We start from the raw sequence: 69,603 nt of genomic DNA on the forward strand, positions 1-69,603 counted from the left end.
TTTTGTGTTTAAAACTCATATTTGAATACAAATTTTTCTACCGAATTTTCTTTCTTGTTGAAATTCACACCTCAGCATAGAAATGGGATGGAATGGACTTAAGAATAAACACGTGTGAAACACATGTGAAAGTGACATGGATGAGAAACAAACTGATCTACCCATCCTTAAGTATAAGGCAGTTTCATATGAATAACACCCCCCACCCAATTCTGCCCCTATTTGGATACCGTGGTGCTCCCATCAGCTGATCTTCTCTTGGCCTCAGCTTCTTCCTGCAGACAGATGTCCCTTCCTTCAACAGCTCCAACCACCTCCTACTTTGATGCAGAACATTCTAGAACTCTTCCCATTCAGCTTCTGCTGCTCCCTAACTGGGACTGGCAGCCAGCCAATCAGCATTCCACATAGAGCAGAAAGTCCGGGAGCCAGCGTGGTGTAGTGGTTAAGAGCAGTGGACTCGTAATCTGGTGAACCAGGTTCGATTCCCCGCTCCTCCACATGCAGCTGCTGGGTGACCTTGGGCCAGTCACACTTCTCTGAAGTCTCTCAGCCTCATTCACCTCAAAGAGTGTTTGTTGTGGGGGAGGAAGGGAAAGGAGAATGTTAGCTGCTTTGAGACTCCTTAGGGTAGTGATAAAGCGGGATATCAAATCCAAACTCTTCTTCTTCTTCTTCTTCTGGGAAAATACTTAATTTACATATTTGCTAGAAGCCTTATAGCTGGGCTGGAAGATTGGGAAAATATTGCCTAACAGAAAAAGATAATTTGGATGTCATTCTGGAGTGAATATTTTGAATATCGAATAGACCCCTTATTTCCTCTGTTAAGGACCAACTGGTTTGATGGTTCTGTTTTCCAATAGATGATGTAGTAAAATATTATAAAAGCAAGGAACTGCGGAAAGAGTGGGGAGGGGAGCCGAAATAAAATATATATGACACATTGTTTGCTTTCCAAGTTTTTCTTTTTTAAATTTTGGTATGTTGTAAAATTAATTATACAAAGAATATATATGTGTTTATGTCTGTGTATTTGTTGTTGTTTAGTCTTGTCCAACTCTTCGTGACCCCCCGGACCAGAGCACGCCAGGCACTCCTGTCTTCCACTGCCTCCCGCAGTTTGGTCAAACTCATGCTGGTAGCTTCGAGAACACTGTCCAACCATCTTGTCCTCTGTCGTCCCCTTCTCCTTGTGCCCTCCATCTTCCCCAACATCAGGGTCTTTTCCAGGGAGTCTTCTCTTCTCATGAGGTGGCCAAAGTCTTGGAGCCTCAGCTTCAGGATCTGTCCTTCCAGTGAGCACTCAGGGCTGATTTCCTTCAGAATGGAGAGGTTTGATCTTTTTGCAGTCCATGGGACTCTCAAGAGTATCCTCCAGCACCATAATTCATTCTTCGGTGATCAGCCTTCTTTATTGGTCCAGCTCTCACTTCACACACACACACACACACACAATTCCAGGAGATGATTTATAGCCACCAAAAATTCTGGTGCTTCTCTAGAACCTGGGAACAATGCCTCAAGGATGAGATGCAAACTCTAGAGCATATCGCTGTGTTACTGTCTCCATCACCTACCTGTCTGAGCTGACATCCTTCCAACGGTGTGTGAAAGCCAACAGCCTCACCCCCACTGGACGTGAAAGCAGACTTGATTCTGAGTCAGGAGGAGGAAGCCTCCTACCTACCTTCTGAAACTTTTTTGTATAGAAAACAATGAGTCCCTGCTCTGTGTGAGAGAAGTTGGAAGTCCCTGGTCTGATCACACTTAAGTGAGCCTCTCTGGAACTCCACAGCCCTGCTGGGCTCACACTAATACCCCCATACCCCTCCTCAGTCATATTCAAGATGATAGGGAGGAATACACAAGAGGATTTTTTTTTTTACATTTTTTAAAGCACAAAATGTTGGAAACCACAGAAGGGAAGAGGAGAAGACACAGGAGATGGACCAAAACAACTCTTAAGGACAGGAGAACACTATGGGACTAATCCAGGCATTCAAAGAAGTTAAGCAAAGAAGGTGTAATTGGAAAAAGGAGTGAAATTGCTTGTTTGGATCTCAATATCTTGTTTAGAGATAGGATGCTAGGTACACAGAGTTGCCTAGCAACAGCACACCACCAAAAGTCAGGCTTGCTGACTTATCCAACCTCACTTTTTCTCAGGAATGTGCGTATGAGCAGAAACTGGTTTAGAAGTCAAGTCTGCATTGCATTCTGTAATCTGGGGGCAACAGGGCGAGAGTCTGTGAGTAACTGTGTTTGGTGGGTTTTACACAGCTTAGTGTGAGCTAGCATGGTAAAGAGCTGGTGGATCTCTCTGTATATTTGTTTCTTTACTTCTAAGACCAGAAGAACTGTATTACACTAGTTAGTACATTTATCTTTGTCTTGTGAGACAATAAACACTTTATACTTAGAACTGAACTGAGTGGGACAGAGGTTTTTCTTAACCAGGAACAGCTGGAAGACTGCTGGAGCTGTGGATTCACTGTTGACCCCACTGGTCGAAGTGTGGTGAAGTACTAACTGATAGCGGGCCCATGCCTGGCAGGTTATGAGCCAACAGACGTCTGGAAGTCGTAATATAGAACAAGACAATGGAAACTGTCACACTCACAGGAAGACCAATTCTCTCAGAAATAAAGAGGAGAGAGACACCACTGCTCTGACTGCAGGCAGGGTTGGTCTGGGGGAAGTGGGGCGACTCCTCCCCTAGAGAGGCCACGAAGACCCTTCCTGTTGCCAATAGGGGGAGTCATCCCTAAGAAGAGTGTTGTGTTCCCCTCCCCGCCCCCCATCTGGTAAAATGTTTCCCTCTAGCAGGTATACTAAATCAATCTTCCTCCAACGCAACCTGTTGGTTAGGGCTGATGGCACCTAGAAGGCACTGGGTTGGGGAAGGCTGTATTGGATTAATTATTGCAACAGAAGGTGGGCTACGACTGAGTCCTCCTTGCTTTATTTTCCAGGAGTTTCCATTATCTGAGGTTGCAAAATCAGGTCACCTGAGGATGCAGGATTGACAAAGGGCTTTTGAGTGCTGGTGTCAGAGACCTAATCTCTTCCATGCCCTTAATTCCATAATCTGGAAAATTGACCATGGCTTCTATTAAAGGTGGGTTGATTCATTGTCCACGAAGAGTTTTAATTGAACCATCGTTTATCGGGCTTCTTCTTACATATGCTTCTTTTTTGATCAAGACGGGGAAAGTTCTCCCAACATCGCAGTGGTGTTGCACACTTTGCTTTTATTGCACCGACTGGTTTATAAAGGTGGTTGTCTGGCTTACCGACTACCCAATAACTGAAAAGAAAAGGAAGCACAAATCAATGAGTCAGTGAGAAGCAAATTATTATTATTATTATTATTGTTGCTGTTGTTGTTATTAATTTATTTATACCCCACACATCTGGCTTGGTGTCCCTATCCATCAACATGGGGTGTGTACTTTATTTCAGCATTAAGAGATCTCCCCCTCTCAGAATCCTCAGATTCCAGGGCATTAAATGAAGCTGGTCTGAAAAAAGAAAAGGCTTCTTAACACAGCATGGAGTTAACCTGTGGAACTCACTTCAACAGGAGGTGGTGATGGCCACCAACGTGGAAGGCTTTAAAGCAGAGGCTCCCAAATCTATGTGGCCTACCACCTCCTTTCAGAAAAAAAATTAAAATACTCAGCACCCCCCCCCCCAGGAACCAACCTTTTTAAAGCAAACAAATAAAAGATGCAGTGACAAATTTGCATTCTTTTATGTGTCTGTATTTCTACCCAGTGCTATTTTTCTAGAAAAAAAGATGCCAGAACTCACCATGAATGCCTCCCTCTTTCTCTTTGAATTGCACCCACCTGGGAGGTTCCAGAACTGAGTTCCTGTGAGTTCCCCCTGAAAATGCCCTGTTTCTACCTATATCCTACAACCTAATAAAGATTAAAATTCCATGGAGCGGACCAGAGTTAAGACTGCCGGCTCAGTCCGATCTATACCAGGGGCGGAGCCGGTGCCGCATCCTGCCTGCCATGGGCCAAATAGGCAGGCAGTCTGCGATCCACTTCCTGGGTCTGGGTGAAGCCCAAAAGTTCACCCTAGCCTGTGAAAACCTCTCCCCTCCAGTGCAATTGCCAGATCCAGGGGAACTTTTGTTGCCAACCCACAACGGAGCCCAACCTGGCAGTAAGCATCATTACATAACAGATGAATCTTCTCTTCTCTTCTCTTCTCTTCTCTTCTCTTCTCTTCTCTTCTCTTCTCTTCTCTTCTCTTCCACCCCACTTATTATTATTCAACGCCCCCCTTGGATCGTTCCAGTGCCCCCAGTAGGCGGTATCGCACACTAGGGAAACACGGCTTTTAAGAAAGATGACTTCTAGTGTTATGAGAGTAGGAGAAAGCCTTTTCTCTATTCTCTTTCTCCACACTCATTAGTTCTGAGTGGACATAGGATCCTGCGGTTCTAGTAGATTCTTCATTCTGTTAGCCAGAGCTAACTGGGGTGATGATGGTGGAAAGCAACAATAACCAATGAACGATACTATGGAACACAGCAAGCCTTGTGTACCTGCATTCCTACACTTTAGCAAACATTTAAGAAGCAGTAGAATTCCTCACACTTATGTTTTCTTCTCTGTTCAAAGAGGCAAACTATCATATTTTAACAAGGTGAGGTCAAAAAGCATTGCTTGGTCTTCCAAAAAATGGAGAGGATCAAAACTGAGGGGGAGGCAAAGGGGACATGCTGTCGCCACCCTGCTCTAGTCATGGACTGGTCATGCTGTTCGGATGCCTGATTATCGTCTTCCAAAGTAACTACTCTATTCCGAATTTAAAAATGGAAAGTGTAATGCCAGTGGCCAACAACAGAGGTTTAAAGACTCTCAAGGCAAATATTAAAAAATGTAGTATAAACACCAACAATTGGGAATCACTGGCCTGTGAGCACTCCAGTTGAACAGCCTTTACTAAAGGTGTCATGGACTTTGAAGACACTCAAACTCAGGACAAAAGGGAGAAACGTGCTAAGAGGAAGGCACGTTTGGCAAACCCTCACCGTGATCAACTCCTGCCAGGAAACCTATGTCCTCACGTGTGGATCCACTTACGGACTCACTGTTAAGACTGTGTTCATGGAAGACAATCTTACACGGCTATAAGAAGATGAAGAACTGGGGTGTTTTGAAGGACTACATTGTCCATGTACATGGTGAGGGTGGAGAGAGACTGTGAGAAGGCATGGGTGAGGGGGCATTTGGCTATGTGGAGTCCTAGGTGGCTGGTGCCCATAAGCAGTGGCAGAGTGGAAGGCAAGGAGACTAACCATATATGGAGCCAGCGACTGGAAGAACCACCGCCACCCCACCCCAGATTGGTTGTAGGAATAAGAAGGCTGAGGACAGACTGCGGTTGGTGAGGCACATTCGCCCTACTGGACCAGCCATATGGGGCGATTTCTTGTCTCAGTGTAGAAGCCCTTCATTGTTGAGCATGAAACTACTATCAAGCCCCGTCAAACTACGCAGCATTACCATTTCTGATGAAGCTGGACAATATAATATTGCTTCCATCCTACAAAACTGCCTTTCTGACATGGGACATAAAATGCAATGGAAATAAAATACTGTGCTGGGTTCTAGATGCAGGCAAAGGACAGGAAGAGCTTTCAAAGAAGAGCAAAAAACAAATTCTTAGCAAAGTTTCTACAATACAATAAACAGAGAAATGTTGCTTCAAGACTCACTATCGTGGTGGGTAAGTGTTATCTATCCATTTCCATCCAACGTAATGACGGAGCCCAATCCAGAAGTCATGCTGTTCGTTTTGAATTGCATTTTCCAGGAACTCCTGCTAAAAGCACAATCAGAAAGTCTTTCCTAGGAATAAGAGGCCAGAATCTCCTCTCAGGTCATCCCCAGACTGTGGCCCCATCTGCACTGTGAAGTATCATACCACTTTAAACACTCAATGCTTCATCCAAAGCATCCTGGGAACTGTAGGGGTTTTTTTGGGGGGGGCATTTTTTTTATTGATTTTCATTTTTTCTTTACAAATTAGTCACTAATTAAAACAAATTTAACATTTTTCCAAATCTGACTTCCCATAAGTCTTCCTAGACGTTTTAATGATTCTCCTTCATGCTGCATCATATTTCCCGATTACTTCTAGTTTATCTTCAGACTTTACAAATAACCTTACAAAATGCAATATTTTTACTTTTCAAACAGCTCTCTAGCAATCAATTCCTGCACATACATTATTTAACATTTCCAGTTTTGGCCAGTGAGGCTACTTATCAGATTGTCAATCCCTACTAAATCATTAATTAATGTTAATTAAAATAAAACTTCCTCTCCTTCCATATGCATATATAGTAACATAGCAATCCAGTCCAATAATTAGTCTTCTTGCTGCTCAGCTCCTCTGTCCCAAATCACATGTAGTTTGAAGTCTTTTTTTTTAAGATAGGAACTCCAAGGTCAACCATCTTGCTTGGTGTAACTTCCCACCAGTAAGATCATAGCAACCGGCCCATAATATTTAATTTTTTTTGGGGGGGGGAGGAGGACGCCGACACTAACCACATTCTCCTAGATATTTCACAGTTCAAATCCATATTATAGCCTCTCCCCAAATCCAAGATTCTCGAACAGATGTGTCCCACCAATAGAAATCCCAGTTCTCCTTTGTGCAGACAAATCTGCTCCTTTCTAGCCCAGAATCCCAGAATTGTAGAGTTGGAAGGGACCCCGAAGGTCTAACCCCCTGCAATGCAGGAATGTCCTGTCTAAACTCACCGGTGGGGTTTGCTGTTAGCATGTGCAACTAGGCTTCCTCTATCAAGTTGGATCACTTGGGGTTCACTAAGTTCTTATTGTCTGCTCTGTGGGATGTAACCCACTGGTGCAGTCAAATGCAATATTCTTATTTCCATAGCGTGGGCACAAGTGGGGACATCCAGTCAGTGTAACTTCCTGTTCCGCTGGTCTGGAGCATCCTCCCCCTGGATGTGACCTGGGAGATGGGCATGGCCCTGGCTCACTCCATAAAAGAGCAGTCACGCAGCCATCCTCCCTCTCTTGCCGATCTCTTGCTTGCTGCTGTCATGCAGCCATGTTGTTCTCTTAATGTAAATGTTGCTGTCTGCTGGCTTTCAGCCAGCAGCACATGAGCTCAATCTCCATGCGAGATGAACTCACAGATTGTTATGTAACTACTAAAGTAAAGCTTGCCTTTCAGGGATCGAATCGTGAACTGAAATGTGAGTAAACCTCTTGTTATTTCGAAAGGAAAGACTTGTTTCTTTATTCTTGTAAGAGGGATAAAAGGGGACATCAGGAATAATCCATCTGGGCAAGCCAGATTGGATTACTTAACTAAAGAGATTCTGTTATGTACTGAGTTGAATAGGATCCAAAATGCGGCAGTCTGATTGGTCCTAGAACAATGCAGGAGTATGTTTGGTCTGCAGGAGCCACCAAATCCAGCTCCAGATGGAAGTGAAACCACAACCTGATTGGCCTACAGGAGAATTCCGGAATTAGCCAATCACGTGGGGCCTATTGTGTAAATAATGCATTTAAATCAGATACTTTGGGGAAACTTTCATTCCTCCTCACCACTATGAGCTGAATAAAGAGCATGAAATCCACTCTCGACTCTGAGTATATTTCAGATTCAAACAAATCTGCAAACTAGCTTCCTGCTATGTTGAAGGGAATCTGTTCTGCTACATCACTCACTATGCAGGATAACACCAACACAATCCAAGAGTCCAAATTTTAATCTGCGTCACATCTTCATCTTCTTTGAATCCCTTCAGTTTAGGAGGGGAAAAGGCACAGTGGACTTAGAGACTGCTTCAATGGCAGAGGGCTTAGCACCCAGCACCTCACACACCTCTGCTTCCATGGAGGCAGGAACGGGTTCAGGAGATGATCGTGGGTATCTTTTCTCCTTTATATCCCTCAAGGAAGTACGGGAGGCAATTCAGCCTCAGGTTACCCCCCTCCTCTGTGACAGAGTCTTTCTCACGAATGGGAGAGACGCCACTACAGTGGTGCCCCGCAAGACGAATGCCTCGCAAGACGAAAAACCCGCTAGACGAAAGGGTTTTCCGTTCTTCGATGCGCTTCGCAAGACGAATTTCCCTATGGGCCTTTTTCGCAATACGAAAACGTCTTGCGAGTCTTGCGATTTTTTTCGCTTTCCCACCCCTTTTTCTAAGCCGCTAAGCCGCTAATAGCCTTTTAGCCGCTAAGCCTTTAATAGCCGCTAAGCCGCTAAACCGTTAATAGCGCTAATCCGCTAATAGGGTTGCTTCGCAAGACGAAAAAACCGCTAGACGAAGAGACTCGCGGAACGGATTATTTTCGTCTTGCGAGGCACCACTGTATTGGCACAGACTAGAACAGGAAGTTAGGAGCTGTAATTTCTAGTTTGGTGCTGAGAGTTGTTAGTTGTTAGGAGGGCTCTTTTCTCCCTCAAAGTGGGTTATCTATCCATCCCACTTCCCACAGAACTCTGGGAATTGTAACACTGTGAGGGGAATAGGAGGTCTGCTAAAAAAGCTCTCAGTATCTTTAACAAACTTCCCAGGATCCTTTGGGGGATGCCATGACTGTCATGCTTTAAATGTATACTGCAGCTATGGCCAAAGTATCTTGCCCAGGAAGGCTTAAAACCATCAAATTGCAAAGGATTATTCATGCCATTTATATATACAGTGTTCAGCTAGCTTACCTCCTCTTTTTCATTTTCAATAATAACCAGTTTGGATTTTTGACTCTCACAAAAGCTGTCTGCCTGACTCCAGTCTACTAGTCCTTCATCAAATAAATAGAGAGCCTCTTGATATATCTGCCACTTTTGATGATTTGAGGTGAGGTCATCTTTGAATACAGCCAGAAATTGGGAAGGGGAGGGGGCGGAGAGAGAGAGGAAAACAAACAAACCAGTTTTAGCTGGACTGAAGGTCTTACAGGTTTTATTATTATTATTACAGTGGTACTTCGGTTTAAGAACAGTCCGATTTAAGAACGATTTGGCTTACGAACTCCGCAAAAACGGAAGTAGTGTCCTGGTTTGAGAACTTTAACTCGGTCAAAGAACGGAATCCAAATGGTGGAAGGGCACTGGCAGCGGGAGGCCTCATTAGGGAAAGCACGCCTTGGTTTCAGAACGGTTTTGGTTTCAGAACAGACTTCCAAAATGGATTTAGTTTGTAAACCGAGGTACCACTGTATTTAAATTAAGTCATGATGAATTACATACTGATATTTCATTACAATCCAGCAAAAGACATGGTAGCTAACACTCTGAAAGATTTGTTCTAATAAAGGACACATTTAGCCAGGTCATTTGTCCTCCTTTTCCTTCCCTGTTCCAATGTTTGCATTCATCAACAGATTGGTAATGCTATGAAGATTGTGTGGCACCCCCAATCTCTGCCGAGCAGTAGCAAGATTTAGGGATGTTCCAGTTGCTTGCCCAGGGTTGTGTTTCCATTGAGAAAATTGAGGAATAGTGGAGGTGAGTGTCGTTAAGAAGTATAGTTTATTTGACACATATTTAGACAAGATGCTTTAGATAAGATTCTTGCATTGCAGGGGTTGGACTAGATTACTGGACTAGATTATGCTTGGGGTTTCTTCCAACTCAACAATTCTATGATTCTGCTTGCAGATAAAGTCTTCAATGGAGGAGGTGCAGAACATTATACCCTGGAGTGTCTCTCATTGCTCTTCTCATACCGGGGTGTGTGTGTGTGTGTGTGTATCTGATCCCTTGCTAAATTTGCCTGTTTGCCCTCTGACGAAGAAATGACCAGTCCATAATTTTAATGGTAGGTTTATTGTAGCTGTGAGAGACAGAATAACAACAGGAAAACCCCCAGAAACTCAGAAGATTCTAGAGGATGGTGGGACCTTTATACCTTCAACAGCTGTTCAGATGAGGGGCTTTCAGGACATTGGGTTCCCCCTATCCTCTGATTTCTCAACATCACCATTTTAGGAATAACTTACTGATTGCAGACTGGACTTCATTTGCTCTGTCAGCCCATATAAGCAATTCACCTGCTAACTTCTCAGCTTCAGCAAGTATTTCAGAATCTGAAAGGTTTGGATAATTCAGGTCAGTGAGATATCAAACAGCTATTCAACTCTATACAAAGGCTGTTTCCCTATAACTTGTGATGGGCCACATTCTAGCAATCTGGGTGGTCTGTAATCTGCTGAGCATTGATCTGATTAACTGTGCTCTGGAGATCTTAGAACGGTGTTGTTATTCTATTGCTTGTCTGCTAAGAATTCACTTCTGCACCACTTCTGTTTGTTACTCAGGTGTGGGACCACCTTTTAAATAAACCACAGAACTAAGGAAATTATTTCGAGTCCAGCATCCAGATTTAGAGACTCTGTATTTTCATTTAGTTGTACCTTGGATCTCAAACGCCTTGGCTCCTGACCAAATCGGTTCCCAAACGATAAAATCAAATCAGTGTGTATCTGAAGAAGTGTGCATGCACACGAAAGCTCATACCAAGAACTAACTTAGTTGGTCTTTAAGGTGCTACTGGAAGGAATTTTTTTTGTTTTGACTATGGCAGACCAACATGGCTACCTATCTGTAACTGGATCAAATCAGAAGCCGCGCTTTGGTTTCCGAATGTTTTGGAAGTTGAACAGACTTCCGGAACAGATTCCAATTGACTTCCAAGATACGTTTGTATTTTATTTATCTATTGCAATAGGACAGAGCTCAACCCAAGGTGCTAGTTGAGAAGGTCTGTCAAGAGGCGCTTCAGAATAAAAGCTTATATTGTAGTTCAAACACAGCAAACAAAGAGTCACCAAACATCTTCTCATACGTCAGGAAAGGTTACAAGCCATGGGATAGAAAACATGTATAGTGTCTTCCTGCTCTCCACTTCCCCCACTATCACCTTGGGGTTGCCCAGAAGTGCCTAGGCCTTTTGCTCTTTTTAGATATTGAATGTCCCACTTTGCTCTGGCCACCTAGTCTATGATCAGTCTTTAATAACATTCCTCCATTTGTCTTTCAGGAAACCTCCAAGGATTTCTGCTTAACACCCTAACTCATAGGAAAACATCCTGCCATTTGTGCTGCTTTCAGGGTCAGATAAAGAGACTCACAAATGGAGAACTCGCAGAAATCAAGCCTCATACATATTAAAAGGTTAAATGCAATTAATATGAAACACTGAAACATTATTTAAATAAAATATATACACCCGGGGTCTTTAATTCTTATATCAATTAGTACTGAGAATAAAATTGCTTGCCTCTGCAATTGCTTTGATGTGACATTGTTTATATATTATCTATTTTTAAAATTTCTATACTGCTTTACATTTTTAAGAAAATATCAAAGGATTTACAGCATATTGAATCAATAAAACATAAATAAAACAATCTGAAGAAAGTAAAATATAGAGTATACAGTCAAAGCAATGTGACAGAAAAGTAAAATATTATCTTAAAGATTTCAGAATAAAACATTACAAAGGAGGTCAACTACAGAATACATATTTAACATAGTAGGGCTGGTGAGTGTGGGCCTTGCCCCATGGCCAGGTGGAAAGGGTCTTGCAGGAGCGGCCTTCATGCCTCACAGCCGGGCGATGTTCCTCCAGCCTCATGAGGAGCCTCTTCAGTGGGGCTGGTGAGTGTGGGCTCTGCCCCCTGGGCCAGGTTAAAAGGGCCTTAGAGAGGTCTTGTGAATTATCCAACACTCATAGCTGTCAATTTTTCCCTTTTTTAAAGGGAAATTCCCTTATTCCGAATAGGATTCCTCGCAAGAAAAAGGAAAAGTTGGCAGCTATGTCCAACACTGCATCCTGCCCTGTACTTTGTGGTTAATTTTGGATGAAGACATGAGCAAAGTGCTTGCACTAACGCACTCAGCAGTATGCTCTCTTTCCTGCTCTTCTTTCTGGCTAGTTAAAGCTGGGGGGGGGGGGAACAGTGGCATCTGACTCCAGGGTGTGCACATTGTGGTCTTCTTGTTGGGCTAAGTGCAGTTCAGGTTGGTTGTTGGGTGCCATGGCACTTGGATCATTTTGCAGGTCTTAGAATGGAGTCTTGCTGGTGTTCTGGTTTGGGGCTGAACCATTGTCTTCTGGGTACAAGAACTCCAGCACAGCTGAGAATTAGCAAGTGGGCCAAAGTTCAACTTGTAAGCCGGACCTAGGTGCAAGGGAACCCTGCCCTTCTGTGGTTTTCAGCAACTGGTATTCAAAGACATACTTCCATTAAGAGTGGAAGAACCTAGTCATTGTGGCTGGTGCCAGAATGATTAGCTGTGCTGCCGGTCTAGTGTGGACAGGAACATCTGGGATAGATTGTGGAGGCATAAAATCGAAAAAAAGCTCATGTTTGGCTGAAGATGCAGAAACAGTGTCTCCGCATACACTGTTCTGTTAGATTTATTGCGGCCATTGGCCCATATCGAAAACAATACATCAAAATTTATCCATAAACAATACAATTTAAACAGTTCCAAGTTAAAACACCCATATAAAACCAATTTTACTTCAGTTAAGTAAACACTATACACAATAAGCTCCCTCTATGTAAACCGCAATTCAAATCCCTCAGATTTTGGGGGGTATGCGTCTTAGTTCTGGCACTTATTAATGGTTCTTAAGTTTAGCTAAGCTGTCAGAGTCATACAGTGATCCATTTCTCCTCTTTTGAAATAAAACATTAATCAGGTATCTAGCGACTGCAAGGGATCTATTTGTATCTTCGTCGTTTAATAAGTATATTATTTGGGCTTCCTGAGGTCCGTCAGCAATTCTCGATAAATATGGGGCCAGAAACTTGGACCGTGAAGCCGAATGTAATGGACAACAGAAGATTATATGATATAACGATTCTATAGATCCACTTTTACAGTCACAGAGGAGTGAGATCTGTCCGTTGGAGAGTCTGTTACCCAACACGTTTGATGGGAAAACATTGAATCTAGCCTTTATAAAGGCATACCTGTGCGTCACCACAGATAAGGTAGTTTCAGAGTGAAACTGGGTTGGAAATAGCAAAAAAGGTTAAGTACCTGGGGGTAAATTTAAGATCTAAAAATGCGAATTTATTTAAAGATAACTATGAAAAATGCTGGTCAGAAGTAAAAAAAGATCTAGATATATGGTCTAGGCTGAAACTTTCCTTGTTAGGCCGAATTGCTGTTATCAAGATGAATATATTGCCAAGAATGCTGTTCTTATTTCAGACGTTGCAGATCCTAGACAAAATGGACTGCTTCAAGAAGTGGCAGAAAGATATATCTAAATTTGTCTGGCAGGGCAAAAAGCCCAGAATAAAATTTAAGATTTTAACTGATGCAAAAGATAGAGGGGGCTTCGCCCTGCCAGACTTAAGACTTTATTATGAATCAGCAGCTTTTTGCTGGCTGAAGCAATGGCTACTTCTGGAAGACACAGACATTTTGGATCTGGAAGGATATGACAATAGTTTTGGTTGGCATGCATATTTGTGGTATGACAAGGTAAAGGTGTATAAAAGCTTTAAAAACCATATTGTCAGGAAAGCATTGTATAATGTTTGGAATAGATATAAGGACCTATTGGAAAGTAAAACCCCCAGGTGGTTGTCACCAATGGAAGCGAAGGCAGTGAAAAAACTTAACATGGACTCTAACTGGCCTAAATATTGTGAAATTTTAGAATATGATGGTGAAAAATTGAAGCTTCAAAGTTTTGAGAAGCTAAAGCATAAAGTTCGAGATTGGTTACATTATCGTCAGATAAATGAGACATTTAAGCAGGACAGGAAACTTGGTTTTCAGAAGGAGAGGTCAAAGTTAGAAACAGAATTGTTAGAATCCAATACTAAGAATTTATCTAAAATGTATAATTTGCTGCTGAAATGGAACACACAGGATGAAATGGTGAAATCAGCTATGATTAAATGGGCACAGGACATCGGTCATGATATTATGTTTGCTGACTGGGAACAGTTATGGACCACCGGTATCAAATTTACGGCATGTAGTGCCTTGAAAGAGAACATAATGAAAATGATCTATAGGTGGTACATGACCCCAGTCAAACTTGCAAAGATCTATCATCTGCCCAATAATAAATGCTGGAAATGTAACGAGACTGAAGGCACTTTTTATCATCTTTGGTGGACCTGCCCAAAGATTAAGGCCTACTGGGAAATGATCTATAATGAAATTAAGAAAGTCCTTAAGTGGACATTTGCAAAGAAACCGGAGGCTTTTCTCTTGGGCATGGTCGGCCAATTGGTACCAAAGAAGGATAAGACATTTTTTATGTATGCAACCACAGCAGCAAGAATTCTGTTGGCAAAGTATTGGAAGATGCAAGAACTACCTACTCTGGAAGAATGGCAGACGAAGGTGACGGAATATATGGGATTGGCAGAGATGACCGGCAGAATCCGTGACCAGAGGAAAGAGACAGTGGAAGAGGACTGGAGAAAATTTAAAATATATCTCAAAAATTATTGTAAAATTGTGGACTGATAAGATGTCAAGGGGTAAGAAATAAAGAATTACAGCTGTAAATGTTAAACTTTAAGCAAATTTAAAGGGGACTTGATTAAAAATTGACTGAAGAGTTGCTTGAAAAAATGGCAAAATAAGGATGTGGCGAAAGGAAGGTATGGGGAAGTCAAATTTTTGTTGTATGTTTTTGATGTTTGTGTTTTGTTCTGTATTGTCTTTTATATGTGTAAAAGACCAATAATTTTTTTTTTTAAAAAAACAACAACAGATAAGGTAGTTAAATAAGATGGAAGTTTCGTTGGTGGTGTTAAGCCAAGGTTTATCGGCGAACAGGTGCCACCACCTGTCGCAATATTAAATTGTAAATCCATCTCCTCTAATTTGTGAGTTATAATTCTCTTGGCAGAAATCAAATCCAATTTTAATAGCTCAGATGGAAATAGTCCCAGGGACACAAGTTTCCCATGTATTATTTTTGCCCAGGGGCTAGGGAAGTAATCTCTCCAGAAACACTGTATCAAGCCTCCAAATACACATGAACACTCTAATGCAGACACAGCCTACATGGTCTCTTCAGCAAACATGGGCTCCCAGTTTTGTCCCTGTTGAATGCTATGAATGGTGATATGAGCTGGGGGCCCAGCATTTCCAGAAGGCAAGTGGTAAGTGAGAGGATGGAACTTCTTCCACCTACTACTATCCTACTGTAGTCCAGCCACTTCACAGTGACTTTTCTTCAAGGGGCTGGGAAGAAGCTCTGCTATGGGGCAATACCCCCTGCTGGAGCTGGGGCAAGGAGTGGCCCTAGGTGTATGGACTATAACACCTTACTTACCACTCCTTCCTTGGAGGGATGGTTTCTCTTTGATCATGAAGTCCCTTATAGTTTTCATTGCTAAATCCATATCAGGTGATTTGTGATCCCTTTTATGAATATCTATAGAAGAGTTCGGAGGGAAAGAAATAGTGAGTCAGCTGGTGCGACAGTACCTCCAACCCAGAATTGCTGCGGCTGATTTGGAATCAAGGCTCCCCGTGTGTTAGCAATTTTTTAAGGCTCTTCGCATCTCAAAGCAAAAGTGTTTAATGAAGCATCAGGCAGCAGAGTGGGCAGCATTCCAGTAATAAAACTGCATTAAAATGAAACATGTAAATCACCCTGTGAAGGGTGGTCTATAAATTGAAGACCTCTTTTGTTTGAATTCAGCTGTTCCGACCACTCAGTGAAGCAGACCGTACACTTGTTTTTCTAGGAGGAAAGTGGGACAGGGAGTTGCAAGGTAGGACAGGTGACTGCACAGGTTGCTTCATAATGTTGGCCTAAGAAGTCCCAAAGCAGTTATTGAGGGGCAAGAAACAGGCATTTATTTGAATGGGTGAGATTTAGCCACATCCTTACTTTACGCACTGGAATCAATGGGAGGTAAAAGGGCTTAGCTGTGGTTGGATTATGGTGACACTTTTGAAAGTGTTCTTCATACTGATGTAAAGCCAACCAGGATAACGCTAAAGGCCTACACAGCCTAGACTTACACAGACTAACTGCTCCAAATGCAGCAAAAAACAGGACCAGGCACAGCATCACTACAATAAATGTACCAATGGAAGAGAGAAAGAACTCTTTTATCTCATGCAAAACAGCAGCAAGTTTTCCTTGATGGACAAAAAGAAAGAAAATCTGCTTAAGTATCATGGCTAACTTTTTTGCCTTTTCATTTCAAGTGACAGTAATGGATCCAGAAGTACTCCTTCAGAGTACAGAACAGGCCATATCCCACCCATCTTGTCTAGGGAACCTCCCACTGACTGCACCTCAGTCTTGTCTGGATTAAACATCCGTTTATTGGCTCTCATCCAGTCCATTACTGAGGCCAGGCATCCGTCTAGTATGTCAACTGCCATACCTGCAAATGTAAAGGAGAGATAGAGCTGTGTGTCATCAGCATTTCTCACAACACACTCCAAAATCTGGATGACCTTCCTCTGCATGGATGATAAAACTGAACTTTGAGGAACCCCATGTTGAAGGCTCCATGGTGCTGATCAGAACTCTTCAAGCACATTCACCTAAGCAGGACTAGAACCGTTGCATAGCAGCGTCGCCCAATCCCAGCTCAGTCAGAAGAGTTTGGATTTGATATCCCACTTTATCACTACCCGAAGGAATCTCAAAGCGGCTAACATTCTCCTTTCCCTTCCTCCCCCACAACAAACACTCTGTGAGGTGAGTGAGGCTGAGAGACTTCAAAGAAGTGTGACTGGCCCAAGGTCACCCAGCAGCTGCATGTGGAGGAGCAGAGACGCGAACCCGGTTCCCCAGATTACAAGACTACCGCTCTTAACCACTACACCACACTGGCTCTCAGTAAGTCCCTCCGGAAGAATACCATAGTTGATGGTAGTGAAAAGCACTGCGAGATCAATGAGGATCAACAGAGCACACTTCTCCTGCCTCTCTCCCAGCAGAGCAAAGGCTGTCCTATTACGAAATAGCTTTAATAAACGAAGTCCCTACAGGATGCTTGGCTTGAGATTATCTTTGTTGCATGCTTATTTAAAGGTTTGTTTCCTCACCTGGGCGAGGAACAGTGGTATAGAGGTAAATCCTTACCACATTGTGGATCAGGGGAGAACACAGCCTGAGGCTGGCATAGCACTAGTTTGCTTGGCTAAAGGAGCCTGTTGGAGTGACAGAGCACGGCTGGCTTTTCTCCAGCCCTTCCCACTACGACTGGTCACACATGCCTCCTGCTGCTCTCCCACTTTTCCTTTCCAGTGTGTTCCTCGTCTAGGCTATGAACCAGTTCTATGTTTGCTGCATACATACCCTTTCTGGGAGGTGGTTTTCGTCTGCGTTTTAGTATTGACCTGGATGCCACATTAGATCTGGAAGAGACATTGGATCTAGAAGCCACATTGGATCTGGAAGCCACATTGGATTTGGAAACTGCATTGGATCTGGAAGCCACACTGGTTCTTGAAGCTGCATTGTGGTGTTGGGTCACATAGTATGTAATTTACTTGAACATCAGCGAAAACTTGCAAATAAACCATTGTTTGATAGCAGCTAAATCCCAGTAGGGTAAATCCCTGAAAAACTTGTAGCTCAGGAGCAAAATCGTAGGCAGTGATGATGCTGCAGGAATTCAGTTTTCAGCTCTACTCTGCCAGACAAATCTCATTTCTTTTTTTTTTAATGGAGTAACAAGCTTGGTGGAACAGGGGAATGATGTGAACATAGTGTATCTTGATTTCAGTAAGGCTTTTGACAAAGTTCCCCATGTTATTCTTGTGAGAAAACTGGTAAAGTGTGGGTGGAATGAGGTAACTGTTAGGGGGATTTGTAGCTGGTTGACTGACTGAACCGAAATAGTGCTCACTAATGGTTCCCTGATTCAGGTAGGAAGCCGTGTTGGTCTGACACAGTCAAAATAAAGAATTAAAAAATAGTCCAGTAGCACCTTAGAGACCAACTAAGTTTGTTCTTGGTATAAGCTTTTGTGTGCATGCATACTTCTTCAGATACACTGAAGGAGAAGTCACCAGACCCTTATATACAGTGGGAGGGTGGGGTGGGGTTTTTCTCAGAATGGTAGTGGGATATGGGTGATTGACTTAATGGGTATGGAAAAACTGTTGATGACTGTTAACAACTGCAATTAGTTCTACAGGAAAAAGCAAGGGATAGTATGCAGATATATAAGGGTCTGGTGACTTCTGCTTCAGTGTATCGAAGAAGTGTGCATGTACACAAAAACTTATACCCTGTACAAACTTAGTTGGTCTCTAAGGTGCTACAGGACTATTTGTTAATGGTTCCTTATCATCCTGGGGAAAAGTGACAAGGGGGGTGCCACAGGATTCTGTCCTGGGCCCGTTGTTGTTCAACAATTTTATAAACCACTTGGATGAAGGAATTGAGGAGATGCTCATCATATTGGCATTATTAATCCAAAAAGTGTGGATGTTTTCAGAACTCACAGGGTTAAAGAGTTCTGTGTGTGACGTCCCTCAATTCCTGACGTGACACAAGAAGACAGCTCATAGTTCTCTTGAAGAACTTCAGATGTTACAGGAGTGTACCAAGGGTTGTAAAATTCGGGAATGTGGAAAACCCCTGAGTTGTAAGGCTTGCAAAAAGGCAAAGGTAAGAGGGTACAGTTACCCCAGGGTGGACAGGGTAACCACAAAACCTTTTGAGCTTGTGCACATAGATCTGTTTGGCCCCATGGCAAAGCCAAGTCTGGGAGGGGCCAGGCATCTGCTCACGATGCAGGATGATTTTAGCCAGGTTTTGTGGTGTTTTGCTATCAAATCCAAGGAAGATGCAGCACAACTGATTAAAAATTGGATTGAGGAGATGGAACTAAGGTTCTCCACCAAGGTGCAAGCAGTCACTAGTGACCGAGGTGCACAGTTTACTGGGTCTGCTTTGCAGAAGTTCTTTCACCAGAAAGGGATACGTCACAACGTGACTTCTCCTCAAAAGAGGGGGGTGGCAGAGCTCAGGAGTGAAGCTCTGGTTAAGGCTACACAGGTGTTGCTGTCAGACTCTGGTTTGCCTCCAAGCTTTTGGGGGGAGGGAATTCGGTATGTGGCATTTACCTGGAATCGGTCCTACAATTCAGTGGTAGGTGACACCCCGTTCTTCATGCTTCACGGAAGGAAACCCCAGATTCATTTTCTCCGTTCGTTTGGGTCACCGGCCTCGGTGCCAGTGCCAAAGGCGTTGCAAAAGCCAGGTGGACCCAAGTTCCAGAAAATGATTTTCTGTGGGTATGAGCCAGCCACTAAAGGCTGGAGATTTGCATATCCAGAAGGTGATCTGAGCAAGCTTCTGGTCAGTAAACGTGCTGAATTCTATGAGCAGGATGGTTGGTCAAAGACTCCTGCAAGGCGTGATGTTCTCTCAGAATGTCTGTCTGAGGATGAGGATGAGGGAGAGCCAGGGGCTGATCCTGTTGAGGACCAGGTCACGGACCAGGGTCAAGAACAGGGTGAGGCGTCTCCACAGGTTGCTAAGGGGGAGCCCAAGAGTGAGCCTGCGTCTCCTGTTAGCGTAATGCAGAGAATTCGAAGACGCTTTAAGTCAGAGGGGGAATCCCGTGATGAAGAGGATACACCTGCTGACCACAGTGAGTCAGAGGAAGTACCTGAGTTTGTGCCCAGGCGGTCCAGTCGCACAACGAAGGGCATTCCACCTGAGAGGTATCAGGCCACAGGTGTGTGGGTTGGTTTCGCACAGTGTGAACCTGGGAGTTGTGAGGAGGTTTCACTGTTACCTGACAAGAATGCCAGGAAGGGGCACAAAAGGTCTGTGAATATAAATGCCCATGTCACCTCAGGAATGGAGGGAAGAGGGGGTGTGGATGTTTTCAGAACTCACAGGGTTAAATAGTTCTGTGTGTGACGTCCCTCAATTCCTGATGTGTGATTTGGAAGGAGGGAGGAGCTTTTCCTCACTGTCTCTTTGTCTCTGAAAGAGACGGCAGCCATGAATGCTAGCAGCCCAGGAGATTCTGAGAAATGCTGATTTATTGTTTTTTACTGCTGTAATAAAGTCTGATAAATAAACACACTAAGGACTGGGTGTGTTTGCATCTTTTACACCGGGACGCAATAGCTCCGCTGTGTTTTACTCTGCACTTAGTGGCATACGGAAGCAGATTGGCGCAGCAGAAAGGGAAACGTGCGGACCAGAGATCGCTGCAAGCAGCTGGGGCTAATTGGATTCGTAAAGCAATTAGCTACGCCACGCCAATTATCCAATAAATAGACTGTTCTTTCAGGGCTCTACCATCGTCATCGATCCCCGGCATTGAATGTGTTGGCCTAGTGTGGGGCTCCGAGGTGAGCTTGGCTGTCTGGCTGGTGTACCGGCCACCTAGCGCACCAGGAGCCACCCTGTCAGGCCTGCTGGAGGCGGTGGCCGGCTGGGCCTTGGAGTTCCCTAACCTATTGGTATTGGGGGACTTCAACATCCATGCTGATGCCATTCCCTCCTCACAGGCTCTGGACCTGGTGTCTTCCATGGCGACACTAGGGCTCTCCCAGTTTGTTTCGGGCCCCACACATCAAGCAGGCCACACGCTGGATTTGATCTTTGGCGCCAAACTGGGAGGGGTAGCTAATGCCATGGAAGACAGAAGTGGGATTTACATAGGTTTTGAAGTTTTTTGAAATATTGTTGCCAAACTTGGCACAAATGTTCCCAGGGTTTGGGAGGTGGTCCTCATCACCATTTAGATACCAGGTTCCATTTTTCTGCCACTTGAGATATCATCCCCAAACTCTGCAGAAAGGAAGGCTCAGGGTCTCCCTCCCAAGATGTAGGTATGGGTACAGGAACTCTGCCTTCCTGTATTGCAATGAAGAGGAAATAGTAAAAACAACTTACGTTCAGTGAATGTCAGGCCTCCCGCCATTTTAACTGCTCATTTGGATTGGTGCCTTATGTCATCCTGCATTCAGAACCATATAAAGGAGTGGACAGTTAGCACAACTTCTATGAAAAAAATTAGTGGTAGAAAACCAAATCAGAGTAGCAGTCTGCAGAAGCTCACCTCTTTTTGTTGACAGGATCTTATTCTTAGCTGCCATCTTATCTCCTCATTTTGAGTGGGGTCTCATCCTGGAGTTCTTCTAAGTGACCATTTAATGGATTAGGCTGTTAAAATGTCTTGAGACAAACCTACTGTTTAAAGATTGGATGCAGGTGGCGCTGTGGGTTAAACCACAGAGCCTAAGGCTTGCTGATCAGAGGGTCGGCGGTTCGAATCCCCGCGATTGGATGAGCCCCGTTGTTTGGTCCCTGCTTCTGCCAGCCCAGCAGTTCGAATGCACATCAAAGTGCAAGTAGATAAATAGGTACCACTCTGGTGGGAAGGTAAACGGCATTTCCATGTGCTGCTCTGGTTCGCCAGAAGTGGCTTAGTCATGCTGGCCACATGACCTGGAAGCTGTACACCAGCTCCCTCGGCCAATAAAGCGAGATGAGCCCTGCAACCCCAGAGTTGTCCACAACTGGACCTAATGGTCAGGAGTCCCTTTACTTTTACTGTTTAAAAACCAGTCATAACAAGCTCTTCATTATACAAGGAAGTAGACATGAAAAGCTCTCTGGCATCCTGTCCCCACTTCATTTATAGACATGGAATCTCCTATTCCCTGAGAAGCAGGGGAGAGAAGCAGACTGCTTTTCTCCAACTGTAAAGGGGCAGCTGGGGCCTTCTGAATTCTAGCTTAGTGACATGCTTCATGCAAAAGGCTCTAGTTCAATCCACAGGATTTCCCACCAGAAGGATCTCCAGGAGGAAGCCTTAGAAAGACCTCTCTTTTCCAGGGATCCTGGGCAGCTGTTGCCAGTTGGGCTAAACAGCACATGGGGTAAGACAACCAATGTCCTTCGAAAAAGGCAGCTGAATACAAGCGACTTTTCCCCTTTCCCCTTTTGGATACCGTGGTGCCTCCTGGAGTCCTTTATCTTCTCTCAGCCTTAGCCTCTTTCTGCAGATGTTCCTTCCTTCAACGGCTCCAACCACCTTCCACTTTGATGCAGAACATTCCAGAGTTCCCATTCAGCTTCTGCTCTTCCCTGATTGGGACTGGCAGGCAGCCAATCAGCATTCCACATATAGCAGAAGTCCAGGAAAGTATCTAGTTTAGTTATTGCTTACTCCACTTCCATAGTACTCTCGTGCACAAAAATGACTTTCATGAGTATCTTTGGAATTCTACAAATGACAATCATGTTCTGTCCCCTTTAACCCCAGGGCTTAATGACTTCTGGGGAACTTCTTCAGTTAAGTGGATGAGCGCCCCCACCCTTCAAATTGTTGTATTTTTCTTCTTCTGAGACTAAATTTGGAACATGGACTGTTATCTCACAGTTTTCCGCTTAACCCTAGGCATTAAATATTTATTCAGGTCCAGCATAGTTCCACCCACCATGTCAACTTCAGGCAAGCAATTGAAATTTAAAAGTATAATTTAATGGACCAAAATAACTCTTAAGGGCAGGAGAACACTATGGGACAAATCCAGGATTTCAAAGAAATTAAGCAAAGAAGCTGTAATCAGTAAAAGGAGTGAAGAAGAAGAAGAGGAGGAGGAGGAGGAGGAGGAGTTTGGATTTGATATCCCGCCTTTCACTCCCCTTCAGGAGTCTCAAAGCGGCTAATATTCTCCTTTCCCTTCCTCCCCCACAACAAACACTCTGTGAGGTGAGTGGGGCTGAGAGACTTCAAAGAAGTGTGACTGGCCCAAGGTCACCCAGCAGCTGCATGTGGAAGAACAGGGAAGCGAACCTGGTTCACCGGATTACGAGACTACCGCTCTTAACCACTACACCACACTGGCTCTCAAATTGCTTGGCCTATGTTTGGATCTTGTTTATCTTGTTTAGAGATAGGATGCCAGGTGCACTGAGTTGCCTAGCAACAGTACAACACCGAAAGTGAGGCTTGCTGACTTATGCACCCTCACTTTAGAACTGAGTGGGACAGAGGTTTTTCTTAACCAGGAATTCTGGAAGATGACTACTGGAAAGCAGGAGAACTCTGAAGTTCAGCTGGAAGACCGCTGGAGCTGTGGATTCTCTGTTGACCCCACTGGTCGAAGTGTGGTGAAGTACTAGCTGATAGCGGGCCCATGCCTGGCAGGTTATGAGCCAACTGACGTCTAGAAGTCGTAATATAGAACAAGACAATGGAAACTGACACACTCACAGGAAGACCAATTCTCTCAGAGACAAAGAGAAGAGAAAAGCCACTGCTCTGACTGCAGGCAGGGTTGGTCTGGGTGAAGTGGGGTGACTCCTCCCCTAGAGAGGACACGAAGACCCTTCCTGTTGCCAATAGGGGGAGTCAACCCTAAGAAGAGTGTTGTGTTCCCCTCCCCGCCCCCCCATCTGGTAAAATGTTCCCCTCTAGCAGGTATACTAAATCAATCTTCCTCCACTTGGTGCCCTCCAACGCAACCTGTTGGTTAGGGCTGATGGCACCTAGAAGGCACTGGGTTGGGGAAGGATGTATTGAATTAATTATTGCAACAGAACGTGGGCTACGACTGAGTCCTCCTTGCTTTATTTTCCAGGAGTTTCCATTATCTGAGGTTGCAAAATCAGGTCACCTGAGGATGCAGGATTGACAAAGGGCTTTTGAGTGCTGGTGTCAGAGACCTAATCTCTTCCATGCCCTTAATTCCATAATCTGGAAAATTGACCATGGCTTCTATTAAAGGTGGGTTGATTCATTGTCCACGAAGAGTTTTAATTGAACCATCGTTTATCGGGCTTCTTCTTACATATGCTTCTTTTTTGATCAAGACGGGGAAAGTTCTCCCAACATCGCAGTGGTGTTGTACACTTTGCTTTTATTCCACAAGCTCGTTTATTTTGCAGGTCATCTGGCTTGCCGACTACCCAGTAACTGAAAAGAAAAGGAAGCACAAATCAATGAGTCAGTCAAAACCAAATTATCCACATGGGATGTGTACTTTATTTCAGCATTAAGAGATCTCCCTCTCTCAGAACTTCAGATTACAGTGCATTCAATGAAGCTGGACTGACAAAAGAAAAGGCTTCTTCAGACAGCATGAAATTAACTTCAACAGGAGGTGATGATGGCCATGAACTTGGAAGGCTTTAAAGCAGAGGCTCCCAAACCTATGTGGCCTATCACCTCCTTTCAGAAATATATATATACTCAGCACCCGCCCTGGAAACCAACCTTCTTTAACTGAACAAATAAAAGATGCAGTGACAAATTTGCATTCTTTTATGTATCTATATTTCTACCAAGTGCTATTTTTCTAGAAAAAAGATGCCAGAACTCACCATGAACGCCTCCCTCTTTTTCTTCGAATGGCAATTGCACTGTGTACCTGCATCCCTACACTTTAGCAAACATTTAAGAAGCAGTAGAATTCCTCAAACTATCATAGTTTAACAAGGTGAGGTCAAAAAGCATTGCTTGGTCTTCTAAAGAATGATGGGGAGCAGAGCTGAGTGGGAGGCAAAGGGGACACACTGTTGCCACCCTGCACTAATGGATTGGTCATTTTGTTCGGATGCCTGATTATTGTCTTCCAAAGTAACTACTCTATTCTGAACTTAAAAATGGAAAGTGTAAAGCCGGTGGTCAATAAAAGAGGCTTAGAAACTCCCTCAAGGCAAATCTAAAAAAATGTAGTATAAACACCCACAATTGGGAATCACTGGCCCAAGAGCACTCCAGCTGGAGAAGAGCCTTTACCAAAGGTGTCACGGACTTTGAAGACACTCAAACTCAGGACGAAAGGGAGAAATGTGCTAAGAGGCAGGCATGTTTGGCATGCTAGGATATAGTCCCATTCCACCTTAAAAGGAGCAGGCATGACTGGTGTATCACATGCCTGTTTACTTCCAGCTCTTGCTGGGAACTTCCGTTTGTACAGTGGTACCTCAGGTTAAGTACTTACTTTGTTCTGGAGGTCCGTACTTAACCTGAAACTGTTCTTAACCTGAAGCACCATTTTAGCTAATGGGGCCTCCTGCTGCCACTGCGCCGCCGGAGCACGATTTCTGTTCTTATCCTGAAGCAAAGTTCTTAATCTGAAGCACTATTTCTGGGTTAGTGGAGTCTGTAACCTGAAGCGTATGTAACCTGAAGCATATGTAACCTGAAGCATATGTAACCTGAGGTACCACTGTATATAGCTTTTGTATTCTGGCTGTTTTTTTCCTGGACATGGAGGCAAGCGGTCATGTTTTTCCTTTGTTCTGAACTACGTTGAATAAAGCTGTATATATACTCTCTCTCTGTCTGCATCTTTTGTTTTGGAGACACTCTGCTGAAAGGGTGTGCATGAGTCTTGGAACGTCTCTGAGGCTTGTGCCGCTAATTGACTGATGCTGTTCCATGGGAGAAAGGGGATCGTCCGGAGATAACTGGGGGCCTGCCAGATGCCCCCGTCTCCCTGGCAGTATCCCAACATGGCAAACCCTCACTGTGATCAACTCCTGCCCGGAAACCAATGTCCCCCACTGTGGAAGGTTGTGTGTATGTAGAATTGGCCTCTATAGTGACTTACGGATTCACTGTTAAGACAATCTTATTCAGCTACAAGTGATTGCTGAAGAAGAAGAAGAAGAAGAAGAAGAACAACAACAACAACAACAACAACAACGGGGGTGTTTTGAAGGACTACAGTGTCCATGTACATGGTGAGGGTGGAGAGAGACTGTGAGAAGTCATGGGTGAGGGGGCATTTCGCTATTGTGGAGTCCTAGGTGGCTGGTGCCCATAAGTAGTGGCAGAGTGGAAGGCAAGGAGACTAACCATATGTGGAGTCAGCGACTGGAAGAACCACCGCCACCCCACCCCAGACTGGTTGTAGGTATAAGAAGGCTGAGGACAGACTGAGGTTGGTGAGGCACATTCGCCCTGCTGGACCAGCCCCTGCCATGTGGGGCGATTTCTTGTCTCAGTGTAGAAGCCCTTCATTGTTGAGCATGAAACTACTATCAAGCCCCGTCAAACTACGCAGCATTACCATTTCTGATGAAGCTGGACGATATAATATTGCTTCCTTCCTACAAAACTGTCTTTCTGACATGGAACATAAAATGCAATGGAAATAAAATACTGTGCTGGGTTCTAGATGCAGGCAAAGGACAGGAAGAGCTTTCAATAACGAACAAAAAATGAATTCCTAACACAGTTTATACAGTATAATAAACAGAGAAAGTTTGCTTCCAGACTCACCCTCGGAGAAGGGCAGTTTCATCTATCCATTTCCATCTGCCTATATAATATAGCCCAATTCAGAAGTCATGTTGTTCGTTTTTAATTGCATTTTCCAGGAACTCCTGCTAAAAGCACAATCAGAAAGTATTTCCTAGGAATAAGAGGCCAGAATCCCCTCTCAGGTCATCCCCAAACTATGGCCCCATCTGCACTGTGAAGTATCATACCACTTTAAACACTCAATGCTTCCTCCAAAGTTTAAGAGACTTTAGAGAGGCCTCCGAGACACTGCTGCTGCTGCTGCTGCAAATGCCAAAAATGGTTTTAAACACTTAATTTTTTTTAAGCGTTTTTAATTTGTTGCACTTTGATTGGTGTTTTTTTTCTGTTATTCATTCATTCATTCATTCCCCTTTCTCTCTGTTGGGGTGGGACAAATGCTTAGTTGGGGTGGGGATTAGTTTAATTTTAGCATAATTGTTTTTGGCTTTGTTTTTACTTTTACTATCTTGTTAGGCTGTTGTATTGTTTGTATTTTGCTTTTTAAGGGGAAAGGGTCAGGGCTGCCTGGGAGTGGGCCTCAGCCAACAGAATAGCTGGGGCAGGTTCCACAGGGGCAGAAGCACCGGGACATCCGATCTTAGTGATCATGGGCCAGAGGAGGAGTTAAGCTAAGACCAGACCTTGTCATTACTGAGGAGGCAGGCTTAATCGTTGTTTGAGGACTATCTCTGCCTCTGGGTCTGGTCCTGACTGGAAGAATACTGGAATCAGCAAGGGAAACCCACATGACCTGAAGGTACTGCTGTGTAATGCCAGGTCAATGATGAATAAGACCACTGCCATCCACAATCTGATTGTGGATGGAGGACTTGACCTGGCATGTGTGACAGAGACTTGGTTGGATGAAGCAGATGGGCCTGTTCCTGCTGCTGCTTGTCCACCAGGTTTCTCTTACGCACAGTAAACCAGGTCATGTCGGCGGTGGGGGGGGTGTTGCAGTGATTTGCACCAGGCTTCCTATTGGATAGACCCATCTTTCTGAGTGCATGTTCTGGAAGTTGGGCAAGAGAGGCAGTACAGGATTCTTTTTGGTGTACTGACGTCCCTGCTGCACCAAAGATTCCCTGTCTGAGCTGCTTCAGGTCATGGCGGATGTGCTCCTGGAGACACCTAGTTTGGTTGTCCTATTGGATTTTAACATCCATGCCGACACAAACTTACTAGGGGCCGCTTGGGACTTCGTGAAATGCATGGCCTCCATGGGGCTGTCCCTAAATAAGCTTGGCCCAACTCATAGCCGTGGACATGCCTTAGACCTGGTGTTCACCTCTATGGATGATGGTGATCTGACATTAAGTAAAAGTGAAACAAAAGAAGTGCCATGGTCAGATCACTTCCTGGTGCAACTGGACTTCTCCACTACCCTTCCCCTCTGCAGGGAGGTGGGGCTGGTTCGGATGGTCCACCCCTGCCACTTAAAGGATCCAAATGGTTTCCAGAGAGTGGTAGGGGATATTTTATCCCATGCTGATGGCTTTCAGCTGATTCCCTGGTGACCCATTGGAATGCTGAGTTAACCAATTGGAATGCAATTTATGTTTTTCACTTTTCACCATAATCTTTGTTTCTCACAATGCAAGAATTCAATATTTTATTAAACACATAGCCAAAGTAGTACATGACATGTATCTCTATGTACAGTTGGAGGTATTCAAAAAATGTATTCCCTTGGGATACACAGTATGCTGGGAAACACCCCCCCCATTTTCTGTTGCATGAGATTTATCAACTGTTCTTATATGTTATTTCAATGCTGATTTCAAATCTGAAATCAATTTTCGTGTACGTGCTATAGTTATTTTTCAATTTCCAACTTTTGCCGTTAAGTGGGGATAAGTGGGCATTGGCACGTTTATCTACCCTAACCACATGGTAATTATTGTTTTGCAAACTTAATTTTTCTTTATTTTTATAGTTTTGTAACCTAAATATTTGTATTTTTCCGATCAGATCATGACTTCTTCTTTAAGTAGACAAAAATGTGTAAACTGAGGAGATTTCACCCCTCCCATACCCAAGAATCTCCTGACCATCTCCTGAGGTCTCTGCTGACTCTACAGAGAGGAGGAGCAATGTACTGCTCTCTACTTAATTAGTCAAGTGAGTGAGTCTCTCTGTGTGAGAGAGAGAGTCAGTCAGTTTGTCGGAGAGTGAGTGCAAGAGATAGTATTTAGAGATAAGATTGCTGCTAAGAGCAGCTGCAGGCACTCAGAGTAGCATTGATGTATGCTCAGAATATTTAGCTCTGTATATAGTTTGTATTATAGCTGTAGTTATAGAATAAAAGAAGATACTTTACAGAGCTGCTCTCCGAGTGGTTTATACTCTGCAAGACTCTGCAAAACGCTGCTGCGCAACGACTGCATTATTGAGACAGTGAATCCGGTGCTCTCAGCTCCAAGCTGTGAGTCCACAGCACTGTGACCAGTTCCTGTGGGAAAGGAGGCCTCTGGCAGTGCTACCCAGCTCGCCTAGCCCAGTCGGGGCTGTAGTGCATGAGTCCAGTTGGTACACTGGCTCAAGGGCGATGCTGACATCGGTTATGGGCCCAGTCGTCTGATCAGTCGTTGTTCCAGTCATCCCAGTCGTCCCAGTCGCCAGAGGTGTCTGTTGCTGATCGCTGGACGGTGGAACGGAGGCTGCATGCTGGACTGATTTGTGGTGCCTAGAAGCAGAGCTGTGCTGGAGCAGAGTGCTCAAGCTGCCGCTGTTGCTGTTGCTGCTGCTTGAGGTATGTTGCTGACTGCCAAAGAAAGAAGATAGCATCCCTGTTTGCCTGTTAATTACGCTTTGAGTGGGGGAGAGAGTGGCTGAAGAAGTCCAAGGCTTTATCTGTGTTTGCACGAGGGAAGTGTCTTGCTCTAAGTAATAGCAGACATGGCCTGTGCACATTCTGGCCAGATGGCTATGTCCTTTCCCCTCCTCACGCCTGAAAACTATGCAGTTTGGCAAGTTAAGATGAAAGCGCTTTTACAGAGGGAAAAGCTATTTCACACCATAGAAGATGACCCTCCAGATAAAGATGATGATGATTGGGCTGAGTGGCATGCTGCAGATATGAAAGCCCGAGGGACAATTGTTTTGAGTGTTTCAGACCACTTGCTGGTGAACTTAGAGGGTCAAGAGACTGCACAAGCTGTTTGGCATAAGTTGAGAGATATGCATCTGAGACAAAATGCTGGTTCCAGTGTGATTTTCTTCAAGAAGCTGTGCAGGCTGCAGTTTTGCCTAGCCATCTATCTCAGTTAAAGCGTCTCAGACAGGACCTTGTTCAGCGAGACCTGGCTATTTCAGAGGCTGTGTTTGCAATGCTGATGATAAATAGCCTAGATGAGTCTTACGATGGAGTAGCTGCCCAGATTTCTACATTGCCTTCTGACCGGCTAACAGAAGATTATGTGTCTAGCGTGCTCTTGAATGAGTGGGATCGCAGACAGGCTGTTAGAGAAAGCCGGGACAATGTGCTTGAAAATGTGCCTGAGTCTTCAGCAGGTGAAAGTGAAAGTGAAACTGCTGCTGTTAAAGCACTAAAGTTGAAGCGGTGCTTTTCATGTGGAGCACAAGGCCATTTGAGTTTCCAGTGCTGCAAGAAATCTTCAAAGAAGAAGGGAAACTTCAGAGGCAGAGGGGGAGGAGGACGAAATCCCCAAGCACCTGCTACTTCAAAGGTTTTGCTCTCTCGCTGCTGCAGTCAACGTGGGCGGAGTTTCTTCGTGATCGACTCTGGCTGTACCAACCACGTAGCCAAAGATAAGGATCTTTTTGTTCAGCTTCAGAAGCAAGAGAAAGAAATTCATCAAGCAGATGGGACAGTTCTCACGAGTGAGGCTAAGGGAACTGTGTTCTTAAAGAGCCTGAATGCAACAATTAAGAATGTCCTGTATGCGCCTGATATTCAGGATAATTTGTTGAGTGTTTCCCAGCTTGATCATCAGGGTTTTAAGGTGGTGTTTGCTAAATCTCGCTGTGAAATTCGTCGAGATGGCAAGCTCATTCTATATGCAAAATGTGTAAATGGTCTGTATCAATTGCCTTTTGTTTCAGGTACAGGTACTGCAGAAGCAACTGAGAAAGAGTGTTGCAATTTGTCTGTTGATAAGAATGAGAAGATGCATGACCAATGTATTCATTATTACCACCGTGTTTATGGTCATTTGAATTTCCAGGCTGTGGCAAAAATGCCTGATATGGTTCAGGGTATGAAGCTGAAAGAATGTCCCTACCACATGAAATGTGTTTCTTGTGCTCAGAGTAAGGCAAGGCAAGCTCCCAAAGGTACAGAGTCTGGGAGAGAGGCCAAGAAACCATATGAAGTCATTCATGCAGACTTAGTGGGGCCTCTAGCGCTCTCTAGAGGCAATTCAAGGTTTTTCATGGTTTTGATAGACTCCTACTCTAAATATGCATGGGTCTATATGCTGCAGAAAAAGTCTGAAGCCTTTACTAAATTTCGTCAGTTGTGTAAATGGCTCAGAAATGTACATAATGAGAATGTACATTGTCTTTTCACTGACAGGGGTGGAGAGTTTTGTTCAGAAGAGTTTGAGGCTTTTCTTTCTGAACAGGGCATTGAGCATAGGACCGCCACGCCCAGATCGCCCTGGCAGAATGGTTTATGTGAGAGATTGAACCAGACCCTGCAGCAAGGAATCAGAACACTGTTACATGATTCGGGGCTGCCCAATCCTTTTTGGGCCGAAGCTCTTTCGTTTTTCTGTCACGTGTATAACAGGAGGTACCAGTCTAGTGTAAATTGCACCCCATATGAGATGCTTCACGGAAGAAAGCCATGTGTGAAGCACTTTAAAATTTTTGGTTCGGAAGTTTGGGTGCACACCTCGCAGGGTGACAAACTGAGTAAGCGTGGAGAACATGGTATTTTCCTAGGATATGAGAAAGGGTCTTATCGTGTCCTGATCACAGACACGAAAACCATAAGGCTGACCAGGAGCATTGACGACAATCCACAATGGGACAAAGTTGCCGTTTTTCAGTGCCATCCCATTTGTGATGATGGTGCAAATGGGGCAAATAAAGTTAAAAGAGAGGCAAGTTCTGATGTGATTGATAGTTCTGATGCCAATGTAGTTTCAGATGATGGCACAGATTATCAGAGCCCAAAAGCCTCAGGTGAGTCTGACGCTGATTCAGACTTAGCAGCTTCATATACTTTAGCTCCCCATTCTCCCGAAGAGGAGGAAGCACCAGAACAAGAGGATCAGAGAGTTTTGCGCAGATCTGAGAGAACAACCAAGGGGGTACCGCCGAAAAGGTTTTCTGAAGAGTTTGCAAAGGCTGCGGTCACATGCAACTCTGGTGGGGTTTTTAAACCTAGCATGAAGTGTGCTGAGAATAGTGGCACAAAACGCTGCATTTATTTCCTTACCTGACATTTGAAGGATCAGGATTGAAGGAGCAAGCATGTGTTTAAAGTGGTTTGTTCAAATCTGCCTAATTAGAAATGTCAATTTGTATTTGAGAGGAAGAAATGTGTGTGAAGATTTTCCAGAAGCTGCATATTCATTTGTGTGTTCACAATGTGTATTTTGTGTAAACTACAGGTTGAGGTTTATGTTTTAACTCTTTCCTAATAGACACAGAGTGGTTGTAGTAACTGTTTAATGATGTGATAAAGTGTCTTAGATAAGGTGGAAGAGAGATACCTGCAAATATGTTAACCAAGGTTGTAAGCAGAGAACAACTTTTGGAGTGTGTGTGCAAATTGCAGTTATGTTAAAGATTCTTGAATGGTCGGATGAAATGGGGGAGGATGAGGAGATTTCACCCCTCCCATACCCAAGAATCTCCTGACCATCTCCTGAGGTCTCTGCTGACTCTACAGAGAGGAGGAGCAATGTACTGCTCTCTACTTAATTAGTCAAGTGAGTGAGTCTCTCTGTGTGAGAGAGAGAGTCAGTCAGTTTGTCGGAGAGTGAGTGCAAGAGATAGTATTTAGAGATAAGATTGCTGCTAAGAGCAGCTGCAGGCACTCAGAGTAGCATTGATGTATGCTCAGAATATTTAGCTCTGTATATAGTTTGTATTATAGCTGTAGTTATAGAATAAAAGAAGATACTTTACAGAGCTGCTCTCCGAGTGGTTTATACTCTGCAAGACTCTGCAAAACGCTGCTGCGCAACGACTGCATTATTGAGACAGTGAATCCGGTGCTCTCAGCTCCAAGCTGTGAGTCCACAGCACTGTGACCAGTTCCTGTGGGAAAGGAGGTCTCTGGCAGTGCTACCCAGCTCGCCTAGCCCAGTCGGGGCTGTAGTGCATGAGTCCAGTTGGTACACTGGCTCAAGGGCGATGCTGACATAAACAAGCCTGTTTGAGTGTGCACATATCTTCGGATATGTTCTGCTGCTGTGCACCGGGGCTGAAGAGTTACAGAACGTCCTGTGCTGCGCTCCAGAGGGAAGATGCCCAGAGAGGTTTCAAGTGTGGGGGCTTTATAATCGCCCCCCAGTGTTTCCCACAATCCCTCCCCCCCCTGAGATTCCAAAGTGGGTTATCTATCCATCCCACTTCCCACAGAACTCTGGGAATTGTAAGACTGTGAGGGGAATAGGAGGTCTGCTAAAAAGCTCTCAGTATCTTTAACAAACTTCCCAGGATCCTTTGGGGGATGCCATGACTGTCATGCTTTAAATGTATACTGCAGCTATGGCCAATGTATCTTGCCCAGGAAGGCTTAAAACCATCAAATTGCAAAGGATTATTCATGCCATTTCTATATGCAGTGTTCAGCTAGCTTACCTCCTCTTTGTCGTTTTGAATAATAATCAGTTTGGATTTTTTATTCTCACAAAGCCTTTCTGCATCATGCCAGTAAACTAGTCCATCATCAAATAAATAGAGAGCCTCTTTGTATGGCTGCCACTTTTGACGATGATTTGAAGTGAGGTCATCTTTGAACCAAGCCAGAAAGTGGGAAGGTGGGGGCAGAAAAGCAGATTTAGCAGGAGCTGGGCAGAAGGTCTAACAGAACCTGCCCCCCCCCATAAAGTCATTATGAATTACATACTGATATTTCATTACAATCCAGCAAAAGACATGGTAGCTAATACTCTGAAAGGTTCTAATAAAGGACACATTTAGCCAGGTCATTTGTCCTCCTTTTCCTTCCCTGTTCCAATGTTTGCATTCATCAACAGATTGGTAATGCTATGAAGATTGTGTAGCACCCCCAATCTCTGCCGAGCAGTAGCAAGATTCAGGGAGGTTCCAGTTGCTTGCCCAGGGTTGTGTTTCCTTTGAGAAAATTGAGGAATAGTGGAGGTGAGTGTCGTTAAGAAGTATAGTTTATTTGACACATATTTAGACGAGATACTTCAGATGAGATTCTTGCATGTCAGTGCAGCCTCCTCCAGCCACATTGAATTCTACCTCTTTCCCCTTTCTTGTTCCCAGAACACCTTGCTCTAAGCAACTCTCCCCCCCCCCGCCTCGTTTTTAAAGGTGGCATTTTTCTTGTAACCTATGTAATGATTCAGCATAACCTTGGCAAACTCCCCTCCCTGGAAATAGCCTGTCAGAAGTGCTTCACTATAGGGAATTCAGGTATATTCCAGGTGAGAAAAACCACATTGAGAGAGAGCTCAAATTCAATGGGATGCAGCAATCTTCTCAGTGTTTCCCAAACTTGGGTCTCCAGCTGTTTTTGAACTGCAATTCCCATCATCCCTGACCACTGGGCCTGCTAGCTAGGGATGATGGGAGTTGTAGTCCAACAACAGCTGGGGACCCAAGTTTGCGAAACACTCTTCTAACTCCTAAACTTATTCTCTGATACCTCTTTGAATTCTCCCAGTCTTAACAAACAGTGGAACAGTAACAGAAAGGTATCCTATTTCTTTCACAGAGACCTTACTGTGGGTGTCTGCTATAGGAGAGATATAGTAGTTACGGGAGATTTCAGCTACATTGATATCTGCTGGAACTCACCCTGTCAAGAGTGTAAAGGTAAAGGGTAAAGGGACCCCTGACCATTAGGTCCAGTTGTGGCCGACTGGGGTTGCGGCGCTCATCTCGCTTTACTGGCCAAGGGAGCCGGCGTACAGCTTCCGGCTCATGGGGCCAGCATGACTAAGCCACTTCTGGCAAACCAGAGCAGCGCACGGAAACGCCGTTTACCTTCCCGCCGGAGCAGTACTTATTTATCTAATTTGACTTGCTTTCAAACTGCTAGGTTGGCAGGAGCAGGGACCGAGCAATGGGGATTCGAACCACTGACCTGCTGATCGGCAAGTCCTAGGCTCTGTGATTTAACCCACAGTGCCACCCATGTCCGTGTCAAGAGTGTAAGGTCCAACAAATTCCTCATTTGCCTTGCTGACAATGGTTGGCAGGGGAGAGTCACAGTGGTGGGGTGATAATGAGCAAATCCCAATTTGAGGCACAATGACCCGAGGTCTAAGCTTGGAGGGGTCCCTGTTCACCTCATATGGAGGGTGAGGCACTTCAGTCTTCATATCCCAAACTCCCAGAATTCAGCCAACTTCCGCCAACAATTAGGAATCCATTCAAGGAGGAGTTTATCAATTCACACAGCCACAAAAATCCAAAGTCACAAAACTCTAATCCAAATTTCTCCCTCAAGTTGCTTGGTCTTTTTCTCAAAGTGGAATTGATAGATTCTAGAGGATGGTGGGACCTTTATACCTTCAACAGCTGTTCAGATGAGGGGCTTTCAGGACATGGGTTCCCCCTATCCTCTGATTTTTCAACACCACCATTTTAAGAATAACTTACTGATTGCGGACTGGACTTCATTTGCTCTGTCTGCCCATATAAGCAATTCACCTGCTAACTTCTCAGCTTCAGCAAGTATTTCAGAATCTGAAAGGTTAGGATAATTCAGGTCAGTGAGATCTCAAACAGCTATTCAACTTTATAAAAAGGCTGTTTCCCTATAACTTGTGACTGGCCACATTCTAGCATTTAGGGTGGTCTGTAATCTGCTGAGTATTGATCTGACGCCCCCCTCCATAACGCTTTGTATTTTAAAGAAAAATCTCAAGCGGTTTACAGCATATTAAATCAATAAAACAATCTGAAGAAAGTCAAATATAGAGTATACAGTCAAAGCAACATAGCAGAAAACTAAAATATTATCGTAAAGATTTCAAAATAAAACATTACAAAGGAGGTCAACTACAGACTACATATTTAACATAGTAGGGCTGGTGAGTGTGGGCCCAGCCCCCTAGGCCAGGTGGAAAGGGTCTTGCAGGGAGTGGCCTTCACGCTCCACAGCCGGGCAATGTTCCTCCGGCCTCTTCAGTGGGGCTGGTGAGTCTGGCCAGGTGGAAAGCAAAGAAGCTCTTCTATGGGGCAATACCCCCTGCTGGAGCAGAGGCAAGGAGTGGCCCTAAGTTGTATGGACTATGACACCTTCCTTACCATTCCTTCCTTGGAGGGATGGTTTCTCTTTGATCATGAAGTCCCTGATCATTTTCATTGCTAAATCTATTTCAGGTGTTTTGTGATCCCGTTTATGAATATCTATGGAAGAGTTCGGAGGGAAAGAAATGGTGAGTCAGCTGATGCGACAGTACCTCCACCCCAGAATTGCTGCGGCTGATTTGGAATCAAGGCTCCCCGTGTGTTAGCAATTTTTTAAGGCTATTCCCATCTCATAGCAAAAGTGTTCAATGAAGCATCAGGCAGCAGAGTGGGTAAGATTCCAGTAATAAAACTGCATTAAAATGAAACCTGTAGATCACCCTGTGAAGGGTGGTCTATAAATTGAATAAAATAAATGTGGATAAATAAAGGCCAGGTTACAACATCTCGTAACAACATTAAATAAATGAGATAAAGTAAAAGCTCAGAGTTAGGGCCATATCCAGTGCCGCAGTGCCACTGGTGAAATGGACTTCTGTATGGACAAGGAAGCTTCCCTTTCCCCTCCAGCCCAGCCCACCACGTGCCCTCAAAATTCTCACTGAAGAAGAGTTTGGATTTGATATCCCGCTTTATCACTACCCGAAGGAGTCTCAAAGCGGCTAACATTCTCCTTTCCCTTCCTCCCTCACAACAAACACTCTGTGAGGTGAGTGGGGCTGAGAGACTTCAAAGAAGTGTGACTGGCCCAAGGTCACCCAGCAGCTGCATGTGGAGGAGCGGGGAAGCGAACCCGGTTCCCCAGATTACGAGTCTACCGCTCTTAACTACTACACCACACTGGAAGCAGAAAACCTAATATTCCCCACCAATACCCAGAAAACGCCTAATATTCCCACCAGTATATCTGGAAAACAAACAGATATTAACCAGGTGCCAAAATGGCAAGTGTTGTGCATTGTATAATTCCAGAGCTAGGACATTTCACAATCAGGGTGCTACCACACAGAAGGCTCTTTTCTGTCATGCCACCTAATGGACAGTGGGACAATGAGACAATCCACTCCTATGTCCAAGATCTAGGGACCTGAGCAGGTTGTACAAGACAATGTGTCCTTCAGACCCTTGGGATCCAAGTCAGTGAGGACTTCCTAGGTCAATACCAGAACCTTAAATTCATCCCACAAATGAATAAGTAACACCTGAAGGGCTTAGACTTTTAAAAGGAGACACACACAAACATCTGATTGCACTCAGAAATCAACATGATTTCCCTGTCCTTTGACAATTTTCTTCTACTCATCTAGGGCTAGGGAGAAGGCCAGAGAGGGAGGATGGTTTCCTAGATGACTTGAAGACCTCTTTTGTTTGCCCGTGAGATATCCTGCAGAACCTGTGACAGTCTCTTTAAGAGAAGCAAGCTCTTACCCAGCATGCAAAGATAGAAAGAAAGACGAACAGGGAGTTGCAAGGTAGGACAAGTGACTGCACAGGTTGCTTCATAATGTTGGCCTAAGAAGTCCCAAAGCAGTTATTGAGGGGCAAGAAACAGGCATTTATTTGAATGGGTGAGATTTAGCCACATCCTTACCTTACACACTGGAATCAATGGGAGGTAAAAGGGCTTAGCTGTGGCTGGATTATGGTGACACTTTTGAAAGTGTTCTTCATACTGATGTAAAGCCAACCAAGATAACGCTAAAGGCCTACACAGCCTAGACTTACACAGACTAACTGCTCCAAATGCAGCAAAAAACAGGACGAGGCACAGCATCACTACAATAAATGTACCAATGGAAGAGAGAAAGAACTCTTTTATCTCATGCAAAACAGCAGCGAGTTTTCCTTGATGGACAAAAAGAAAGAAAGAAAATCTGCTTTAAGTTTCATTTCAAGTGACATTAATGGATCCAGAAGTACTCCTTCAGAGGGAGTCTAACCCCATCTGGAGCAGGCCATATCCCTCCCATCCTGTCTAGGGAACCACCCACTGACTGCACCTCAGTCTTGTCTGGATTAAACTTCTGTTTATTGGCTCTCATCTAGTCCATTACTGAGGCCAGGCATCGGTCTAGTATGTCAACTGCCAAAGCTGCAAATGTAAAGGGGAGATAGAGCTGTGTGTCATCAGCATTTCTCACAACACACTCCAAAATCTGGATGACCCTACTCTGCATGGGGGAATGAAACTGAACTTTGAGGAACCCCGCATTGAAGGCTCCATGGTACTGAACAAAACTACCCAAGCTCAGTCACACAAGCAGGACTAGAACCATTGAATAGCAGTGCCACTCAATCCCAGCTCAGTCAGTCCCACCGGAAGAATACCATAGTTGATGGTAGTGAAAAGCAGTGCAAGATCAATGAGGATCAACAGGGTACACTTCTCCTCCCTTTCTCCCAGCAGAGCGAAGGCTGTCCTATTGCCAAATAGCTTTAATAAACGAAGTCCCTACAGGATGCTTGGCTTGATATTCTCTTTGTTTATTTAAAGGTTTGTTCCCTCACCTGGGTGAGGAGCAGTGGTAGAGTGGTAACTCCTTACCACATTGCGGATCAGGGGAGAACACAGTCTGAGGCTGGCATAGCACTAGTTTGCTTGGCTAAAGGAGCCTGTTGGAGTGACAGAGCACGGCTGGCTTTTCTCCAGCCCTTCCCACTACGACTGGTCACACATGCCTCCTGTTGCTCTCCCACTTTTCCTTTCCAGTGTGTTCCTCGTCTAGGCTATGAACCAGTTCTATGTGTGCTGCATACATACCCTTTCTGGGAGGTGGTTTTCGTCTGCGTTTTAGTATTGACCTGGATGCCACATTAGATCTGGAAGAGACATTGGATCTAGAAGCCACATTGGATTTGGAAGCCACATTGGATCTGGAAGCCACACTGGTTCTTGAAGCTGCATTGTGGTGTTGGGTCACATAGTATGTAACTTACTTGAACATCAGCGAAAACTTGCAAAAAAGCCATTGTGTGATAGCAGCTAAATCCCAGTAGGGTAAATTCCTGAAAAACTTGTAGCTCAGGAGCAAAATCGTAGTGAGTGATGATCCTGCAGGAATTCAGTTTTCAGCTCTACTCTGCCAGACAAACCTCATTTCTTTTTTTTTAATGGAGTAACAAGCTTGGTGGATCAGGGGAATGATGTGAACATAGTGTATCTTGATTTCAGTAAGGCTTTTGACAAAATTCCCCATGATATGTGAGAAAACTGGTCAAGTGTGGGTGGAATGAGGTAACTGTTAGGGGGATTTGTAGCTGGTTGACTGACTGAACCGAAATAGTGCTCACTAATGGTTCCCTGATTCAGGTAGGAAGCCGTGTTGGTCTGACACAGTCGAAATAAAAAATTAAAAAATAGTCCAGTAGCACCTTAGAGACCAACTAAGTTTGTTCTGGGTATAAGCTTTTGTGTGCATGAACATTTTTTCAGATACACTGAAGGAGAAGTCACCAGGCCCTTATATACAGTGGGAGGGTGGGGTGGGGTTTTTCTCAGAATGATAGTGGGATATGGGTGATTGACTTAATGGGTATGGAAAAACTGTTGATGACTGTTAACGACTGCAATTAGTTCTACAGGAAAAAGCAAGGGTTAGTATGCAGATATATAAGGGTCTGGTGACTTCTGCTTCAGTGTATCGAAGAAGTGTGCATGTACACAAAATCTTATATCCAGTACAAACTCAGTTGGTCTCTAAGGTGCTACAGGACTATTTGTTAATGGTTCCTTGTCATCCTGGGGAAAAGTGACAAGGGGGGTGCCACAGGATTCTGTCCTGGGCCCGTTGTTGTTCAACAATTTTATAAACCATTTGGATGAAGGAATTGAGGAGATGCTCATCAAATTGGCAGATGACACCAAACTGGGAGGGCTAGCTAATGCCATGGAAGACAGAAGTGGGATTTACATAGGTTTTGCTATTTCTTGAAACATTGTTGCCAAACTTGGCACAAATGTTCCCAGGGTTTGGGAGGTGGTCCTCATCACCATTTAGATACCAGGTTCCATTTTTATGCCACTTGAGATATCATCCCCAAACTCTGCAGAAAGGAAGGCTCAGGGTCTCCCTTCTAAGACGTACAGAAACTCTGCCTTCCTGTATTGCACTGAAGAGGAAAAAGTAGGAACAACTTACGTTCTGTGAATGTCAGGCCTCTCATCATTTTAACTGCTCATTTGGATTGGCGCCTTATGTCATCCTGCGTTCAGAACCATATAAAGGAGTAGAGAGTTAGCACAACTTCTATGAAAGAATTTAGTGGTCAAAAACCAAATCAGAGTAGCAGTCTGCAGAAGCTCACCTCTTTTTGTTGACAGGACCTTATTTTTAGCTGCCATCTTATCTCCTCAATTTGAGTGGTGTCTCATCCTGGAGTTCTTCTAAGTGACCATTTAATGGATTAGGCTGTTAAAATAATGTCTTGAGACAAACCTACCGTTTACAGAGCAGTCATATCAAGCTCTTCATTATACAAGGGAGTAGACATGAAAAGCTCTCTGGCATCCTGTCCTCACTTCATTTATAGACATAGAATCTCCTATTCCCTGGATATACAGTGGGAGAGAAGCAGACTGCTTTTCTCCCACTGTAAAGGGGCAGCTGGGGCCTTCTGAATTCTAGTTTAGTGACATACTTCATGCAAACGGCTAAAGTTCAATCCACAGCATTTCCCATCAGAAGGATCTCCAGCAGGAAGCCTTAGAAAGACCTCTCTTTTCCAGGGATCCTGGGCAGCTGTTGCCAGTTGGGCTAAACAGCACATGGGGCAAGACAACCAATGGCCTCCGAAAAAGGCAGCTGACTACGAGTGACATTTCCCCTTTCCCCTTTTGGATACCGTGGTGCCTCCTGGAGTCCTTTATCTTCTCTTAGCCTCAGCCTCTTTCTGCAGATGTTCCTTCCTTCAACGGCTCCAACCACCTTCCGCTTTGATGCAGAACATTCCAGAGTTCCCATTCAGCTTCTGCTCCTCCCTGATTGGGACTGGTAGGCAGCCAATCAGCATTCCACATATAGCAGAAGTCCAGGAAAATATCTAGTTTAGTTATTGCTTACTCCACTTCCATAGTACTCTCATGCACAAAAATGACTTTCATGAGTATCTTTGGAATTCTACAAATGACAATCATGTTCTGTCCCCTTTAAGCCCTGGGCTAAATGACTTCTGGGGAACTTCTTCAGTTAAGTGGATGAGTGCCCCATCCCTCAAATTATTGGATTCTTCTTCTTCTGAGACTAAATTTGGAACATGGACTGCTATCTCGCAGTTATGCAAATCCAGCAGCTCCACCCAGAATAATAATAATTTATTATTTATACCCCGCCCATCTGGCTGAGTTTCCCCAGCCACTCTGGGCGGCTTCCAATGGAGTGTTAAAAACAATACAGCATTAAATATAAAAAACTTCCCTAAACAGGGTTGCCTTCAGATGTCTTTTAAAGAGAAGATAGCTGCTTATTTCCTTCACATCTAAAGGGAGGGTGTTCCGCGGGCGCCACTACTGAGACCATGTCAACTACAGGCAAGCAATTGAAATTTAAAAGCACAATTTAATTCTGAATATTTTTTAGCCTTCTACAGTGGTACCTCGGGTTACAGACGCTTCAGGTTACAGACGCTTCAGGTTATAGACTCTGCTAACCCAGAAATAGTACCTCAGGTTAAGAACTTTTCTTCAGGATGAGAACATAAATCGTGCGGTGGCGGACGCGGCAACGACAGCGGCAGTGGGAGGCCCCATTAGCTAAAGTGGTACCTCAGGTTAAGAACAGTTTCAGACCTCCAGAACGAATTAAGTTCTTAACCTGAGGTACCACTGTATTTGGAAAGCTGAGGTACAAAATATAATGGATCCAAAATACAAAATGTATATGATATTATTTGCATAGCACATTTCTGCTAGCAGCAGGTCATCTTCTGTCCACTGGGCATGTGGTCTTTTTGTACCGAAGATCAAGGAGTGACCCCCAGTTACAAGTTAAGCGTCTTTCATTTTGATTTAGTTGTTGTAAGACAAGTGTGAGGTTGACATTTAATCTTGAACTGGGATTGGTCTTTATCCTATTGATACCTGGATTTTATGACAGCAGCTTGGAGATCCCATGCATTGTGTTATGTTGTACCAAAGATGCTTCCTTCACCACATGTCTACATCACCCACTGCTTTCCCTAACTAGCATAGGTGTTACATCTTGTGCTTCAGACCTATGCTATACATTCCCAGTTTTAAAACTCCTAACTACAATGCTACCTTGGTTCTCGAACGTAATCCATTCCTGAAGACCATTTGAGTTCCGAGGTGCAAAGGGCTGTCTGTAAATTCAACTGAGAAAATCGAAAAAACACACAACAGAATCCATTTGACCTCTGAGGCGCGTTAAAAAATGGAAGCATTTACTTCTGGGTTTTCAGCGTTCGGGTTCCGAAACGTTCATCAACAGAGACGTTCCAGAATCGAGGTACAACTGTATTTGCTTTCATTGCTTTCATTTGCTTTCGTTCATTATATGTTGTGCGTCTGTTAATTGATTATCGGACATATATTGTCCAACACCAGGTACAGTCCCTGGCAGAACATGTGTTGGGGCATCCTTCAGGAACGATGGGTGGGTGAGTTGTTGGACACGACTGCTTAAAGCCCTTGTGGGACCTTCCAGTGGTGGCACCAACATGGCACACTCTAGTCTTGACTCACCATCCCTGGAGAGAGGCAAGTGTGGTTATGGCTCTGTGAAAGTTCTAAGGGTTCAATCAAGTAGTGGCAGCTATTGTGGCAACTTTACGATGGCAACTTCCTCCCAAAAAGTCTGTGGTTTTGGACAACACCATCTGAAGTGATGGTTGGACTCCACCAAACCAGCAACCCTCTCCACATTCTGTTCTCCAGGAAAAGATCATGGCAAGTCATGAGAGGCTTGGCTGGATAAGGACTGTGGGACAAAATAGGGACAAATGTAAGGTTCTGCACTTGGGCAGGAAGAACCAGCTACATAAATATAAGGTGGGCAACACCTGGCTAACTAGTGGTATATGGGAAAAAGATCCAGGGAGTTTGGTGGACCACAAGCTTGAACATGTGTCAACAGGTTGATCCAGCAGCAAAAAAAAAAGTGAATGGTATTTAGGCTGCATCAACAGAAGTATAGTATCCGGATCAAGGGGAGTTAAAGTCCTGCTCTGTCTCTGCCTTGGTCAGATTCCACCTGGAGGACTGTGCCAATTTAAGGAAGATATTGACAAGCTGGAAGGTGTGCAGAGGAGAGTGACCAAGATGACCAAGGGTCTGGAAACCAAGCCTTACGAGGAGTGGTTGAAGGAGTTGGGTATGTTTATCCTGGAAAAGATGAGACTGAGAGCAGATATGATAGCCATCTTCAAATATCTCAAGGTGGAGCAAGCTTGTTTTCTCCTTCTCTACAGGGTAGGTCTCAAACCAATGACTTCAAGTTACAAGAAAGGAGATTCAACAGTGGAACGGTCTCCCTTGGGAGGTAGTGGACACTTTTTGACGCTTTAGTTGAGATTCTTGCATAGCAGGGGATTGGACTAGATGACCTTTGGGGGTACCTTTGAACCCTACAATCCTGCAATTCCATGATTCTGTGAAACTCTGGTGACTACAGTGTTTGGCTTTCCTAGTAAGGCCAACCAAATATCATAGACTCCTAATCAGCCATAAAAATGAACACTGCATAACAGATAAACTCAAACAACACAACAAGAGAGAAGGAAAAAGTATGGCATGCAAGAGAGTTGCCGTAATTTTAGGAAAGGGCTGGTTTGGAATAAAGAAGGAAGGAACAGAAAGATAGAACATATGAACCTCAGAAAGCAAAAAACCACAGCCAATTGTCTACTCCAAGAACTCTGACAAACAGGCAGCTGTTGGTAGAGAAATCACTGAGGCTGCTACACTTTGCCCATTTTCCTGGGAATTAGCGCCACTGAGCAGAACTGACTATCCCAGCCAACCCACTTCACCACAGATTTGAAGGTGGTCTTAATATCTTCAGAGCAGAGATCCTTGACTTGAAGTGGTGCCTTGTGCAAGGAGAATACAAAGCAACGATTATACCAAATTAATTTATTGGAAGTACAGAAGCTGGTTTTGACCGAACTCTCCCATGCTTCATTTTCTTGGAGGTTCAAATCTTTGAGGTTGCAAATTAAGATCTCTTTTTTTCCAGTCTTGAGGAAACAGGACTGCTTTCAGTTGTTGATGGCAGAGAGTTGAGCTCTTCCATGCCCCAATTCCATAACCTGGATTGCTGGTTTTTTTTAAGGGGGAGATTAATCCATTGCTTTTAGCATAGAGATCACAGAATCCAGTTTTATCAAGGTTTTACCGTATACCATCTTTTATCAGGCATCTTCTTACATATCCACCGTTTTTCTACATTGCAGGGAATGTTTTCCCAACATTTAGTTGTTCTGGAACAATGTGATTTTAATATGACACAGGGTTCTTCTTTTATTTTGTCAGGCTGACCATGCATCCAATAACTGAAAGCAAAAGGCAGCAGTCAGAAATCCATCAACTGAAACTAATGAATGCATGCTGGATGTCTACTTTTGTCTAGCATTAATGAGATATTTAGCTCAGTTCTGTCTCACTCTAGCTTTCTACCTCAAGATTGCCAGCTACTCATACTTGTAGTGCATTGTTTGTATTTTTCAGATTTTTTGTCCATCAGCAGAAAAGAAAAGTATTATGTGGGGTAGTTTCCCTCTCTATTGTTTGCTCCTGCAAGTTATTTCTCTCACAAAACGGCAAAGAATGAATGCATTGCTTGGAATACACAATGCCATGCTCAGGAAACTGCAATGAAGTCCATCTGCTTATTTAAGAATTTTACAATGCTATATTTCAACCCCAACATTTTCAAAATAGTTTATTAATCCTGGCTCCATATGAAATAAGTGGGTTTTTTTTGGAAAGAGTCAGAGAAACTGAGGTCCACTGACTCTGAATATAGTGAACTTGCTTCTCCATCATACCTATGATTAATCTGTCACCCGTGAATTCCCGACAAAGTTTCTACAATATGAAAAGTAAAGAATTTTTGTTCACACTTACGTGTCTACTACATTTGGACCATGATGCCATTTCCATTTTCCATTCTCATGATGGAGTCCAATCCAGGAATCTTCATGTGCAAATTCTGTTTCTTTTTCTAGAAACTCCTGCAGAAAGCACAACCAGAGTCTTTCCTAGAAATGAGGAACCAGAACCCCCTTTCAAATTATTTCCAGACAATGTATCTTCTCTGGAAGACAAGAGGCTCCTCCAGATGTTTAACAGGAGTGAAATGTGAATTGACAGCGGGAAGTTGCACCACAGAGATGGGCCCTGCCTCCTACACCTTGCAACGAAATCAAGGATGGGCAAACCCCAACCCAAGGGCAAAAGTCAGCCTGACATGAGTTTCAATTTAGGAACCATTGCTTCACAGCCTTGAAGGAGAGCCCCCGAGTTCTAGAATACTAAAGCTCAGTTTAAAAACCCCACACAACTTGCTAAAAACATGGTAACAGTAAAAACTCAGCTAGAGAAGGAACAGAAGGATAATCAGTCAACCTAGAATCTGAACCCTTAAGCTGAGTGCACACAGGAGAGTACTCTCTCAAGATGCCAAGGAACTTCAGAGTCCTTTACTCTGTGAGGTTGGGTACTCCTTTCATCATTAGATCCTGTCTCTTAACAACAGAGCTTGCAATATAACCCCCTTCCGGCAAGCCCTTTCTCCCTCCTTTCTTGACTCACCACTGGGCCTGCAAATCCCAGATCCTCTTCTGTGCTTTTTGCTGGCCTAAAACCTCCTCATTTGTGGGGACTGATACAATTTAAAGACTGCCTCTCTAGTGCCATGCCTGATGGTTTCCACCTGCTTTACTTGTACATTTCTTAATAGATACCACCTCCCCTGCTAGAAAAAAAAGTAAAACAAGCATCCAGTACTCTCCCTTCACTAGATCACAATTCATTCAAGAGTGCCCCATGACATCTTTCTGCTCATGGAGAAAGAGGGGGAAGTAAGATGTTCACGCACTAGTACTGTATGTGGAGGTTGCCAGAGAACTTTTATAGGCACCCAAAAGGATTCAAATCAATTAATTTCAAGAGAGTGTCAGGAATGTGCCCCCCCCCCAAAGCACAGTGGAAGAGTCAGCCTCACAAATTGAGCTGAGTGAGCAAAGGGCTGACTCTGCAGATGGGAGCTGTCTGTCTGATTTTAGGCAGAACAGCCCGGCCCCCCTCCTTTCCTGGGAAGAAGCAGTTAGCTCCCAAGGAGAGGAAGAGTGAGAAGTTGACCAAAGCATTGCCATGCAACCACCAGATAAGCCAGTGTTGGAGGCTGAGTCTTCTGGGGAAGAGCCAGCCCTGCAGTCCTCAAATGAGGACATTGGAGAAGATCGGATAGCAATGGAAGGAAAGGAGACGAAAGGCGGGATTTTGGCGTTCTTCCTGTTGGGCAAGGGACAATGAGTCAGACTGAGCAACTAAGGTTAATGAGAGCAGGCAGAACACCATGCTCTGGATGTGTGTGTGTTTATATATAATCTTATATAAAATTGATGGAGAGTCCTTGCTGCTTATCAGGCTGCTTGCCTGCCAGAGATCATTATAGCGAGTTTCCTGGTGTTGTACCTACCTCCACACGAACATCTTCAACAAATGTCAGCCAGGACTTTTCCTCCTCACAAAACTCTTTTGCACCGAACCATGACTTTCTTCGAACTTCAAACAAATAGAGAAGCCCAGCATGTGGCATCCACTTTAGACGAAATTTTCTAATAAGGTCCTCTTTCAACCCAGCAAGGAATTCACAGGGAAAAGAGAGGGGGCAGAATTTGAGAGATGCCAAGTTGAAGGTCTGTGGATCACTTTAAAATACACACACAAACTCGAAGTGAATGACATAATGATATTTCATTATCATCCAGCACAATTTACTAATGTAACAGGACAGCCAGCCTTCTGCCCTCTGAAACGTTTGTTCCTGTAATGAACATATTTAGAGGCTGGTTTCAATGAGAAGGTGTCATTGATTTCCCTCCCTATTACCATCTTTGCATTCACCAATTGATTTGCAAATAATTTTCTCATACATTTATCTAGACAGCCTATTAGAAAGCTAGGTCTGCACTAAAATGGGTACCATCCTTACTAATTTTTACTGATAATGTTTGGAATTTCAGTGAAAATATGCAAAAAAAGGAGGCCACCCCATTGGTGTAGAACTTTCCTCGTCCCTCCCCCACTGTCAAATGTGCATCACCGAGGTACTCAGGTGTGTCGCATGACATAAAACCCACAACAATTAGAGTCCACTTATAGTCTCAATTTAGTGGGATTTTCTGACTCCTAAACTAACAATGAAATCCCTTCCCTGATACACCTCTGTCTTCTCCCAAACTTACATGACAGTGGAACAGCAGCATAAAGGTCTCTCATTCCCACTCACACCTGAAGTACTGCAACAGCTGCATCCCAGGTGCAAGGGGACCTGGTAAAGGTAAAGGGACCCCTGACCGCTAGGTCCAGTTGTGGACAACTCTGGGGTTGCGGCACTCATCTCACTTTAGTGGCCGAGGGAGCCGGCGTACAGCTTCCGGGCCAACATGACTAAGCCGCTTCTGGCGAACCAGAGGGGCACATGGAAACGCCGTTAACCTTCCCGCCGGAGTAGTACCTATTTATCTACTTGCACTTAGACGTGCTTTCAAACTGCTAGGTTGGCAGAAGCAGGAACCGAGCAACGGGAGCTCAACCTCTCGCGGGGATTTGAACCGCCGGCCTTCTGATCGGCAAGCCCTAGGCTCTGTGTTAAAAACATAAACACCTGCTGGATCAGGATCAGGAGAGAACCCATGTATTCCATCATTCTGTTCTCACAGTGGCCCATTGGAACTCTTGCAAGTAGGATCTGAGCACAACAGCACTCTCTGATTTGCAGTGGTAGTCGTCATGAAGAAATATGATCTCAAGACTAAATCTGGAAGGGTCCTGGCTCACCTCATATTGGGGGTGAGACGTTCTTGTATCCCAAACTCTCACAATTCCAACCAATTTCCACCATTAATTAGGAGGTCATTCAAGAAGGAGCTCATCAACTTGCAGAGCCACAAAAACCCAAAGGCACAAGGTTCTTCACATCTGAATTTCTTCCTGGATTGTGAAGGTCTGAATTGCTCAATCTGTTTTATCAAAGTAGTGTGTGAGAGGCAGAGGGCAGCTGGGCCCCTGAACCTTCAAGAGCTGTGCAGACAAATAAATTTCAATTTCAATACTTGAGTATCATTGTCTCAAAGGAACTTACCAATTGCAACTTGTACTTCATACACTTTGAAGTTCCATGCAACCAATTCATCTGCCAACTTCTGAGCTCCACGAAATATTTCAGAATCTAAAAGGTTTGAACAATTCAAGTCAGTGGTAATGCAAACATCCATCTATGTATATAAAAAAGTCATTTTCCAAAATCTGATGTACAATCACATTCTAGCATGAAAAAAAGAAGCAGAACCCTGCTATGGCGCCTAGATAGGAGGAGTCCTGGTTCTCAGTGTCTGGGATGACCAAGATTTACTCCACACTTGACCCAACTGGGTCAGCTGTTAACATCCATTTCCTTTCTACTGAGAGATATTGGTATACTGATGGTAAAACCTGTCCTATCTCCTAGAGAAGGCCATTTTGTGGCTTGACCTTCATGGTTCTTGAAAGGGAGTGGGTTGTGTGTCTTCTTTGTGAAGAGCACACAAGGACACACTGTATGGAGATTGCCCTATTCAAGTGGAATTTTCAGTGTACGAGCTCCAGACACATATCCCTTTACCGTTTTGCTAGTACTGAATAAAGGTTCAAGCTTCCTTAAGGGTAACTTAGGTCCTCAAAGTAGTATTCATGGTGCCAGCAATAGATATGTGCTTTCTGCAACTGAAAATGTTCTCGGGCAAGTTCTCCACGTTCAAACTTACAGTTTGCTGCAAAATGTTCAGTACACAAAATTCTCAAGTTGAATGTCATAGGATTAAATAAAAGTTTTAGAAGAGCCATGAGAATATTGAGTTGGAACCTCAACTGAGGAGGTGCCAGAGGTTAGCGGTGGGACCCATGTTTTACACTCGCACAAGTCCAGCCACCAATGTTTCAAAGTACATGGCTGAAACTGGCATCACTTGGCAATGTTCACTTGCCTGCTTCTCAAAATAGCCAAACAGAATGATTTGTGGGGGGCCAAGGTTGAATTAAGCCATTTAATGTGGTCTGAGTCACAACAATTTCCATTTTATTAAATCAGTTCTATGCATGTCGATTCCGTAGCTATTAACCATCTTATCAATAAATTCAAAATAAAAGTGGGGAATAGCTTGGCACGAGGGGTGAGCACTTTTCAGAAGAATAGTGGTACATTGGTATCTCGGGTTAAGTACTTAATTTGTTCCGGAGGTCCGTTCTTAACCTGAAACTGTTCTTAACCTGAAGCACCACTTTAGCTAATGGAGCCTCCTGCTGCTGCCGCACCGCCAGAGTACGATTTCTGTTCTTATCCTGAAGCAAAGTTCTTAACCTGAGGTACTATTTCTGGGTTAGCAGAGTATGCAACCTGAAGCATATATAACCTGAAGCGTAGGTAACACGAGGTACCACTGTACTGGAGACTTGCACAGAGACTTGCAGGACCTGGGGGCAAAATATAATTTTGGAGGCTAACCTGTGCCATTCCCATGGAGTTAGGGGGCATCCAGTAGACATGAATCAGGAAAGCCTTCCTCCTCAACTGAAGGGGAAGTGTCATGGGCAGAGGAGAGGGACGATGGAATTAAAGCCACCTTTCCTCCTTACAGGGCAAAGGTAAAGGTACCCCTGACTGTTTGGTCTAGTTGCGGATGACTCTGGGGTTGCAGCGCTCATCTCGCTTTATTGGCCGAGGGAGCCGGCGTACAGCTTCCGGGTCATGTGGCCAGCAGGACTAAGCCGCTTCTGGCAAACCAGAGCAGCGCACGGAAACGCCGTTTACCTTCCCACTGGAGCAGTACCTATTTATCTACTTGTACTTTGACGTGCTTTCGAACTGCTAGGCGGGCAGGAGCAGGGATCAAGCAACAGGAACTCACCCCGTCGCAGGGATTCGAACCGCCGACCTTCTGATCGGCAAGCCCTAGGCTCTGTGGTTTAACCCACAGCACCACCCAATTATAACTGGTTTAGGAGATCAACAGTTGTTTGGGAATACTTACGGCCCATTGGACTTCCCTTTGAACCAAGAACTTAAAATCTTAAGCTGTCATTGATAAAATGGGCCTAATTTAAACCCACACTTCATGTCTTACATGCTTATTTCTAGAAACCTCGCACCATGTGTGATACTGTAGCATATGGGAACTGCATACACATGGTGCAGATATTAAGATGGGCAACTTAACATAGAATTTTAGGACTTTCTGGTGCATGTGTCAGTTTGTAAGCATGTTGAGTCTTCTCTTACAATGATAGGTTTTTCAATATTAAAATTGTCCATGCAGTACCTCAATTCCAACCCCCCCCATGGGTTTTGTTTTTTCTGGGATTTGCTAATTCACTATTATTATAGTAATATTTATTTGCATCTCACTTTCCCCCAAGACTGGGACTCAAGGAAGTTTACAGATAAAAAATGCAAAACACAGATAAAATAGAGAAGCTAAAATCATAGCAAAGTCAATCATTAAAAAGTTATTAAACATTAATAAAAACAAAACAAGAAACAAATCTTTTAAAAATACAAATTACAATAATAAAAAATATCACGGTGCCAGCCCTTTCCTTAAAAAACAGCCAGTTCCTAGAGGCCTGTTGGAATAAAAAATGTTGCCACTTGCTGAAGGAAGGGCAACAAGGAGGCAATCCAGCTTTTCTAGCCAGTCCCATAGCAAAGCCAACCAATTCAGGGAAATCATAACAAAATGGATGTGGAGTGTGTATGGTTAAACCTCCTGAATGTCCTACATCTGAGGAGGAGCTTCCTACATAACGGAAGCTGCAGTTTCTTTGTGTGAGAGTAGTTTCACTTTTAGTTGGAGCATGTGTCCGAGTTCTGGTTGAATCATTTGTTCTTTTACTTAGAATCATAGAAGCATAGAGTTGGAAGAGACCACAAGGGCCATCGAGTCCAACCCCCTGCCAAGCAGGAAACACCATCAGAGCACTCCTGACATATGGTTGTCAAGCCTCTGCTTAAAGACCTCCAAAGAAGGAGACTCCACCACACTCCTTGGCAGCAAATTCCACTGTCAAACAGCTCTTACTGTCAGGAAGTTCTTCCTAATGTTTAGGTGGAATCTTCTTTCTTGTAGTTTGGATCCATTGCTCCGTGTCCGTTTCTCTGGAGCAGCAGAAAACAGCCTTTCTCCCTCCTCTATGTGACATCCTTTGATATATTTGAACATGGCTATCATATCACCCCTTAACCTCCTCTTCTACAGGCTAAACATGCCCAGCTCCCTTAGCCGTTCCTCATAAGGCATCGTTTCCAGGCCTTTGCTGATGTAAATAAAACGCTGTTTAGATAGAAGAAACAGTGTGTGGATTTTTTCCTTCTTCTCACACGAAAGCAACTGCTGCTAGCTCTGCTACTGCCTGGAATAATTTATGCACAGAGGAAACGTGCCGGACAGGCAGCAATTCCACAATGGACAGATATACAAAGGAACTGGGTGATGATTGGTTCTGATTTAACAGTTCCAGGCTTCCGCAGACACAGCAGGCTCCCAACTCTGCATATTTTGAAAGTGGTTGTTTGTGGGAAGAGGAGCATTTTCAGAGGACCAGTGTTGGAGGAAAGTTGGGCTCTTAGTTCTTCCTCTTCCAATCACCCTCCACTCTCCAGCTACTTTCACCTTTCTACATAAGAGACTTGAAACAAGTTCTACTGTGGGGCAATACCCCTTGATGGGATGTAGGGCTGGGGAGCAGTGTTCATCATCATCATCATCATTATCATTATCAATTTTTATACCCTGCCCTCCCGAACCAGAGCCGGGCTCAGGGCGGCTAACACCAATAAAATTACAATAAAACATAATAGGGGAAAACAAACAAACCAAAAACAAAAAAAACCAGTTTATTAAAATACGGGTTAAAATACAATTTAAAATGCAGCCTCATTTTAATAGTAGCCCATAAATCAAGACCATAAGGGGAGGGAAACATAAGGGTCAGACCGAGTCCAAACCAAACAGCTCTGCCTTGCAGGCCCTGCGGAAAGGTGTCAAGTCCCACAGGGCCCTAGTCTCTTGTGACAGAGGGTTCCACCAAGTTGGGGCCAGTGCTGAAAAGGCCCTGGCCCTAGTTGAGACCAATGTAACCACCTTGCGACTTGGGACCTCCAAATTGTTGTCATTTGTGGACCTTAAGGTCTTCTGCGGGGCAGACCAGGAGAGTCAGCTTCAAGGGCAGCCTTGTGCAGAGCGAATTACAATAATCAAGCCTGGAGGTGACCTTCACATGGATCACTGTGGCCAGATTAGGGCGAGAAAGGTAAGGGTTCATGAATATACTGATGGAAACTTGTCACTTACCATTCTTGTTTTGAAGGGATGGTTCCCTTTTTATCATAAAGTCTCTGATAGTTTTCACTGCTCTCTTTTCTAAATGCATTTTGTTCTGCTCGTAGATATCTAGAAGGGATTAAAGAGAAAAATAAATGGTATTCCAACACACTGGTCTGGCCATGAGTGTGCTACACCCCCCCCCCAAAAAAAAAATAATTGCTTAGAATGATTTTTGAATCAAGACTCTCTGTGCCTTCACTGTGAAACCTGCTTTTTGTATGACAGTCATAGTTTCTAGTAGGCAATCTGCAGTCTTGTATACCTGGTGAACTGGTTCTCCCAGCCTTGCTGAATCCATTGTGATTTGATGTCTTCCTTGAGATATAGTCATGCAAAGATCATGGGCACATTGGGTGATGGATGTCAGCATCTCCCTTGAGCCAGTGCCACCAACTGGACTCATCCACTTCAGCCCTGACTGGGCCAGGCGAGCTGGGTAGCACTTCCAGAGACCACCTTCTGGACAGGAACAGGTCAAAGTGCTGTGGACTCACAGCTTAGAGTTGTGAGCACCGGATTCACTTCCACAAGAAGACAGTCGTCGCACAGCAGAGTATAGCAGAGTCTAGCAGAGTATATAAACGACTTGGAGAGCAGCTCTGTAGAATATCTTCTTTATTCTATCTACAACTACTATACAGAGCTTAATGGGTTCTCTAAGCATAAAGAATGCTACACTACACTGAGTGTCTGCAGCTGCTCTTAGCAGCAACCTTATCTCTACACACGATCTATAACACTCAGTCTCTCTCTCTCCCCGACACACTGACTGACTGACTCTGTGCTGGAGTAGAATAAGTAGATAGCAGAACACGCCTCCTCCTCTCTGGAGAATCAGCAGACTCATCAGGAGATTCTTGGATATGGGAGGGGTGAAATCTCCTCAATGACATCATAACTGTCTAGGGATGCAACAGCTTCATCCCATTTTATCTTGCCAGTGGAAAAGGCTTTCTGCCACCACATGAGCAGGAAGGAACAAGGCGGACAGACTGCAGGCATTTATTCCTAGGAGGAGGTACAGCCAGCAAATGTGTTCAACAGAGATCCCCTGTACAACTTAGGAGAGTCGCTTTAAGAGAAGGAATCTCTCATTCAGCAGACAAAGATTAGAAGAAATAGGAGCAGAGAATTGCATGCTGGGAGACAGATCTCTGCAGGATGCTCCAAAATGTTGTCTTTCCAATGGCAGGTGAAGACTTTCTTATCTCAACAGACTTTTAGGATCTGACTGTTTTGAATGAAAGGACTGGTGCTGTGATGTTTTTCTTGTAGTTGTTATTTTTAATAGTTCTTTATATATATTATTTTAATTCCATTAGTGTTTAATTGCTGTTTAGTGATGATCGTATCTATGTTTATAGCTTTCTCTGTTTTATCTGTAATAATAATAATAATAATAATAATAATAATAATAATAATAATAATAATATTTTTATTATTTATACCCCACCCATCTGTCTGGGTTTCCCCAGCAACTCTGGGCAGCTTCCAGCACATACAAAACACAATAAAACATCAAACATTAAAAACTCCCTGATACAGGGCTGCCTTCAGATGTCTTCTAAAAGTCAGGTAGTTGTTTATTTCCTTGACATCTGATGAGAGGGCATTCCACAGGGCAGGCGCCACTACTGAGAAGGCCCTCTGCCTGGTTCCCTGTAACCTCACTTCTCACAGGGTGGGAACTGCCAGAAGGCCCTTGGAGCTGGACCTCAGCGTCTGGAATTGAACGATGGGAGTGAAGATGCTCCTTCAGGTATACTGAGCCAAGGTCGTTTAGGGTTTTAAAGATCAGTACCAACATTTTGAATTGTGTTCGGAAATGTACTGGGAGCCAGTGAAGATCCTTTAGGTCCCGTGTTAAATGGTCCCAGTGGCTACTGTAAGCTGTGTTGAGTCCCAGTCTGGGGAAAAGGTGGGATATAAACAAACAAACAAAGTTGGCCTATGAAGTCTCTGGAGTATTCAGGGACGAGAAACAGACGCATTTGTTTCAATGGGTGAGATTCAACCACTTCCTTACCTCAAACACTGGGAGGTAAAAGGGATTAGCTGAGGCTGGATGATGCCCCCACTTTTGAAAGCGTTCTTCAAAATGATGCAAAGCCAACCAGGATAACTCTATAGCACCCCCCCCCCGAGTTGAACTTACACAGATTAATTACTCCAACTGCAGCACAAAACAGGACCAGGCACAACACCACCGCAGTAGTGGCAGCAAGGGAAGGTACAGAGCACTCTGTTATGTACTGCAAAAGTGCAGCGCATTTTCCTTGAAGTGCAAAAAGAAAGAAAATTATGCTTTAACAATCACATATGAACATCCCGCCATTATCCCATTAAGGTAGGGTTCATTTTGTTGTGTTTTTGGAATTCTTGCTGACGCATAAAGCTATTAACATATATACAAGAAAATAAGGCGAGACGGAGCACATAGTTGAACTATGGAATTTACTCCTACAAGGAGTAGTGATGCCCATCAACCCGGGTGGCTTTTAAAGAAGATTAGGCAGACTCATGGAGGTGAGGTTGACCAATGGCTACCAGCTACAGCGGCTATGTTCTGCATTCGCTGTTAGAGGCAGTATGCCTCTCAAAGCCATTGCTGGGTATTGCAAATAAGGAGTATGCTGTTGCATTCAGGTCCAACTTGCAGGCTTCCTGTAGGCATCCATTTGGCCACTGTGAGAACAGGGTTTTGGACTACATGAGCCTTTTGCCTGACCCAGTGGAGCTTTGAAACACAATCTATATCAAACAAATCTATAAATTGTTAGGGGTGTTTTCTAGATATGTAAGTTGTCTCTTAAGGAGTCTGCACTAAACAAACAACTAAGACATTCCAAACATCAAAACACACACACTATCCTTTCTTATAACAATCTGAAACAAGGATGCAGACTTGGGAATAAAAGATTATATGAACAGCACTTCAATAAGCAATCCCCAGTGGAAGCCACCAGAGCATGGCCTTGGCACCAGCTGGCCTCACCATAAAGAGGTCCAAGAAGTCCCTCTTCATACATAGCTTTAGCTTCTCCCCAGGAGTGGTCCATTCTGCTTTGCCACCTGAGGCAAAATGGGAAGGTGGCACCATGTTTGCATGCCATTGACGCCACCTTGCTGCCCCTGCTGAAGTCTGGCTTACAAGGGTCATGCAGCTGCAGTTTCTGGGTTCTGGCAAGATCTCACAAGAGCCCCATGAGATCGGACAGAGGCCTTGCGTGATCTTCCCAAGATCCTGGTGAGGCCACACAAGACATGAGGTCTTCAGGCAATTTCATGGAGCTCTCACCCAGAAACCACCTCAACCACTTCTCCCGTGATGGAGGAGCATGTGCCCATTAGATTCTATAGCCTGAGGCAGTTTCCTCAGTCCGCCTCATGGATGGGTTGCCCCTGCTACTCCCGCTCCACTCTGTGATGGAGCATAAAGGCCACACTTAAATGACCACACCTGCCAAGTTTTCTTTTCCCTGCCATAGGGATCTCAGGATAAGCCAGCCAAAGCTGGTTTTATTAGCCTGTCTCCCGTGTCAACTGTCAGGCTAAGTGAATGGAGAAGTCTTTCTTGCCTGCCATTTCTTTCTGTCTGAGGTTTCCTGTTTAAATAAGTAGAGAGGAGAGAACATAGGCTGAAGCTTGGTGCTTCACACCACCGCTGCCATAGCCAGCAGAGGACGTTGGACTCAAACCTTGGTTGGTTGGTTTGACTAAGTGAGCCTGTTGGGTTGACAGAGTACTGCTAGCTTTTCTCCAGCCCTTCCTACCACGACTGGTCACATATGCCTCCTGTTGCTCTCCCACCTTTCCTTTCCAGTGTGTTCCTCATCTATGCTATGAACCACTTCTGTGTGTGCTGCATACATACCCTTTCTAGGTGGTGGTTTTCGTCTGCGTTTTAGTCTTGTTCTGGATGCCACACTGGATCTAGAAGAGACATTTGATCTAGAAGCCACATTGGATCTGGAAGCCACATTGGATCTGGAAGCCACATTCGATCTAGAAGCCACACTGGTTTTTGAAGCTGCATTGTGGTGTTGGATCACATAATGCATAATTTATTAGAACATCAGCTCGTAGAAAAGGGAATAGAAAAGGTGCTGTGTACTAGGAGCTAAACCCCAGTAGGGTAAGCCCCTCCAAAACTTGAGATGTCTTCACCTCTGCATGAGGTTTCCTTGGCTGAGGTTGGGTGTCTGTCAGGGATTGGCTGGTTGAGGAAGAGTGGGGGCAGCCAGTAGTCCAGGAGGCACCTGAGCGGGGAGGGGACTTTGAGCCAGGTTCAGACTGGTGGCACAGGGAGGAATCAGCAACAGAAAGTGAGGGTGAAGGGGAGATGCTTGAGGTAGCCGCAGAAAGAAGGGTTGAGAAAAGGCTAGAACAATTAAGAGAAGCTGAGTCACAGCGAAAAAACGCATGGAGGGAGGTATAAATAAGGGAGAGAGATGATGGAACTGTAGCTTCTGCAACTGACTTGCTTAGTTGATATATGTGCAGTGCACTGTCTCCTTGGTTACTGAGCAATAAAGTTAATTACGGCCAAGCCCTTCTGGTTTCTGCTTACAGCATTGGACCCCAGACGGAAGGGCTTTTCTGGCAGCCTGACAGGGTCTCACCACAAGTGCCATTTTGAATCAAATATGGCTTTGGCATGACCTCACCCAATTTATGGCAGAATGGGTCCAAACTCATATATTACAGCATCCATTTAAAAAACCACAACATTCTGAGATCCCAGGCAGCATCAAGCACTACCTGCTGGTAAGGTATAAAAGGCAGTCAATCCAGGGGATTGATTAGGTGAAATATATAGCAATGCTATTTAAATGCATCATTAATCAAGCTGAATAAAGATACGACTATATGAATCTAGGACTAAATGTCAATTCATATGTGCTGACGGCGGAGTAACAAAGTAACAGATAAATCATCAAATGATTGTTTCAATTAATGAACAGTATGGTTCATTTCTTTTATTAAATTTACTAAAATGTCGGAAGGTGGGAAAAAAGGCAGGCCCTCAACCTGAGAGTAGTGTTGCCCAGAGATAAATCTCTGCCCTGTCCCTCAATTTCACACAGAAATTGTGTGAAATTGGCAGAAGAAAGGAAAGGAAGCAGGAATCAGAAGGACAGAAGGAAGGCTCAGAGGTGAGTAGAGTAACTCTGCCTTCCTGTATTGCTCTGAAGAGGAAATAACAGCGGGGAAAACCTACCTTCCGTGAATGTCAGGCCTCCCACCATTTTAACTGCTCATTCGGATTGGCAACTTATGTCATCCTGTGTTCGGAACCATATGACAGAGTAGACAGTTAGCACAACTTCTATCAAAGAATTTAGCAGGCAAAGACAAATCAGAATAACAACCTACAAAAACTTGCCTCTTTCTGTTGACAAGATCTTTTTCTTGGCTTCCATCTTATCTCCTCATGTTGAGTGTTGTCTCATTCTGGAGTTCTTCTGTGTGACCATTTAATGGAGTAAACTATTAAAATAATGTATCGAGACAAAGCTACCATTTACAGAGCAGTCACACCATGCTATTCATATACAAGAGAGCTGGCATGAAAAACTTGCATGCATCCAACCCTCACTTTGTTTTCAAACATGGAGTTGTCTATTCCCTGGAGAACTACAGGAATCTTCTCATCTCCCACTATAATAGGGCAACTGGGGCCTTCTGAGTTCTAGTTCAGTGACAGAGCACATACTTCATTCAGAAGGCCCTGATACAATCTGCAGCATCTCCCATCATAAGGAACTCCAGCAATAGGTCTGGGAAAGACCTATAATTGCCAGAGATCCTGGGCAGCTGTTGCCAGTTGGCTAGATAGCACATGGGGCAAGACAACCAATGGCTGGACTTAGAAAAAGGCAGCTGATTATGAATGATTTGTTCCCCCCACTTTGGATACCGTGGTGGCTCACTGAATCCTTTATCTTCTATCTACCTCAGCGTCTTCCTGCAGATGTTCCTTCCTTCAACGGCTTCAACCACCTTCCACTTTGATGCAGAACATTCCAGAACTCTTCCCATTCTGCTCCTTCCTGATTGGGACTGGCAGGCAGCCAATCAGCATTCCACAAATAGCAGAAGTCACTTACTCTACTTTCAAGGCACTCTCACACATGAAAGGGCTGCTCATGAATATCTTTGGAACACTATGAAATGCAAAATGTTCACTTGCCGCAACCTGCTGGGGAATCTCTTCATTGTGTTCCATCATGCTGCTCTTGGAAATCTGCAGTCTTTTGAATGCTACTGGACTACAATTCCCATCATCCATTTCCATTGTCCATGCTAATTTTGTTTGATGAGTGTTCATAGAATTGTAGAGTTGGAAGGGAAACCAAAGTCCATCTAGTTCAACCCTGTGCAATGAAGGAATCTCAACTAAAGCATCCATGACAGATGGCCATCCAACCTCTGCTTAAAAACCTCCAATGAAGGTGAGTCCACAACCTTCTGAGGCACCACTCCAAGTGGAGATTCCCCGTTCTGGACTTATTTGGAACAATCTGGAATCTGTGGTGATGTGGGCTGTCTCTGATACTTTGAAACCACCTCAGAGCCTTGGGAGGGTTTATGACATCTTTTGATACATTTTTGTAAATTACTCCATCCCCAGGTTTTGCCCTGCATTAAAGCCTCCCATTACCTGCCATGATCTTTCCTTAGGGAACAGGATGTGGAGAGAATTGCTGGTTTGGTATTATCCAAAACAACAGACCTAGACCAGGAGGAGGATCATTGTTCTGACCAAACAATGGTGACTCTTCCTGGTAATGGTGCGAGCATTGTCCTCTCCTCTGAGGACAAACACGGTGGTGTAGAGGTGAATTCTTACCACACTGGTTTTTTGTTTTTGTTTTTTAAATCATATAAGGCTCCAACCATTGTGTGAAATAATCCATGGTGTCAGGGAACTGCCATCGGAGCCAGAGGAAGAGGGAGGGCTCCAGAGGGGTTCAGGAGAGCGTCCCAGGAGGGAGAGAAGCAGCCCATCTTCTGGGGAAGGAATTCAGCGTAGCACCAGTGGAGAAGGGGGGCAGATGGGGGAATCGGCGAGGGGGCTCCATGACTCCTCGCCGGAGACCAGCGGGGAGAGCACGGGTCCTCCGCTGCCCACACCCTCCCTGCGCAGAAGACTCCCGCGCAGGGAGAGTAGGCGGCGACTAGGCGTGAAAGAGCTTCTTTGCTGGAAGAAGTTCAAGAAACGCCCACTGACGGATTCTGCCAGTGATTGAGACAGCTGTCCGGACAGAAAGGGTTCACCCAGGTAACCCAGCCAGGTGTGGCGTCGATTTACGCACGAGCAACCCCTAGAACATTACACATGGCAACCCAAAAATAATGGTTGCCAGTCCCTGTTTCAGGCAAGATCCCTAGTACGCCCACCATCACCCGCTCCACTGGAGCGCCCACCAGGAATTGCTGCATCAGGGTCCTTCTTTGCTGTGCACACATCACATCTTCAGCATCTGGACTAAGCCACCAAGAGGCTGCATGCCACCCTGAATTGCTACGAGGTGGTAGCAAGATTCCAGAGAGTTTTAGGCAGTTACTCAGGGATGCGTTTCCATTGGGAGACAAGACTCAGGGAAGACTGTCATGTCTTTAAGAAATATGGTTTATTTTACACATATTTACACCAGGGTGTTGAAAGAAAACTGTATAAAAGTGATTTATACAAAAACGAGCAAAAATGTAAAAATATATATCCGGTATTTGCTGGAAAGGCCAAGAGGAGGAAGGGTCATTTTATCACATATGGTGGTACTGTAAAAAGTTGAAGGACTTTTGGAAAATTATAACGAATTGAAAAGGAAGTATAAATTAATAATCCCTAAAAAAACAACAACCCCAAAGCCTTTTTAGTAGGAATAATGGGGACATAGGTCCCAAGAAAGCTGAGTAGTTTATTTATGTATGTGGCAACAGCAGCTAGAAGTTTATATGCACAGAAGTGGAAAGAGAAAAAATTACTAACTAAGGAAGAATGGCTTATGAAATGGATGGAATATGCTGAAATTGTGAAATTAACTGCCAAATTAAGAGGACATAATGACGAAGTGTTTAAGGAAGAATGGAGACCCTGGATGGGTTACCTTTCAAAATATCATCAATAGATGGAGTTGCAGGCAGGATTTAAAAATATAAGCAGTGGATTAATGAAAGATTTAACAGTAGCGGGGTTTAGAGAATAAAAATACATGTGTTGTAAAGCAGCTAATGAAAAGGAGTCAAAAAACGAACATCAGGAAAGGGTGGGAGGGAAGTCAGGAAGCAAATTTGTACGTTAAAAAATTGTGTATGATGACCAATGCTTTAGAATATTGTTGGAGACTTAATAAAAATGATATAAAAAAGACGCAGCAGAGACTGTCATGCATTTGAGAAATATGATTTATTTGACACATATTAACACCAGGGTGTAGATGGAGGGAGTGCAGAGGTTATAGCATGCACATCTCAAGAGTGGCTTGTTCCCCACAGCAGTGCAGCATCAGACTGCAAGACAGCTCCTTGCCGCTGTCCCAGCCTGCCTTCAGCCAGCCTTCCAAGATGCTTCTGCCCTCCAGTCGCCATATGAAGTTCTGGCCCCTCCTTTCTCCTTCCCAAGAACCTTTGCTAAGCAGCCCCTTCCCTTCTCCAAATCTCTCAGTTTTAAAAGGGATACGTTTTTCCTATGTAGCATCATGCTCTCATCATGCTATTGGCAACCCCTGTTGTGCATAGACCCAAGGGTCTTTCTTTGACATTTTGATGACTGACACTGTTTCATAATAGCTTGCACTCAACTAGCCTGGCCAGAACTTCAGGCCAGGCTAGTTTGCATAGGCTAAACCCAGGAATTTCTGTGTTTGGCACAGTTCAGGAGACCTGCTGCAGTCTGTATTTCCCCCTCAGTGTCCCCAATATTACCTGAATTCCACCATTTTATTAATTTCTAACATTCACTAACTCTAGACCTCTAACATTATACAAAATTAATTTATTGGAAGTACAGAAGCCAGTTAGGACTGAATTCTTCCATGTGGTCCAAAATAAGATGTCTTCTTCCAGTCCTGAGGAAGGAATACTGACAAGGTGCTTTTGATTGTTGACAGTAGAGGGTTGAGCTCTCCCATGCCCTGATTCCATAACCCGGACAGCTGACTTTTAAAAGCGGGGATGGATCCACTGTGGTCTGTTTTTAGCATAGAGCTCATGCAATCCAGTTTCATCAAGGATTTAACGTGTACCACCTTTTATCAGGCATCTTCTTACATATCCATCTTTTTTGTCTATCACAGGGAATGTTTTCCCAGCATTTTTTGGGGGTAGAGCAATGTGCTTTTAGGATGGCACAGCGTTTTTTATCTAAATCATGTGGCATACCTGCCTTCCAGTAACTGAAAACAAAAGGCAGCACCAGAAATAAGTGAATCAAAAGTAATGAATCCACATTGGATATTTACTTTATTTAGGAATGTTAAGGAAATGTTCAGCTCAGTTCTCTAACACTCCTGTTTTCTGTCTCAGGGTTGCCACCTACTCATAACTGCAATGCATATATTTATTTTTTTATTTTTTTAAAAGATTCTGTCCACCAGCAGAAAATATATTATGGAGGAAGTTTCTTTTTGCCACTGTGAGCTGTCTCTCACAGTATACACCCCACGGTACATTATCTGATGCCTTTTTCACACTATATAATTTTATTGTATTTTATTTCTCACAGTTATATTGCAATTAGTGTAGAAGGCATCCCCCTACTAAAGAGCAGGTAATAAATTGTAGAATAAAACAAAACACCCCCATTTGATACACGAGAATTGGGTGGTGGATTGGGGGAGAGACACTCATTTTGTTAAGTCTCATGGAAATTTAACTCTAGAGATGAATAGGGTGTCTCATTAAAGGAAAGCCACAGAACCACAACAAAACCCAATCGATTTTTTCTTTTTTAAAAAAACAAACAACTTCATGATAACAAACATTCTAATAATTTTTTTTGGGGGGGGGATAGTTGGAGCAGAAAAATTAAACAAGGCCTGAAAAGCAGATGAGAAGGTAGGTTGGAAAAACTGTTGCTTAAAATACTACTCTAGCAATGAAGCTCAGTAGCGGTGTGTCCCCCTCCTGCACCCAGGGTGCTTAGGCATGCGATCTGCCGCTGTAAGCCCAGTTCAGCTTTTGCAAGTGGTGCTGGGCTTGCAGGAAGGGTGCTGTGAACTGTTGCATCCTTCTCATGGTGCCCTCCAATTGGAGGGTGGCTGAGAAGGATGCAACAGGCCTGCGCCCTGGTCCCTGTGAGCCCAGCGCTATGGACTTCCTTGCAGGGTCCAGGGTGCATGCCTGTTGCCTCCTTCTCAGTTGCCAACAGAAGCACGCAACAGGCCACAATGCCCTCCCTGAACAATGCCCTTCAGAAAAGCATCAGTGAGCTTGCAGGGCCAGGGCGCATCCTGTTGTGTCCTTCTCAACTGCTCTCCAGCTGGAGGGCACTGAGAAGGACGCAACTGCTCATGATGAGGCAGGGTGCCATGGTGTGCCCCCCCCAAAAAAATTGTGTCTGGGGTGACAGTCCCCTCATCCTCCCTACACACTACACCACTGATGAACCTCATTTGGTGGAGCCAGAAAAAATGGATAGCAGAGCAACAACCAATGATAGACAGAGCCAACTAATCCTTCTTTTGTTCCCATTATCCTTTCTGTTGAGCTCTATGTTGGCAACATTGAGTCCAAGTAGGCATGGGGCTGACAGCCATTGGAACCCTCTGGACTGTTTGTAAATAAGGTGGTAATGACGGGTCCCCCATGGCTGGCTTGCTAAAGATGAGATAACAAAACTATCAAGACTTTTTAAATACTCAAGATCACTGCATGTCAACTTTTGATTAAAATGGACTAGAGATGCCTTCTACTAAACTCCTATGTTTAGAGATGCCTTCTACTAGAGATCTCTTCTACTAGAGATGCCTTCTACTAAACTCCTATGGTTTGCCTTCTACTAAACTCCTATGGAGCTCAAAAAGAAACATAAAACCACAGCCTGTGTGAATTCCTGATGCAGGTAAAGCAGAAGAAGTGTGCTCAGAGATGAATGCCTAACAAAGTTTCTACAGTACAATAAGCAGAGAAATTTTGTTTACACTCACGTGGTTCCAAGATTAATACCGTTATACCATTGCCATTTCCCATCCTTATAAGGGAGACCAATCCACGAGTCTTGATGTGCAGTATTGGTTTCTCTTTCTAGAAACTCCTGCAAAGAGCACAATCAGAAGGTCTTTCCTAGGAATGAGGGACCAGAATCCTCTTTCAAATCAATTCCAGATTACATATCTTTCTTAGGAGGAAAACAGGCTCTTCCAGTGGTGAAACAAACGTGAAATGTGCATGGGCAGGAGAATGTTTCATCACAGAAACAAGCTTGGTTTCTTTTCCCACCTACATGTACTCATTTGAATGTCTGATGAAAGGAATAATGGGGGGGACGACAACTCAAAACAAATGGTATCAATTAGTTAATGAAACCATCAGAGGTGAATTAATTCAGGTTGGGCACCTATGTACTTACAGTGGTACCTCGGGTTGCAGACGCTTCAGGTTACATACACTTCAGGTTACGGACTCCGCTAACCCAGAAATAGTACCTCGGGTTAAGAACTTTGCTTTAGGATGAGAACAGAAATTGTGCTCTGGCCCCATTAGCTAAAGTGGTGCTTCAGGTTAAGAACAGTTTCAGGTTAAGAACGGACCTCTAGAACAAATTAAGTACTTAACCCAAGGTACCACTGTATTAACATTCCCCCCCCCCTCTCTCTCTTTCATTTCTCATACCAGGAGGTGTAATGAAATTGACATTGCACTATGTCCAGTCTGCAACTCAAAACACATTCTAGCAAAGTGCCCAGCAATCTGATACTTTTAGCTTGGTTCATAAACTCTGCAGTAGGATTTTGATTATTTGAAGTATTGAAGGGAAGATTGCAGTAGAAAAACACAGGCTAAACTTCCCTTCCAAGCCAAGGCCATCTAAGAGGAATCTTGGGCCTGGGCAGACAGAAGGTGGCCAAGGTAACTGGGTGTGAAGTGACGGGAAAAGAAAGTCTTTAGTAAGGTGTGCTGGGGAGAAGAAAGACTGGAATCCATCTTGGGTAGGCTGCCTGCAGTCTGGCTGGGAGATGCCTTTGACTCCAGGGCTGCACAGCTCTGGGATACAAACCCCTTTTGAAATGACTATGCTGTAGGATCTGGACTCCATGCAGACTGAAGGTGTAAATAAGCAAAGAAATGATATTTCTTAAAGCTACGGCAGTCTCTGCTGTGTCTCAGTTCTCTAAAGGAACACAGACCCTGGGTGAGTGCTGGGAACCTACTGAGATCTTGCTGCTGAGGTTTGTGAGAAACCTTTGAAGTGGACAATTAGTGAGTTGGCAAGAAGCCAAGTTAAGCAAGAGTATGTGAGAAAGTTTGCTTGGAGATAGGGAAGCCTAGCAGCAGATGATGCTTGGGTAAAAGTTTTCCCTTATGAGCAGCATGACACAGTAGTTTGGTGTTGGAGTTCAGAGGTCGGCGTGTAGAGTTTGAATTGAGTCTGTGCATATAGTAACTTGTACAAAGCTGTGCTATACTCTGTATATAATAAAAGCAAATACACATCAAGTTACTGTTCAGCACGTTATGTTTCTGAGTCGTCATCCTGGACTACACGGACTAAGCAGCTGGTAGAAGAGAGTTTTGGTTGAGATCCATCAACACTTGCCACCGCTCAGCAGAGTGTGGGGGTGGCACCCAACTTCTGTAACACTATTTTAAAAAATAAACACCCCCCCAAATCTCCAGAACTTTTTGATTATTGGAGCACAGTTTATATAATTTTGCTCCGTGATTTTTTTCTGCTTGTGGAGGAAAGGAGTAAGAAGTAGTTGAGATGCTACAGAAGTTTCATAAGAACCCAAAAGACATAAAACAATCAAATTGTGAAGGAATAGTCTTGGTGTTCATGTATTCCAGTGTTCTGCTCACCTCCTCTTCAAGACTTCCAATAGTAATCATCATGGATTTTTCATCCTCACAAGCTGCTATTGCTTTGTGCCACGGCTTCGTTCTGTCTTCAAATAAATATAAGACTTCCTTGTACGGCACCCATTGCTGACGAAGCTTTTTAGTAATATCCTCTTTGAAACAAGCCGGGAATTTGCAGTGAAAAGAGAAGGGAAGAAAATAGGGAAATAAGAGAAGCCAAACTAAAGGTATCTCTCTCTTTCTCTCTTTACAAACACACACACACACACACACACACACACACACACACACACACAGCATTACGTACTCCTATTATAAGGTAAAGGTAAAGGGACCCCTGACCATTAGGTCCAGTCATGACCGACTCTGGGGTTGCGGCGCTCATCTCGCTTTATTGGCCGAGGGAGCCGACGTACAGCTTCCGGGTCATGTGGCCAGCATGATCAAGCTGCTTCTGGCGAACCAGAGCAGCGCATGGAAACACCGTTTACCTTCCCGCCGGAGTGGTACCTATTCATCTACTTGCACTTTGATGTGCTTTCAAACTGCTAGGTTGGCAGGAGCAGGGACCGGGCAACGGAGCTCACCCCGTTGTGGTGATTAGAACAAGTGCAAGGCTCTATGGTTTAACCCACAGCGCCACCCGCGTCCCACTCCTATTATAATCCATCATAATTTATTGAAACGGCTGGATACCCAACCCTCTTAAACGTTTGTCCGTATAATGAAAACATTTAGGCTCGTTTCATGGAGAAGTGTCTGTGAAGGGATTCCAACAGACTAGCACTGCCCTCTTGATCCAGCAGTTGAGCCACCGTGGTGCTGAGAAATGGAAGGTGGAAGCAGATAACCATGATTCTCCAGTATAACTGTCTCAAAGAAACTTACCAATTTCATCTTCTATTTCAGTCACATTGATGATCAAGTCAACCAGTTTGTCTGCTAACTTCTGAGTTTCACGAAATATTTCAGCATCTAAAAGGTTTGAATAATTCAAGCCAGTGGGATCTCAAACATCCATCAATGTATATTAAAAGCCACTTTCCAAAAATCCAGTGAACGGTCACATTCTAGCATGAAAAGAAGAAGAAGAAGAACAAGCAGAACCCAAATATAGGACCCAGAAAGAATAGTCCTGATTTTCAGCGTCTGGCATCATTGAGGGGAAAGAGCAGGCTTAACCCAAATCATGTCCTCATGTGAATAAAATAAAAACCTAAGGTTGTAGGTTCCATTTCTTATGGGACCTGCAGATTCACTCCCTAGTTTTTCTTGAGTTTCACAGCAAAACCAATCACAAGAGATTTCATAGCAAAACAGACAAGCATATAAAGAGTATGTGTTATGTTTGAGTCTGATTTATCAGATATAAACTACATCTTTTCATCAAAGGCAAGGTTCTCTGTTCTGGCTGAATACTATGAATGAAGGGATAGCATTTCCAGAAAGAAAGTAGTAGATGATAAAAGGGTGCTTAATTTTTCTTCCACCTACTGCAGTGCATCCAGTTCCCTGAATTTCCCCCCTCCCTGCTGAGAATAAGTTCTTATGGGAGAAGCAGCCTCATATAACCAACATGAAGTATAATTAATGCATGAAGGGGTTAACACCATAGAATAAGCTGTCCTGCCAGGCTTAGCTAGGTCACTTTCCCTCACCTTGGAATGAAGCTAATCAAGGCCTTTGTTTACTTTCAGTCTACCCAAGAAGCTCAGCATGTGAAGAATTTTTGAGCTGGTTGTTGCAGCCCAGACCGCAGGGGTCTTACAAGTCATTCTTGTGTTCTTATACCGATAATTTAGGAACTTCCACTACTGTAACTTAAGCCAAGCTTACTGCCTGTGTTTTCTGGCTGATGTATGGAAAAGCACATGAACCCAGAGGTGAAGCAACCTGCTCCGGTACAGGGAGAAGGGCTCGCCCCGGGGTGTGTGGCGTGTATCCCTAGGGTCATGGCGCACATCCTTGGGGGTGACCAGCGCGTCATGGGGATTGCCGCCAATCGGGGGGGGGGTCAGCATTTTGTCACCCCCTTTTGGAATGGCACCCAGGGCGAGCTGCCCCCCCAACCTCGGAATGCCTCTGCATGAACCTGACCTTTGAGGAGTTTGTAAGTAAATCAATTTTTAACTTACCAAATGTTGGGTCCTTTTCTATGCTAGGAGAAGACATGAAGTTTGGAAGGGCATATTTTAAAAGCCTCAGAGCCTATCTTTCCATGCTTTACCCTGCTGCATATTTTGTGGTTTTAAATCTCCGCTGGGGTTCTCTCACCAAAGTGTTGTTGCCCCAAACCTGGATCTTTGCATCCAGGGAATTCTCCTTTTTAAACCATTTTTTCCTTGTCACAAACAGTTTTGCTGTGGGGTGATATCCCTGGGTTGAGCAGGGGGGAGACGTGGTCTTGAATGCACAGACTGAAACCCATTGCTTACCATTCTTGCCTTTGAGAGAGGGTTCCCTTTTTATCATAAAATCCTTAATGTTCTTAAATGCTTTTACTACAGCAGATGACTTTCCTGATCCCTGAATATCTAGAAATGAGTTAAGAATAAAAGAAATTGTATTCTAACACACTTGTCTGGGCATGGCTGAATCCCCACTCTCGAATTTCTGAGACTGGTTTTGAATCAAGGCTCCCCATGCCTTAGCTATGGAACCTGCTTTCCTTGTAGGGAGGTCATATTTTCTGGCATGAAATCTATGCTTTTGTATACCGCATGAACTGATTTCCCCAACCCTGCCTACTAAATCCATTGTGTCCTGCCTAGAATGTGGTTCTGCAAGCATCATGGGCACATTGGGTAATGACATAATAACTGACGAGGGATGTGATATACCTGCATTTTTAGGAGACACTGCCAGCACAGGCAAAGCCACTTTATCCCCTCCATACATAGCGGTGTGTGTGTGTGTGTGTGTGTAAAATGGGATCTGACCAGTGGACTAGATTCTTATTTCCCACACCCACTGTGGGCCAACTTTGACAGGTGGATGGGATCACTCATGTGTCACCTACTTTACATCATTATGACATCAGGTGGCAACATCTAAAGGGCTTGTTCTTAGCACCAGTCAACTGATTGGTGTTTAGAGCAAATACATTTGATTGCATTTTGTTAACACCAATCAGCTGATAAGATATGGATTCCCATGGGGCATGCAAATAGACATTTTTCCTCTGTAGACTGGTAGAGGAAAAAGGTCTGATGGTGAGTTTATTAGTACTCACAACGCACCTTCTAAAGCATGGGTCAGCAAACTAAGGCCCGTGGCCCAGATTAGGCCCAACTGCCCTCTGGATCCGGCCCGTGGACGGTCCTGGAATCGCCCCTTCGATCGGCATGATCGTTTAGGCTGAGCCATTTTTTGCAAAAAAAGTTGGGCACCATCCCCCCCCACCGCGGTGGCACCCCCTCTCCCCCTTCCTCCTCCTGGCTTCTCCCCGCCCTACGGAGGAAGGGAGCTGGGCTTTGACTGGTGCCAGCCAATGCAAAAGTTCACCACCTGAGGTGTGTCTCCGTCCTTGGCCGCGCTGTGGTCATTGTGACGGGTGCGTCACGGGGCTTTGGCTGGAGCTTGGCACACCTGCTGGCTCCGCGCCTAGCGCCCGGGAAAGCTGGCCCAGAAAGGAGAGGCGACGCCATTGCCGCCGGCTCCCAACCACAGGCAGAACAGTGGAGGAGGTAGGAAAGCAGGGGGAGGGGAGGGGCTGGGGGAAAGAGGGGGGGAGAGAGACGCTCCCCTCCACTGCGTGGGTGTGCATGCGTGCGTGCACAGTCTGGCCCGCCACAAGGTCTGAGGGGCGGTGAACCGGCCCCCTCCTAAAAAAGTTTGCTGAGATTTGTTCTAAAGGCTGTGTTTTCAAAGAGGCTCAGCTGATTTGCTCTGCCAATGAGCCTTTCTCACCAAGGAAGAATTCACAGCACACTTTAAGCTCCCAGCATTGCTAGGTAGCCATGTCTTTTCCCACGCAATTGATTGATTGGATGAATATACTTGTAGGCTGCTTTCCCACAATGAGCTGCGCCCACAGCAGGTGCCGGGTAGGTCAGCATTGTTTCAGGGAAATGGCTTAGCTGAGGCGCACTCTGAAAGTCAAACCAGCCCAGAGGATTTAATGGGTTTTCTTTGCTACTTACACAAAATAGTCATCCCGAGTGCAGCAAAAAATAGGATCAGGCACAGCGTTACTGCAGTAAATATACCAATAGAAGATGGAAACAAGTCTCGTATATTATACAAAAAAGCAGCTAGCTTTCCTTGAAGGACAAAAAGAAAGAAAACTCTGCATTAACTATCATGAGCCAACATCCTACTATTATCC

General features: G+C 44.3%; 5 protein-coding genes across 21 annotated transcripts in view; all 5 read right to left on the reverse strand.

Annotated features, from left to right (window-relative positions):
* The window catches only part of LOC309377729 (CD209 antigen-like protein C), a 15,862-nt gene extending 15,517 nt beyond the window's left edge, over window positions 1-345 (reverse strand). The window contains exon 1 of one of the 2 annotated variants that reach the window (XM_081925435.1): window positions 231-340. The gene's annotated coding sequence lies outside the window, so the exon portion shown is untranslated. Of the gene's footprint in view, window positions 1-230 lie in introns of both variants that reach the window. The other variant, XM_081925437.1, reaches the window with a different exon arrangement.
* A 2,604-nt stretch (window positions 346-2,949) lies between these two features.
* Window positions 2,950-58,264, reverse strand: LOC309377693 (secretory phospholipase A2 receptor-like). 9 transcript variants are annotated; one of them, XM_081925333.1, is made up of 11 exons: window positions 58,171-58,264; window positions 39,954-40,032; window positions 39,788-39,851; window positions 38,410-38,547; window positions 37,374-37,493; window positions 35,706-35,807; window positions 35,055-35,141; window positions 33,165-33,211; window positions 8,740-8,844; window positions 5,741-5,847; window positions 2,950-3,310 (listed from the first exon to the last, which is right to left on the reverse strand). In XM_081925333.1, exons 3-11 carry the CDS (start codon window positions 39,813-39,815, stop codon window positions 3,151-3,153), a joined length of 894 nt encoding a protein of 297 aa, XP_081781459.1. In that variant the 5' UTR covers window positions 39,816-39,851; window positions 39,954-40,032; window positions 58,171-58,264; the 3' UTR covers window positions 2,950-3,150. The 9 variants fall into 9 exon arrangements, 7 of the variants coding, with proteins under 7 accessions (XP_081781459.1, XP_081781460.1, XP_081781462.1 ...); XM_081925334.1 differs by lacking the exon at window positions 58,171-58,264 and adding an exon at window positions 40,491-40,755 and having other exon boundaries at window positions 8,740-8,870; window positions 33,191-33,211; XM_081925336.1 differs by lacking the exon at window positions 58,171-58,264 and adding an exon at window positions 40,491-40,753 and having other exon boundaries at window positions 5,741-5,844; window positions 8,740-8,870; window positions 33,191-33,211.
* On the reverse strand, window positions 9,715-21,158 carry LOC309377750 (uncharacterized protein). 3 transcript variants are annotated; one of them, XM_081925479.1, is made up of 7 exons: window positions 21,075-21,158; window positions 20,909-20,972; window positions 17,339-17,494; window positions 16,045-16,095; window positions 15,347-15,448; window positions 10,004-10,109; window positions 9,715-9,730 (listed from the first exon to the last, which is right to left on the reverse strand). In XM_081925479.1, coding segments are annotated over exons 2-7 (444 nt in total). In that variant the 5' UTR covers window positions 20,937-20,972; window positions 21,075-21,158; the 3' UTR covers window positions 9,715-9,729. The 3 variants fall into 3 exon arrangements, with proteins under 3 accessions (XP_081781605.1, XP_081781604.1, XP_081781606.1); XM_081925478.1 differs by having other exon boundaries at window positions 16,045-16,164; XM_081925480.1 differs by lacking the exon at window positions 16,045-16,095.
* LOC309377680 (uncharacterized protein) lies at window positions 43,723-57,560 on the reverse strand. 2 transcript variants are annotated; one of them, XM_081925308.1, is made up of 8 exons: window positions 57,472-57,560; window positions 56,125-56,280; window positions 54,406-54,525; window positions 52,218-52,316; window positions 47,975-48,061; window positions 46,307-46,458; window positions 44,731-44,837; window positions 43,723-44,156 (listed from the first exon to the last, which is right to left on the reverse strand). In XM_081925308.1, the coding sequence occupies exons 1-8, from the start codon at window positions 57,497-57,499 to the stop codon at window positions 43,988-43,990; spliced, it is 918 nt and encodes a 305-aa protein (XP_081781434.1). In that variant the 5' UTR covers window positions 57,500-57,560; the 3' UTR covers window positions 43,723-43,987. The 2 variants fall into 2 exon arrangements, with proteins under 2 accessions (XP_081781434.1, XP_081781433.1); XM_081925307.1 differs by having other exon boundaries at window positions 44,731-44,864.
* Window positions 58,265-61,231: 2,967 nt separating the features above from the next.
* LOC309377679 (CD209 antigen-like protein D) overlaps window positions 61,232-69,603 on the reverse strand; it is a 12,963-nt gene continuing 4,591 nt past the window's right edge. For 4 of the 5 annotated variants that reach the window (XM_081925303.1, XM_081925305.1, XM_081925302.1 and 1 more), the window contains 6 exons: window positions 69,419-69,538; window positions 67,712-67,810; window positions 66,165-66,251; window positions 65,277-65,428; window positions 63,404-63,510; window positions 61,232-61,651 (listed from right to left, as the gene is read on the reverse strand). In XM_081925303.1, the coding sequence (XP_081781429.1) occupies window positions 61,483-61,651; window positions 63,404-63,510; window positions 65,277-65,428; window positions 66,165-66,251; window positions 67,712-67,810; window positions 69,419-69,538 (734 nt within the window). In that variant the 3' untranslated portion in view covers window positions 61,232-61,482. The remainder of the gene's footprint in view (window positions 61,652-63,403; window positions 63,511-65,276; window positions 65,429-66,164; window positions 66,252-67,711; window positions 67,811-69,418; window positions 69,539-69,603) is intronic. The other variant, XM_081925306.1, reaches the window with a different exon arrangement.

Source organism: Podarcis melisellensis, assembly GCF_964234715.1.
Source record: "Podarcis melisellensis genome assembly, chromosome: 9".
Taxonomy (NCBI): Eukaryota; Metazoa; Chordata; class Lepidosauria; order Squamata; family Lacertidae; genus Podarcis; species Podarcis melisellensis.

Excerpts from the sequence above, each read along its gene's own strand:
- LOC309377750 (XM_081925478.1), bottom strand. The coding sequence starts at position 20,936 with ATGGCGGGAGGCCTGACATTCACTGAAC. Across the intron at positions 17,495-20,908 it reads AGGCCTGACATTCACTGAAC|CTTCAAGAACCAGTGTGGCT; the intron begins GTAAGTTGTTTT and ends ACCACAATGCAG. Across the intron at positions 10,110-15,346 it reads ATCCCTCCAAGGAAGGAGTG|ATTCTGAAATACTTGCTGAA; the intron begins GTAAGTAAGGTG and ends CAAACCTTTCAG.
- LOC309377693 (XM_081925333.1), bottom strand. The coding sequence starts at position 39,815 with ATGATGAGAGGCCTGACATTCACAGAAC. Across the intron at positions 35,808-37,373 it reads ATTTGGAGCAGTTAGTCTGT|ATATTCATAAACGGGATCAC; the intron begins GTAAGTCTAGGC and ends ACTCTTCCATAG. Across the intron at positions 3,311-5,740 it reads AACACTTACCCACCACGATA|TTATTGGGTAGTCGGTAAGC; the intron begins GTGAGTCTTGAA and ends TTTTCTTTTCAG.
- LOC309377680 (XM_081925307.1), bottom strand. The coding sequence starts at position 57,499 with ATGGTGGGAGGCCTGACATTCACGGAAG. Across the intron at positions 56,281-57,471 it reads AGGCCTGACATTCACGGAAG|CTTCAAAAACCAGTGTGGCT; the intron begins GTAGGTTTTCCC and ends ACCACAATGCAG. Across the intron at positions 54,526-56,124 it reads AAAACCACCACCTAGAAAGG|GAAAATGCGCTGCACTTTTG; the intron begins GTATGTATGCAG and ends TTGCACTTCAAG.